This window comes from Manacus candei, unplaced genomic scaffold (assembly GCF_025592945.1).
Source record: "Manacus candei isolate 608988 ecotype Guabito, Panama unplaced genomic scaffold, ASM2559294v1 h1tg000018l, whole genome shotgun sequence".
NCBI classification, from domain to species: domain Eukaryota; kingdom Metazoa; phylum Chordata; class Aves; order Passeriformes; family Pipridae; genus Manacus; species Manacus candei.
This window is the reverse complement of record NW_026138066.1, coordinates 4,175,271-4,231,816: the sequence shown is the minus strand read 5'-3', so window position 1 is coordinate 4,231,816 and position 56,546 is coordinate 4,175,271. Positions and strand designations below refer to the sequence as shown.

General features: G+C 45.6%; 8 protein-coding genes across 9 annotated transcripts; 3 read left to right on the top strand and 5 right to left on the bottom strand.

The window, feature by feature from the left end:
* Positions 1 to 18,564: 18,564 nt before the first annotated feature.
* On the bottom strand, positions 18,565 to 26,875 carry DDX47 (DEAD-box helicase 47). The gene is made up of 12 exons (XM_051784294.1): positions 26,741 to 26,875; positions 26,014 to 26,107; positions 24,368 to 24,556; positions 23,571 to 23,642; positions 22,936 to 23,054; positions 22,335 to 22,406; positions 22,108 to 22,224; positions 21,797 to 21,943; positions 21,358 to 21,495; positions 19,885 to 19,955; positions 19,228 to 19,357; positions 18,565 to 19,134 (listed from the first exon to the last, which is right to left on the bottom strand). The coding sequence occupies exons 1-12, from the start codon at positions 26,834 to 26,836 to the stop codon at positions 19,012 to 19,014; spliced, it is 1,368 nt and encodes a 455-aa protein (XP_051640254.1). The 5' UTR covers positions 26,837 to 26,875; the 3' UTR covers positions 18,565 to 19,011.
* A 2,981-nt stretch (positions 26,876 to 29,856) lies between these two features.
* Positions 29,857 to 34,649, bottom strand: APOLD1 (apolipoprotein L domain containing 1). 2 transcript variants are annotated; one of them, XM_051784297.1, is made up of 3 exons: positions 34,549 to 34,571; positions 32,698 to 32,827; positions 29,857 to 32,388 (listed from the first exon to the last, which is right to left on the bottom strand). In XM_051784297.1, the coding sequence occupies exon 3, from the start codon at positions 32,381 to 32,383 to the stop codon at positions 31,643 to 31,645; it is 741 nt and encodes a 246-aa protein (XP_051640257.1). In that variant the 5' UTR covers positions 32,384 to 32,388; positions 32,698 to 32,827; positions 34,549 to 34,571; the 3' UTR covers positions 29,857 to 31,642. The 2 variants fall into 2 exon arrangements, with proteins under 2 accessions (XP_051640257.1, XP_051640256.1); XM_051784296.1 differs by lacking the exon at positions 32,698 to 32,827 and having other exon boundaries at positions 34,549 to 34,649.
* Positions 34,650 to 46,623: 11,974 nt separating this feature from the next.
* On the top strand, positions 46,624 to 47,876 carry LOC127469665 (histone H1.11L-like). Its single transcript, XM_051784310.1, has 2 exons — positions 46,624 to 47,307; positions 47,771 to 47,876. The coding sequence occupies exons 1-2, from the start codon at positions 46,670 to 46,672 to the stop codon at positions 47,778 to 47,780; spliced, it is 648 nt and encodes a 215-aa protein (XP_051640270.1). The 5' UTR covers positions 46,624 to 46,669; the 3' UTR covers positions 47,781 to 47,876.
* Positions 47,799 to 48,286, bottom strand: LOC127469682 (histone H2A-IV). Its single transcript, XM_051784330.1, has one exon. The coding sequence runs from the start codon at positions 48,223 to 48,225 to the stop codon at positions 47,836 to 47,838; it is 390 nt and encodes a 129-aa protein (XP_051640290.1). The 5' UTR covers positions 48,226 to 48,286; the 3' UTR covers positions 47,799 to 47,835.
* Positions 48,287 to 48,439: 153 nt separating this feature from the next.
* LOC127469691 (histone H2B 1/2/3/4/6) lies at positions 48,440 to 49,055 on the top strand. Its single transcript, XM_051784340.1, has one exon. It carries the CDS (start codon positions 48,549 to 48,551, stop codon positions 48,927 to 48,929), a length of 381 nt encoding a protein of 126 aa, XP_051640300.1. The 5' UTR covers positions 48,440 to 48,548; the 3' UTR covers positions 48,930 to 49,055.
* A 3,482-nt stretch (positions 49,056 to 52,537) lies between these two features.
* On the bottom strand, positions 52,538 to 52,997 carry LOC127469692 (histone H2B 1/2/3/4/6). Its single transcript, XM_051784341.1, has one exon. The coding sequence runs from the start codon at positions 52,916 to 52,918 to the stop codon at positions 52,538 to 52,540; it is 381 nt and encodes a 126-aa protein (XP_051640301.1). The 5' UTR covers positions 52,919 to 52,997.
* Positions 52,998 to 53,177: 180 nt separating this feature from the next.
* On the top strand, positions 53,178 to 53,675 carry LOC127469681 (histone H2A-IV). The gene has a single exon (XM_051784329.1). It carries the CDS (start codon positions 53,242 to 53,244, stop codon positions 53,629 to 53,631), a length of 390 nt encoding a protein of 129 aa, XP_051640289.1. The 5' UTR covers positions 53,178 to 53,241; the 3' UTR covers positions 53,632 to 53,675.
* Positions 53,676 to 53,719: 44 nt separating this feature from the next.
* On the bottom strand, positions 53,720 to 54,883 carry LOC127469660 (histone H1.10-like). Its single transcript, XM_051784303.1, has one exon. It carries the CDS (start codon positions 54,867 to 54,869, stop codon positions 54,198 to 54,200), a length of 672 nt encoding a protein of 223 aa, XP_051640263.1. The 5' UTR covers positions 54,870 to 54,883; the 3' UTR covers positions 53,720 to 54,197.
* Between the last annotated feature and the right edge of the window lie 1,663 nt (positions 54,884 to 56,546).

The window sequence follows — 56,546 nt, the reverse complement described above, 5'->3', positions numbered from 1 at the left end:
CCCAGCCTTGCTCTCTGGAGGCTCAGTTCTGTCTGCTCACAAGCGCTGAGTCACTTTGTCAAAATTCTGACCCAAAGTGTTAATCAACAAAGGCAATGATATATTCCCCCTTACTCTACATATTATGCACACACCTGTCGGCACAATCCCATCCAAATCCTCGTGTATCTCCAACGTGTTCATGACTTCATTTGTTATTTAAATATTACTCACTGGGAGTATTTTATTATCCTGATAAGAAATTGAGATCAGGGCCTATCCACACTGAGCACTGTCCCTACACAGAGCCCCTCAAACTTGGAAATCCCTCCCACTTCATGAAGTTTGTGCTCCTTCTCAAAAAGGGAGGAGCAGGTGTATATGCCTATGCCGAAGTCTGACTGCCCACAGGTGCCTCATCTGCATGTTAATTTTGTTTGTTTGTTTGTTTTAGGGCTTACTTCTGAGTGCTGATTCTTTTTGAATATCACATGTGGAGATTGCCACAAGACACCTACAGAAGAGTCCTTCTTCCACACCTCACAGAAGTACCTAAGGGCCTGCAGGGATGAGTGGCTCACCCAGTGAAAGGCAACATAGTGCAGTCACTCTGGGGTGGGCCATGATGAGCCCTGAGACAGTTCCTCATGTCCTTCCTACTTTTGTTTCAGTGTAAAATCCTGAGGCTTCTTAGGAAAGGACATACCATGTTTCTTTACATAAAATTAATCTAAACTTTAAGGTAGGTCCTAGGCTTAGTGAGCCAGCCAAGAAGGAGGCAGTTATGAAAAATGAGAGGAGGAAAGAAGGAGTGATGGAGAGTTTAGCACCATCTCAGTGGGACACAACCTGTCTAGGAAGACATCCCAAGAAGATTTCAAAGGTCACTGGTCACTGCCAGCCTATTTGCATCTTGTCATAGCACATTATGGATTGCCAGCTACTTCTCTACATTTACACAGACACACAAACCTCCATGGAATAGACCCTGTCAAATTATAAAGGGGAAAAAAAGAAGAAAAGATAAAAGCAACACTGACATTTTACAAAATGCCAGAGAAATCCTTGAGTGTCAGCCATCAAACACATCCTGTACTTTCAAAAGGCTAATAAATGGGGCTACATTTAAAAAAAAAATCCCAAGTGACTTAGGAGCCTGAGGGCTGCTGACTCATGGTAGGTTAGCTTGAGACATGGTGGCCATGGCTCTCATGCGGTGCCAGGAAAGGTGGAGAAGCATCGCAGGTCCACACGGGCAAGTACAAATGGCACAGTGATCACACCAAAAAGGTGAGATAACTGTCACCTCACTTTAGTGACAGGATGTAACTTGCAGAGGGAGGCATCTAAATTTAGATATCTGATGGTTATTACTTAAATGTGAGCTGAGTGTCTCAGCACCCAAACAGCCAAAAGGTCGGAAGGACTGCCCCAGCAGATTGGATGCAGGTGCCTATTTCTGTGTGCACTGAAATGCTCCCAGGTGTGGTCACCTGGATTGCCTGGGGCCTCACATTAGTTGCTTGCACATTGCATAGTGTCATTTGAGATGCTGCAGTGTCTCCTGTTCAGCTTCCAGTGACCACTCCAGGAGCACATGAATCTCCCTTACCTCTGTATCAGATCTGGCAGTCCTATGCAGATGTTTTGGATACCCTTAGGCATCTCAAATCACCTTTGTAAGAGCAAATGGATTGAGTGCTCAATCTCCACTTGCTGTTTCAGAGTTGAGTTGCCCAGCTTATTTAGAGGTACCTAGATGTAGATATCCTCAATATGGACTTAATTCTGCTACATCAGCATAGATAAACAGTTCATTGAAGGTACTGTAGCTCTGTTAACTGTTATTCAGTCAACAGCAGAGGGATAGCATATAATTTATAAGAGCTGTGGGAAATGACCCTTCTGGAGAATCAGGTCACACTGAATAACCCAGGGGACCTCAAATGACCTTAGGCACCAGTGTATTAACTGACTCCTAGGTGTCTACGGAGCAGACTTCTTCATCAGAGAGAATGCAGATTCCCACTATAGTTAGTGGAGAGAAAGAGGCACTTCCAGGGGAGTTGCAGTTGAACTGCTTCAGGACAAACCAAGTCACCCCTGAGGAGTACCTGTTTCTTTCCAACAGAGATGGAGATAATGAATTTAGATACAGATCTTTACACTTGACAGCTGAATTGCACAGCAAGTCCCCAAAATAATTTAAAGACAATCCAGTAGCAAAATGCTGGTAATATTGGAAGCCTCCTTTGCGTGGGAGGCTGTTGGCAGCAAAACAGCTTGCTTTGGCCATATTGCAGCCCTGGACAAACAAGCTGGCTGCTGGTGAGTGGAAGGGAGCAGTGACTATGGTTGACAAGGAGAGTCAGGGACAGCAGTGGGGTCTGACCCCTTTGGGCAGCACACACCCACAACTCCCCTTTCAGTTCTCGAGCAGCAGGACGAGGGCTGGGCTCTCGCTCTGTGTTGGCTCTGCTCCTTCCCCCTTCTTGCTGCTGGCATTGCCTGGCTCTGCTCCCTCTCATGGGGTGCCAGTGCTCAGTGCTGCCCTTTGCCAACCCGTCTCCACTGGCTTCAGTGTCACAGGGCTGAGCTCACAAAAGAAAAAAAGTGCTGCAGCCCCCTCAGCTCAGCCAGCTGAGCAGAAGAAAGCATCTCTGGGAGATTTAGGGACTGAGATATTATCTTTTATTAAGAGAAGTAATAAAACAAGCAGATGCCTGGGGAGAGATGGTGCATGGCGCTCTGGAATGTGTCTGAATAACATGTTTATTTTTGATCAGTGATACTGCTTGTGAATATGCTTGTGTCATTCCTTCTGCTTAGCTACCTGTGCACAACAGATAGCTTGACAACATAAGAACAGCCTTGCTCCCTGAAAAAGTTCCCCCTGCCAGTATGTATCACAGTCATACTGAGCTAACATTACCGCAACCTCTACCCTGTCCTGCTACATCCATTTCCTTCGTCTTTAAATCACTTCAGGTACAAACATTATGACACCCTTGGAAACAGCCTGGCACAGAGATGACGGGTCTTCATCCAGCCATTTTGAAGCACCTCTGCCTTAGATAGGAGAGAAGACAAGGGAGGGAATGTAATTTCTGAAAAGGGACACGTGGAATCTTTGGATAACAGTGGGCTTTCTCCTGGGGGTCCTGTCCCTCAGTCCCTCATGCTCTGGCTCTGAAAGCATGCGTCCAAGAACTACCAGTAACTTATATAAGAGTCTTTGAGTTAAATAATTTTCCTTTGAAATGAAAAGTGTTCCAGTAAATATTATCGAAAATAATTGCAAAAGAAACTCATTCTGATGTCTTTCAGAGCCATTACTTGTCTCTGCAGCCATCAGTTCTTCCAAACTGCATGCTATGCCCCCCGCCATTTTCAGTTTCAGGAACAAAATAAACATTTCTGGTATGACAGTGATGTTCTTTGCTTTGTGTGTTGATTACTGCCTCCTCTCAAAGAAGTTCCCTTCTTTAAATGAGCCAACCCCTTCCCCTTCCTGGCTCCTAATTGCCCAGATTACTGGTACAGGACTTTCATTTCCTGGGAAAGGGAGAGATTTGGTCAAGAAAAGGGCAAAGAGACTTTCTAAAATATTGAATTCAGTGTTACTGAGTGTGTCCTATAAACAGAAACTTTCAAATCTGTGAATTATCTGGTAGAGCATCCCTAATTAGTGAGAAGACCTTGCTTCTGGAAATGTAATGGAAATAGACTGCCTGGTCCTTCAGTGGGAACATAATGCTCTGCAATGTTGCAAACAGAATCACTTCTGTATGCAATCCCAGGTGTGAACAGCCTAGTCCCTGGAAACCCAGGGGTAGGAGGTAGTACCCACTGAAACTGTGCTGAGTTCATGCCTTGGACTTGCTCCTTTCCCACCGAGGCAAGTATCAAACTGTCTTTCATACTCCACAAGTGTAGAAGCTGGAGCAAGAATGGGCAGCAATAAGTGGAGAAGAGCTGAGACTCTGACTGTGATCACTTTGGCCAGAAAGAACCTTTTTGTGCTTTTGAAGTCTGTGAGCAAGTTAAAAAATTTAATTAATCACCTCCTTTAGGATTTTCAACAGTATGTTGATAAAGGTTTCACTCATGACAACTGAGCCATTCTTCTAGATGTAGTTTCCTGGAGGTATCCTATGCCCGTCCACTTTACCAGATCAGCAAAGAATGCTCCAGTCCTTCTTTATGACATTAGCCCTACCTGCTTTCATGCTGATTTGTTCCCAAAGCAGCAAGTTGTCCTGATTTGGATTACTGGGGTTTGTATATAGAGAGACATTTTGGGAAAAATACATAACTCTCAGTAAACAAGGGGTTTGAAAACTTAACCATGCCAAGGGAGATCCAGGAGGACCTGCATTTTCTCTCTTCCAGAAAGGCTGACACCAAGGCTGGGGTAATGATTTAGGAGAGGGGATGTCTGGCTGCATCTTTAGCTAATGAAGCATGACAGAGAGACTTTCAGCAAAGTACTTCAGGAGGAGACAACCTTTGCTTTCCTTGTGTGCCAGTCTGGTTTTGGTACCCTTGTCTGGCCACTGATGGTGTTCCTTTCAGCATTCCTTGCCCACTGTGCCTGGAGTAGTTTCCCCTTTTCCCTCCTTTCCCATTCCACTTTGTGGGGTTAAGAAGACTGGTTGAGATTTGTGCTGAGAGAGCATCAGTCTCTCTCTTTCATGGCTGGCTGTTGGCAACAGAGGTCCTGAGATAGACATCCTGCTGTGGAATTTGATTTCTCCTGCCAGCAGTGTCTTGGGTAAGAGGTTCTGCAGAACACTGCAAGAAGCATTCCTGGGAATCAGGTTGCGCACAAAAACTCCATGCGCAATGATACAGAAAATTCTTCTTTGCTGCTTCTGGATCAAACACCACTAGAATAACACAAAGCAAAGCTGAGATCCAGCATAAACTACTCCTCCCTTTTAGACTTCATCGGAAAAAACAATGTTGATAGATTTTAGATTATTTTTTATCAACAGGCTTCATGCTAGTACAGATCTTTGTCCCCACACAGCTAGCATCAAAGCTGGCATAAACCCAATATTGTCTGTCCTGGATAAATTATCAAAAATACAATTGTATTTACATGTTTAATCTTAATCAAATACACCTGGTTGGACTTGATGATCTTAAAGGTTTTTTCCAACCTTATCGATTCTGTGTTTCTGTGAAATGGCTCTACACAAATCTGCTATTGACTGCAGAACCATGGCCTGGGAAGAAGCCAGCAGTTCGGGTCAGTGTGTGTAGACTAATCATTAATCAATACTGTGATTTTTCTTGAAGGAAATGAGCATTGGGGAAGAAAAATATGGGGAACAATTGTAAGGTAAGGTCAAGTAATTGAATTCACAGCCTACTGCTCCCTAATATTTTCTTGCAATTTAGAGCAGGTTCCCAGGGCAGGCAATTCTTGTTTTTCTCTGGGTGCCACAAATCCCAGTGTCACCTCCTGGAGCTGGAGAGTTGCTGAGGAGCCACGTCTGGGAATCACAGGCTTCAGGGAGATGTAACCAAAGAACATGATAACACACAAGGCTTTGGTGCTAGCCTTGATGAAGAACATGTTACTGAAACCCTGGGAGAAGGAGCTTCTCTTCTGTGTAGTTTCATCTTCTGGGGTGCTAGGTGTTGGCAGCAAAGCTCAGGCAGATGGAGTTGGGACTTCTAGCTCCTCTCTGCTCCACAAACACAGCCATTTCCCAGCAGCCCTGGGCATTACAGTCTATGGGTCCCCATGATTTGAGGGGAGATAGTCTGTGTTCCTCTGGGGTAGAGATGGAGACTGTTAGAAGCGCCAGGTCGGTGCTTACCTGGCATAAATGCCAGTGAGTAATAGTTACCAGATTATACATACAAACAATTTATAAAGCCAACGCCTCAGCTCTGATTGATAGTTCACTCTAGATAAAGTTTGTTGCTTAACCATGATTATAGATGACCATAAAACTCCTCAGATGCCTTTCAGGACAGCTCAAGCACTCGTATGTCAGCATCCATCAGAGGAATACTAGCTCAGTTCATGTTGAAGTCCTTCCCAAGTTGTTGTTCATGTGCCAAAAAGACCAATACAGCCTTGCAAACACTCAGAGAGACGAGAAAGGAGAAAAATAGGGTGAGTGTTTCATCAAGTTAGGGCTAGGGCCATGCTTTCAGCATGCACAAAATGCCTTTTCACTCAAATCTTGATGACTCTCCTCCCTGTGGCAACTCAGGAGCCAGGAGAAATACTTGGTTTCTGGCACAGGTTGATGGCGTGCTCTCAGAGCCTGGAGTTCTGGCACCATTCGGGCATGCACAGATGGCAGCAGGTCCCACCGCTGCAGGGGGAGTGCAGGTGACAGCCTAGGACTCTCATGCTGGCTGGGCAATGGAGATCAGCATCCTCCACTTAAGAGCCATCACATTGCTGGGCACCTTCTTTTCACTTAGCACAAGACGACGCATGAAAGTCTCCTTCCGCTGCTTCCTGTTGTACATTAAGGTGAGTGGGTTGGTCTTCTGACTTTGAAGACAATGCAGGCACATAAGCATCCCTGGATACTGCTCACTAGAGACCCAGAACCGCAGCTCAGTTCTTCACTCCTCCCACCAGAACCCTTTCTTGAATGATTCTCGTGGTGCAATATTTGCCAGAAATGACCAGTTGTTGCATCAATATTAAGGTCTTTCAAGTTTTCTCCTCTCCTACTGATTAATCACAACTGATACTTAATGAGATCTCCAACTTCCTAATATCACCAGAGACGTTAAGCTCCCTAAGGGACATACCAACTAAATGGGTGTGTTTCAGAGGCCCGATAGCATTCCTGATCCAGCTGCCTGCTTCTGTAAAATGATGCCTCCCTTTGCAGTTTGTACCTAATCTCGTTGGGCAGATAACCACACAAACACATACACGCTTGCACACCTCGTTGTCAGCCGCACCCAGCCTTGCACTGCCTGCTGGGCTTTTGCCTCTGTGGTTGTAGTGTCCCTTGTTACTAGATAAAAATGAAGGACTTGCAAAGTGTGAAGGTGCTGTTGGTGGAAGTGGTATCCAGATGGGGGAAGAGCGAGAGAGGGCAATGGCAAGCCAGGAGCAGTTGGGAAAGAGAGAGGGCAATAGCAATCCAGGAGCATCACTGAGAATGGTTTTCCATAGAAAATTCACTGCAGGATATTTGGCATGTGCTGCTCTGTCATAGGTTACCTCTGTTTGCTTTGTGAAGCAAGATTTGAAAGACCTACACCCTTTAAATGCTGTCTAGTTCAGTGGCTCCACTTCTTAAAGGTGGAGCACTTGAGGCATTAGATTTGAATCCTAGTTAGAGAGATTAAGTACTTGAGAAGTGAAGCTGAGGCCCTAATGTAATCCATTTAATTATCCTCCCTTTAATTCTATCACTATAAAGAATAGAAATCTCAAAGGGAGAGCTAACTGAAAAATGCAGTCTGTGCATAAAATTCCTACTCTTACTGTTTTAAGTCTTCTGATACACACAAAGAAAAAAATAATTCCTCAAATATGTAGTCTTAAACAGTCACACATACAGATGAACACACACAGATACTCTTCCTCACTCATTTAACCAAAATTCCATTATTCCATCGAAAGATCCGATGGACATTTCCACTGACAATTCAGACTACCTGTCAGGACTCAAAAGTGTCTCTTGATCTACTGCTGGGATAGTTTCAGTCTTACTTCATGCCTTCATTTAACTCCTCTCCTGAAACGATAAGCCTGTGAGAACATTTTCTATCTCACTTGTTGGTCACTAAAGATATGGTTAACTTGCCACGTTTGCATAGATCTAAACGAGCAGCAATGCTGGATTAGAAAAAAGCATTAAACTGTTAAATGTGAAGTAGAAACTTCTGTACTCTAGGAATTTCCAAGCTGGATGCTGTGCCCAGGGCTGGGAGGAGGTGGGGTCTGAACTAGACAGAAAATATAGCCAATTGCCATGTCCCTGGCCTTGATTATTTTTCTTCCAACCTTCTTGACAACCCAGGAGCTCCCCTAAGCTAGGGGGAAGAACATCAGTGTGCAGTCAATAGCCAAATGGAGAGGACTTGGCTTGAAGGGAGAAGGTTTACAAAGCTTCTGCCTTGCAGTATGGAGAGAAAGGGAGCATGCACACCCATTTGGACCAATAACTTCAACCTAAGGAGCCCTTTTCTGGCCTTGCTGTGCTTCTTTCCTGGCCACTTAGTTGGTTGCTGGGTGTGATGGACAAGCCTCCCATGGGAGCCCCTGGGCTCTCTGTTGCTCTCCACACCTGGAGCAGCCCTGGCTGTTTTGCTTGGTAAATAAAAGTGACACTCTGTGACAGCTATACCCCAGGGAAGGATTTAGTGGAGGTTTAATTGCCAATTAATCTCTTCAGAAATTCAAACAGAGCTTCAGTTAATGGTATGAGCAATCCAGGAAAGCATCATAGAGAGGGATGCCTCTTGGTGTGTGGCAAAGAGAAGCTTCAGCCTCTCTGCAGTTCTTTTCCAAGGTTGTTCCATTGCTCAATAATCCCTTCCTTGTTTATTACGAGCAAACTGCTATAACAGACATTTGTTTGCAGTAATGAAATATCAACTGGCATATGAGTAGCTCTCTTTGAAAGGCTATATAGTGCTTTTTCCAGGAATCCCTGGCTGCAGATGGGACCTCACCCAGGGTAACACCTAGCAGGTTTTGGGCACCAGATAGTACTGCTACATTTCAGGAAGCACACAGTACTCCATCTCTGGGACCTGTGGGGACATTCATTTAATCACACAGAGAATTCATTGCCTCTGTGCTTACATTTTAAAAGGCAAAAAGAATCACTACAAATTTTAGCACTGACCTGCTTGGCACACAACACATCCCATTATGTGGGATGAACTAAGGTATATCCTTGAAAAAAAAAACCCAAACCTATGCTGTATATGAATGAAGGGATCTCATATATGCTGTGGATTTGAGCATTATTGCTGACTTCAAGGGCTTTATCAGGTTACAGGGCTGTGATATTCATAGGAGTAAAGTTACCATGAGATCTTATAGCACGTGGGGTTAGCTTTTCCTCAGCCAGAACTGAACACATACAGTAGAATTGAAGCTGTGTTGAACCAGAACTGAACCAAACTAACTTCAGTTCTTACCTGACAACCCAAATAAGAACTAAATCCAACATCTAATGATTCACCTGTGCGACCAGCAGTGTCACTAGAGGTAAGGGCAAAAAGAAGTGGCAATCCACATGCATGATTCTGCCAAACAAAGCATACATTCTGGATGTATGACATGACAGTTTGGTTTCTTTAGCAAACACGGCATCTGTTAACAGTCCTGTTCAAATTAAAAAAAATGTCTGCTATTATGTAACAGTTGATAATCCCCAATCTCCGGAGTGGTTAATCTAGATGTATGCATGGTTAAAACCTCTGCTGGCCAATTGAAATCTGACTTTCCTTACTACTTATTTGTAATCTTCAAGCAGAGCAATGACACTGTTGAATCGGTTATTGGTTAGGGTGTATTACAATCTTCAAGGACAGCACAAAATTTTGATTGGTTTGCCCTAAATCTAACCATTCTTCTCTTTACTTATCAAAAAGATTTGACTACTACAATTAATGAGTTGAAAGAAGTTGTTGAATATAAAAGAACCATCTTTTCCTAACAAGCAGTGCTACATTAATTAACAAGAGACTTGCCCAGAAAGCCCAGCACGGTCTCTATGGCCTTCTATCATGCACCTAATTGCTTTGTATCTTCTAGAGCACCTGGAAACACAGATTCCAGCCAGTCCCTTAATGGCTGAGGAGGGATGTGCCTGCAGGGGTGCAATGAAAGAACCTCCACCTGCGCCAGGGTTGTAGTGACTTCATGAAGCAAGATTTGAAAGACCTACACCCTTTAAATGCTGTCTAGTTCATTGGCAAGAGGCTTCAAAGCACAGAGATGTTTCCTATAATGCCATTAAGATGGGGAGAGCCACGTGGGAACAGCTGAGGCAGCTCACATCTCCCCTGCACCCTGGAAAACACAAGCAAAACAGAGCTGGAAGCAAACAGCTTGGGCAGGCACCTGTTAAACAGACGAGAGAAGAGCCTGCAGATCCATATTGCAGTGCAGTATGAACAGCAAAGCAAAGCACCCCCCTGTTGGGGAACCTGGTTGCAGACTGCTTGGTGGCACAAGGCTGGGGAGAAGGAAGCAGGGCAGAGTGCAGAAGGTGCTTGGAAAAGGGGATTGATACATGAGACTTTTGTGGTGAAGGAAGGGATTCAGATATGAGGAGAGACTAAAGGTGGGGGGAGAAGATGGGAGGTGTTCCCTCCCCCAAAAATAATGGAAGCTTAATAATACAACACATGGTGGGGCATACTGGGCAAGAGGAGATCTCTTTTCAGGAGGATCTCGGCAGAACTTATCAGGTCTGTGCCAGCTGCAGGAACGAAGCACAACATTGCCAGTTAATTATGTGAGGGGAGCCCTTGGCCAATGCCTCCAAAGGAACAAGTCGGTCTATGTGGAAAGGCCCGAGGGCAGGGAGGGAGGCTGCACCCAGGCACTTGTGGGCGGAGGGGCTTCCCTACTCCAGCCTATGCAGGGAGATTCCCTTTCCCTCAGTCACAGGAGAGGTGGTTCCCCAGCTTCATGCACCTGTGGGCACCACTGCCCCAAGATCTCAGTCACTGAATGCTTCCAAAGGTTAGTGGAATCCCTTGGTCAGCCTTATCTGATCAAATGATGGGAGTGGACTGGGTAATAATGCAATCCTGCAAGACAATTCAGGAGAGCAGAAAGATGCAAACTCTGCCTGTCTGAGATTCTGCTGACATGCTGAGCAGGCAGGCTCACCTGCTCTAGTGTACCAGAGCAGTCCTGGTTTCTGCCATAGGGCTCAGCCCGTTGCCCACTTCAGTCATAGAGACAAGCCTTCCAGCTGAAGCAGAACACAGGGCAGTGTCCTGCCAGTATGAAGGCAAAGGAAATGAGGGTCATCACAGAAGACACTTCAAGGCAAGGTCACCTAACCACTGTTGGCTTCAGATCTCTACTTGTCAAAGGTCTTCTCCCACCAAGGGAGATAACAGCTCCGTACAACTACTATCCTGCTAAAAAAGAAAGGCTTTCCCCCCATCAGTCATCCTCTTTATCCCTGTATTTTCACATGACAATAACTACTGCACTGTCTTTTCCATAGACTTCAGCATATTTTTGAATGTTAATCCACAAGCACTTTGAGGCATAAAAACATCTCCACCTTTGCATTTTCTGTGTTGCCTATATAAATTGGTAATACACAGTACTGCAGATCTCAGGTGATAGAAAGGGCTGATATGGCTAACAAAGCTGAACAGTTCCTCCAGGAGGCTGCCCAGGCCCAAGTAGGAGAGGTTAAAGAACATAGTGAAGGAGGAGAGCTCTCAAAGTTTTTAATCTATTATTGGCACAGGACACCCTGGTTCAGGGGCTCTGCCTTCCTTTCCAAGAAAGAACAGGTCAATCAGCTTTCCAAAGGGCTTCTTGTGTTAAAAAAGCACCTTATTTACTGCATAAGATACAGAGATAAAGACACTCACTAGATTTAACTGATACTATGCCTTCCAGCAAGTTACCTTCCCATTGCACAACGGGTTTATCAACAACAGAAGGCTAACAGAGCCCTGCACTAGCCAAGTCTTCCTCTGCATCTGATACTTCTAATTTAAGAGAGCCACAACTTTCTGCTATAGGATTTTCAAAGGACCATAGCAGTCACATGCAAACAGTCTATGCAAATACAAGACCAAGACTAGTGAAGGTGATTCCCCATCCATCAGCTTAATTCAACCTTGATGGAGAGGGAGTTTCTACACTAATGACAAAGCTGTTTGTCAGACAGACCAGGTGACAGTATCTGAAAGAGGAGGGAATAGCCTGGCATTCAGAGAGTGGATCTTCAAAAAGTCATTCTCTGAACTAGATAGGGGCAATATAGTTGGAGTAAAGAAGTCCCATCCCAGTGGCAGTTTTGGAAGAATGAGAGGGTCACAAAACACTAGCATGTGTTTCACAAGGAAGGGCTCTCTAACAAACTCATCCAAGATGTGTGCAAACACAGGCAGAAACGAGGCTCTCTCTAAATTTGATCTTAGAGAGAACAGACTAGCAAATCTGCTTCTGATATTTCTTCCACAGATCTTTTATAACCATTCCTCACTACATTATCCATTTTGGAGAGCACTGCCTTTTTCCATTTTTAAAAGTTTGCATTTTTATCTTTCTTTTTGAAAATTGGAAAGGCAACTCCAAGATTCCTAGTTTATACTGAAGAAATTCTCACCAATAGGTGGAGAAAGACTAAACTAATACACATACATGCCTTGAGTGTATCCAAAGGAAAATAGTTCATAGCTCTGCAGGAACTCCAAGAGGCATCTTGAGACCTGCAACTACAGGCATGGAAAGCTGATTCTGCCTAAGCTCTGTCAGAGGAGTCTATTTGGTTGCCTGCTTCATTTGTTGATTGCATTTGGAAACTAATCCTTAATGACCAAAGACAGCCTCTGGCATGCACCAGGATAAAAGTTTAGCAAACCTGTAAGCATGCACATGAGCAGCAGTAATAGGAAATCACTCACTAGTGGCAAATTTATGATTTTGAATACGTATTGAAGGATAAGAAGTATTACCTCTCTGCTGATGATACACCAAGCACAGAAGCTGGCAAGGACAGCTAGGTTTTTCCCATTATAAATTCCCTTCAAATGAGCTACAATAAAGACAGTAGAAGACCAAGTATATCCAATTACATGCATGACTGGGGTACCTTAATTTCTGTTGCTTGTAATAGAATTGAATGAGCCTCCACACATTCTCTCCCAGGCTTGCTCCATGGATCCTGTGCCCCCTTACATTGCTACTGCAGGAAAGAAGGTTCTTTTGTGACTCCAGCTCTTATTGTGCAAAAGACTTCTTACTACATCAAAGCCAAGCAATTTCATGTTTTAGTTTTGTTCATGGGATGAAGCAAATGTACAACAAAAAACACACAAAGGAATAATTTTTTAATGGAAAGCTAGCATAACCAAATCAATTCAACCTTATCATGCAATCCTCCCTCTACATCACATAGATAACTTGCAGAGCAAGTTTTGCCATTTGCTTTCCTTTACACAGAGGCATGTTTGTGAGTGAAAAACTTGAGGAGGATTAAAGGGTATTTCAATCAGTTCAGATGGGAAATACGTGCCAAAAACCCACCTTCCTTGACAATATCAAAACAGGAGGAGGAAGTGATAGACAGAAGCAGTAGTCTCTGTGACATGGAAGACAAAACATTTTTGCACAGAAAGCCCACATTGCATTTCCCTTTCCTCAGGAACCTTTAGAAATCACCAAGCCCAATGGAAGGCAGAGGCGTTTTACATAAGTCCTACTCCTAACTTTATTCCTGAGATAGGCAAAAGAGCTGCATGTACATCTCAGCAATGATGAGGATCTTTCAGCAGAGAAGGCAAAGATAAAGAGTCCTCTTCCCTTTGGGTACACAAAATGACCATGTCAGCCTCTAGTAAAAACAGCTTCAGGCTTCTGGGTGCTTCCCAGAAAAAGTGTTGAACAAGCTCCAAAGGCAAACACCCCTCCCTGAGGACCTATAATATCAATATCTGAAAACTGCACAGTACCACTGTCTCCTGTTGCACAAGTAGGCATGACCTTGGCACAGTCCAACACACATCCTACCATGAGACATGGCATATACTCAACTACTATGTTCAGGAAGGCATATACACCCAGGGGGGCTTTGGAAGCAGAAAGAGTTATGTCATCATCCTAAGTTTCCATATCTGAAGGGTCCTCAGGAAGAAATACAGCACTAGAGGCATGGCTGTATTCATCCTTGGGCCAGAGATCAAGCAACCACTTCCATTTCTTAGGTGCCAGAGGAACAAAACATCCTTAGTTCTTCCTCTTAAATATTGTTATTCAGAAAGAGCTTTCCTAGTCAGACCGGAGAAAAAGCCAACTGAAAAATAAGAAAGTGTCTTTTAACCTGGTTTTCTTAAAGTTCAAGAGTTAACCCAGAGCTTGGGATTCTGTCAGAAACTCATATTCTGATTCTCCATATTTACAGGAATTGGTTTTGTTTTTTTTCCCCCAAAAATCTACTGGTAAGTACAAAAGCTAGAGGAGTAAGAATTCAGAATGACTATATGGACTATGTCTGGCACCAAAGCTGGATTTTTACAGCATTTCCTCTGCAACATTTACAATAACTAATTGCTCACTTGAATGTTTACAGAAGCTCCTCACATGTCATTGCAGGCAAACCACAACTTCACATTTAAACAGCATCAAAATGCTTGGTACATGCCTGTGTCTTTCATAGGTCATGCAATCAATTCCATTCCTTCTTAAGTATGTCCAAGGGCTTTTAAGTGTGTTGGATATTTTCCTTCTTCTGTGCTTGTCTAAACTGGAAATGTTTACTAACTTCAGTCCTGATTGGTAAACTAAGGCCCTCCAGATTCCCAATTATTTCTGAGAGTTCCCTCCTAAACTGAGACTCTTCTCAGCACAAGTTAATGATGTTGTGAGAGTGTCATGGTATTTAGCTCTCCCTCTCTAGTTATCTTTACCTTTTTAGGGGGAGGGGAAGCAGGCAGGTTGCCAGGCCCTTGAACAAGCTCTGTGCCTCATGGTTACTTTAAGCAGACTTAGGCTCAGGCTGCCATCACAGAAAAAAGCCCTGGATTCCCCACTGTGGTTCCCAGTTGTGCTTTCCGGCCCGTGTCTTCCCTTGCAGCCCCTGGGCAGCAGGTGCATGGCACTGAGGAACTGACACGGCCAGATTCTCTTCAGACAGGTCAGTTCAGTGCAGCTTCTGCGCTGGACCACTGTGTGGTTGTAGGGATTGCTTGCTACTTTTTTGCAGCTATCGTCAACTTATCTTGGAGTTAGTTATCCACACTGACATCAATGTTTAATTTTACTTCTCCCCTCAAAAGGATTGTCCCACTTCCGTCAGGTCTAGAACACTTAAATGAAAGCCACTATATCCCTATTTGTTAGTACCTGAAGTAGTCACCTATGCAGTACGAAAAATCAAAACTATAAAACGTAATTTAAAATATGTGTTACAAATGCATAAACAATCACCTTCTTATCACAAACGTAGAAAGTGTAGAATGGTTTCAAACTGCCAACATCCCCACAGAACGTTTTTCAAGAACACAGCTTTTATTGAAACTTCACTTGAGTTTCAACTACAAAATCATGACAGGTTATGTTAGCCCAATCCTACCTTACATCACACTAAGGTTAATCCTCCACTCAGCTCCCTGCTGCGCAAAACTCAAGAGGTGTGCAGGGGTGTGCTTCAGACCTGCTTGTCAGAAGTCCTCCTGACTGAACAAATACACTGAAAGCAGTTGTTGTACAAAAGTATGCAGTCATGCACATACCAGTGCTGGTATTTTCTGAACTTTTATCCAGAGACAGGTCTCACTTCATTCTTTTCCCCTCGTGTTTCATTGGATCAGCTACAGATTCTGCTTAGGCTGGCTGCAGATTCTATTTTGACCCAATACATCTTTGGACACTCCCTATTCCACTTCAGTTATACAAACACCCTCTGACCCAGCCCTCCTGAAGTAGTCACAATAAAATACCCATTTCCTGCCCCTCCAACCTGTTGAGGTATTTTTAGTTGAAATTGAATGCACATACCTGTGGCAGGTGAGGCACCAGTGAGAATGTGGGTGTGGTGAGACCTTTGCTTTCCTAGCGACAAATGCTTCTGTGGTTTGTCATTCCAAATCAAGGGAGGTGGCCAGCTGTCTAGGAGTCACTCCTCTCAAGGAGGCTCTGTAACCTTTCACAATGAGCAGCTCTGCTTCTCCAATATTCTTGCAACTGCAGAGGAGGGATAGAGAATCTTTGACCCCATCAAGGGGCAAGACTGCTGCTGTTGCAGCCTGCCATATAGGATAGAACACAGAGAGATGCTACAGACTCCAAGAAGCTATTAAAGCAAGCATCATGCTACTTCTGAAGGGAAATTACTGTGCCCTACCTCCTCCAGCAGTCATGTGCCCTTCACATCACCTTACAAGATTGGTTCAGGGCTGACTATGCATCCCATCCCTTACATAGCTGGGAATAACACTCAAGAGCTTTTCCAGGGTCCCAGGACCCTCAGAAGGATTTAAGTTTCCTTTGCTGATACTGGAACCAACCCTGTCCTGCTTGTGAAGAATAAGAAATTTTGTTCAAGCACCCAGCAGGACAGAAGACCAGTTGGGAATGTTCCCTTGCTCTGTGGGGAACAAGCATTTGCATCCCCACCCACAAAGCTCATTCATTTTATTCCTCTCTCTTGGGTACATTCTAGGGCTGTATCCTCTTACCTGTGGGGTTTCCTACCAAATGGCCCCACAGAATTACCATGTGGTCTATCTGGACTTCAGCAAAACCTTTGCCACTGTCTCCCATCGCATACTCCTGGAAAAGCTGGCAGCCCACGGCTTGGACAGGGGCACTCTGTGCTGGGTTAGGAACTGCCTGAAGGGCCAGGCCCAGAGAGTGGTGGTGAACGGGGCTGCATCCAGTTGGTGGCTGGTCACTAGTGGTGTCCCCCAGGGATCAGTGTTGTACGCAGTTCTATTTAATGTCTTTATTGATGATCCAGATGAGGAGATAGAGCATACCATTAGGAAATTTGCAGATGACATCAAGCTGAGGGGAAAGTGTTGATCTGCTGGAAGGCAGGAGGGCTCTTTGGAGGGACCTGCACAAGCCAGAGAGATGGTCTGATTCCAGCGGGATGAGGTTCAACAAGGCCAAGTGCTGGGTCCTGCACTTTGGCCACAACAACCCCCTGCAGCACTACAGGCTGGGGGCAGAGTGGCTGGAGAGCAGCCAGGCAGAAAGGGACCTGGGAGTTTGGATTGATAGGAAGCTGAACATGAGCCATCAGTGTGCCCAGGTGGCCAAGAAGGCCAATGGCATCCTGGCCTGGATCAGGAACAGTGTGGCCAACAGGATCAGGGCAGTGATTCTTCCCCTGTACTCAGCACTGGTGAGTTCAGGAAGGACACTGAGGTGCTGGAGCAGGTCCAGAGAAGAGCAATGAGGCTGGTGAAGGGACTTGAGCACAAGTCCTATGAGGAGAGGCTGAGGGAGGTGAGGTTGTTTAGCCTGGAAGAGCTTCCGGGGAGACCTCCTCACTCTCTACAACTCCCTGAAAGGAGGTTGTAGCCAGGTGGGTGTTGGTCTCTTCTCCCAGGCAACCAGCAGTAGGACAAGAAGGCACGGTCTTAAGTTCTGCCAGGGGAAGTTTAAGTTGGATATTAGGAAGAAATTCTTTACAGAGAGGGTAATCAGACATTGGAATGGGCTGCCCAGGGAGGTGGTGGATTCATGGTCCCTGGAGGTTTTTAAGATGAAACTGGATGTGGCACTTAGTGCCATGGTCTAGTAACCACGGCAGTGTTGGATCAAGGGTTGGACTTCATGATCTCAGTGGTCTTTCCCAACCCGGCTGATTCTATGATTCTATGTTCAAATTTCTGGGCTTCCACTCCTGCCTCTCTGTGCTAGGACCCACGGAAAATAACATTTCCTGCTCTACAAGAATGCTCTTAGCAGTCAACATATCCAAGATTTGTTAATTTACTATCTGCCACTGATCTTGGACAACTTTAGAGCTATCAAACGTGGGAGAGTTGAATAAACTGCTACAAAATAAAAAGGACTAAGTGAGAACAACTGGCACTCTTCTTGCACCAGAGAGTATGTCTGTTCCTCATGAAGAAACAGACCCATGGTTTTTGGATTTTTTTGCAAAATGTGCTGCCTCTAACAAAAGCATAAAAGCATTCTGACTAGCATACAAGTGTATACTAGATTTATCCTGACAATGTGAAATAACCACTGTGCTCATCAACTACTGCAATAGTTTCTACTTTCAATCTAGATCTAAAAAAGACTATTGTGAATATTGTTTTTCATGTAGAGAAAATCCAGTTTATGAGTGGTTCTAATGGACATTAAATTCTCATGTTGAGTGATATAGAGTTTTTCATTCTTCTCTGCCCACCAGCAAAAACATCCAGCTTGAAATTTTTTATTGCCAATGAGAACTAGCACTAACCTGGTTAGATATGAAGGTAAGTACACTTATCCCATTCTTGCAAGAGTCTACTTATATGGCATGGAACTCTGCCTAACACAGAGAAATAACTAGGGAAACAGAACTTCTATGATCCCCGTTTTTCTTTACCACCCTGCTCGTGAGCAGCTTTCCTATGTTAATACCCCCATCTTGTGTTCGTTTATAAGTACTACAAGAATCAGCAGCAAAAACCCCACCCAAAACCCAGACCTTTCCTTGTATCATGTCAATCATTACAGACTCTGGATGGAATTCCAAGCAGTGAATAGCCTCCTGCCAAAACTGATGCTCCCGTGCTGGGCCACTCTTCAGCTGACATACTAAGGTATTGATGTCACATGTGAATTGCTAAGATTGACCTAAGAAGAAAACCTGGCAGAGCAAATATACAAACTGAACAAAACAGGTCAATGACAAGACAAGGAGAACCAGGTAGCTTTAAAATTAACCAAAATATATTTGGAGTTCTCCACATAACACATCCCTGTGAAAACTCAGTCACTTCTTTTAACTTTTTCTGACAGATCTATCTGACCCCAGATGCACTCAGTGAGATTGGGTAGTGAGACAGGCTGCAGCAATGCAAAAGCTGCAGTCACACTGCACTTCTTTGTGAATGAGCAGGGCCAGACCACAGCTGCTTCCAGGTCCAGACAGTCTCTAATGATGTCTCTGAACAGAAGACTGGTACTATGGTACCACAATGGTCCAAGCTCAATCTGTAGCTGGTAAAGCAGAAGAGAAGTTGTTTTCCTCATGGACCACCCAAGTTCACATGTAGTTTTGAAAAAAAATCCACTGGAGATAGCCTGGTAGACTGTTTTTGCCAGCTCATATAGCCATGAAGAGAAAAATAAAAAAAGTCTGTTTGAATATTGAACTAGAAGGCTTTCCTTTTCTTCTTTTTCCCACCTGCCACCTTATTCCTGACACCAATAGCTTCTTCTGTGTCATCATCATTATCATTCCGAGATCGCTTCTTCTCTCCTTGCTCCCGCAGCTCCTGCAATGCAATCAATAGATTGACCAAGAGTTCTGGCACCTGAGGAAATTCAGATTACAACAGTGAGCAGAGGGACAAAAAGTCAGCACCCACCATTCGAGCAATTCTCTGGGCCTCAGCCACACGCTCTGTCAGCATCATAACTTCTTCCTCTTGCATGGGGAACGCTGGCAGCTTTTTGCCAATCAGGTGTTCGATGCGCTGGAATAGCTCCACATCATACCTGCGAGAAGACAAGACACCAGATTGAATCAGCCCTCCTGAGAGTGCTTCAGCTGTCACCACTCACAGAATTCATCCTTTCTCTCCAGCCCACAGATAGATTGTGCTGATGGTCTCACAAGCAACTCAACTGCATCTGAATGATGCCATTGTTTGGGATGGCTTCTCTGACTTATTCAGCTCGTCTCTGTTCAGAAGGATTTGGAAAAGACTTCTTCAGACAAACAGTTCAGTAATTATAAACACCCCCTGCAGTTACTTAAGCTGTATTATATAATATAAAAATGTATGTATGTATAACAATTCAGTTATAAACAGTTCTGCTCATTACATGACTGCTTCTAGAATTTCTCTAGACCTTTCTCCCTCCCCAAACTGGGCTTGGAATTCTCTCCCCTTTAAGTAAATAAAACCAACTGGCACCTCAAAATGAAAAGTAGTATTTTCTTCTCACCCAGGATGAGGTCAGATATTTTCTGCTCTGAAATAGAGCTGGAAAGAATAAGCCTGCCAAATTTTAACACTTACTGTGTGACAAAGGTGATAGATTTGCCAGATCTTCCAGCTCGAGCTGTTCTCCCAACACGATGAATGTAATCCTGAAAACGATTTTCTTGGTAAGCAATAAGATATGTTCACCAAACACAGAACAGATGTCATGGCAAATCAGCCTACACAATTATTCTTTAGGAAAGAACAAGAAAATGGGGAGAAAATACTCCAGGATTAAACACTCAGGACCATGTGCAGCATCAGAATTAGAGAAGATGCTGGCTTGTTGCGGTGTATCTTTGGTTTTAACATTTGAATTCTTCTCTTTCTAAAGGTGAAGACCAACTCCATTTATACCAGACTGCAGGACAAAAGTTGCAATACATGACTTTGCTGAGACTTCACTATCACTTCCTTGGAGAGGTAATATTCACAGTGAGCCCATGCCTGCATTTTCAGTCTTAAAATCTAGTGCTCGACATAGTCTATCTTCCAGAGACACTCTCAGACAAGTAGATTTAAATTTGGCAAGCACAGTGAAAGGGGGGGGTGATTGAGAATAATTTGGATGAGATTGAGCATCTTTTGTTAATACGGTTCTAGGCTGTTTTCCAGGTTTTATACTGCATTACAGAAATTAAAATACTCCCTTCTCCATACAGGATCTGTGGAGAAAGAATCATGAGAAAGGACATGTTCTGTGACAGGGCTAGATGAGAAAGAAGAGCACAGAAACTGTAATAACATCACTTAAGCTGCTGCCACCTCCATTTTTTTTCTTTATGTTTGTCCTTTTACAACACCAAAAGTAGTTCTTTGAAAGATCATGCTTTCTTCTGTTTGCAAGGTATAGTATCTTCAATCATTGTAAGCAACAATAGCAATTCCTGAAATGCATGTTAATGGTACGCTTTCTGGAACTAGGCTGGGAAACAATCCTGATATAATCCTATACTTTTTATAAGACAGTTAGTAACTCACTTTCTTTTCAGTTTGCTGTACTTCTGTGATATGAAGGTGAAACATAATGTAAGTCACCTTTCTTGATCAAATGCTCATTGAACATAACGGGAGAATTTTTTTTTCTTTTTTTTTAAAACACAGTTTAAAATATGAAGGCAGACCTGGATCACAGGAACACATGAGACTAATAATATGTCTAATAATAATAAAACTGTTTTCAAAGCTCTAATAATAATAAAACAACTGTTTTCAAAGCTCTTTAATGCAATATGGCAAAACGCATACCCCGAACAGAAATGCAAAGACACAGAATGTTCGTCACTTCCCCTTTTCACGTATGGGATCGGTTCTACAATCCAGATGAGGCCATCCAACCAAACTGAGATACCAACTCAACTGCAGAGGCTGAACTACACCTTCTAATCTACAGAAGTGTGAACTAGGCTTCCAATCAGAAGAGCAGAAAAAAGACGTCTTTGTTCCTTTGTCTACCTTCACTATGTCGTGGTGACCAGAAGCTCTCAGCAGACACACAGACAAGCTTACCTTAGAATGCGTAGGGATATCAAAGTTTATCACCACATCTACATGGGGTATGTCCAGACCTCTGCTTGCAACATCAGTAGCCAGCAGAATAGAACGTGCCTTTGCCTTGAACTTGTTTAGAGAGCCCAAACGTTTGTTCTGGAAGAGGACAAAAAGGGAATGAGAGAGTAACACTCATTCTAGTTAATATGCTCTTGTTGAAATACCGGCACAAAAGAACCAGGGGAGAAGCTACTCAAAAATCTCACTTCTCTAACTTCTTTTTGAAATATTACAGAATCAGTGGCAGCATTCACATTAGTTAAATCTTTAGGGATCAGTCTAGTCCACTAGCTGTGAAGTACTCCTTCTGAAAGGTAGCTGTGACTCGGTATGGTGCTGCCCATTTCCCAAGCCACAAGTCTCCTGTCTGCTCCATTCTGTGGGGTAATGCCCATACCTGACTCATCTGCCCATGGAGAGGAATGGCAGTGAAACCCAGGTTGCGGAGCAGTAGAGCAGTCCTTTGAGTATTGTTACAGGTACTACAGAATATCATGAAAGAGTTACCAGCTAGTTCATTCAAGATATAAACCAGGTAGCTGTCCTGTAACGAAATAGAGAGAGAATTTACCAAAAAAAAAAAAAATAATCACATGTACAACATTAAAGACTAAGTCTAAGCCACAGAAGATTACAAGATACTGGGCAGATGTGGGAAGAAGAAGACAAGATATAATGAGAAAAGGGAAGAAACAGAAGTGGCATTACCTTAAATTTTGAGGGGATGAAAATGTAGTACTGCTGTAGTTTTTCAACTGTCTGATACTTGGAAGAAACAGCACATTTAACAGGATTCTTCAGAGCAGCACGCTGGAGTTTTTGAACCTGGTAAGATCAATGTAAGTTAGCACTGGATGGACAAAGATCTTGTCAGAAACCTGTATTAATACAGTTTAGCCTGATGGAAGAACTAAAGCAGAGTACTCTGCTCTCACCTTCTTGGTCATGGTGGCAGAAAACAGAAATGTCTTCCTGTCTCGAGGAATCACTTTTAGTATCTTATCCACCTGCAAAAAAGAGATAAGGAAATGGGAATACTGAATATTATGAGTATTATGAATATATGAATATTAAGACACAAGCATCCCCCAAATATAATGATCATCCACATGAAGAGTAATGCATGTGCAGACATACAGTAGGAACAAATTTTTCCTCTTCTAAAGGGAAGGTGTAGGCTGATAGCTTGTTGACAATTAGGCAGTGTGAATCCCAGAAGTCCAATAACAGTGCAAATATCAGGCAAAGTTTCTGCAGGAATGTGTGTGTGATTGTGTTCTACATTAACTGCATCCACATCAGGCACTCCAGAGAAATCAGTAGATTTCAGAGACAAAACGCCTCCTACTGTCTTGGCAATGCTCTGCAGAACTCCCCTATGTTCCACTCCCACCACAGAATTTCGTGCAGCTATCAGATCTTAGTTACAATTTGCTCATAATTTCTAGAGAACAGCTCAGTGTTTGCTATGTGACTGTATGAAGAGATTTTAAAGGGACTCATCTGGTGTTCCGAACTCTTTCAGCAGATTCCTACCTCTGTCTCGAAATCCATGTTAAGGATCCGGTCAGCCTCATCCATCACTAGGAATTTCAGAGCACGTAAGTTAAAGCCCTTTGTGTTCTCCAGATGATCAACCAGACGGCCAGGGGTTGCTACCAACAACATCACGAGAGCAAATTGAATTAAAGCAAAGGAAAAGAAAGATCCAAACAGGCAAGATAGTCATTCATTACAGAAATGGGATTCTTTGCTCAAGAAAAGTAAAGGCAGATTGCTTTGTGGGAATAACTCTTTCATAGGACATCTTCAGAGAGTGTTTTGAAATAAGACTAATGGAGTCAGACCCTCAGAAGAATGTCCTCCCCTTAAAAAAACACAACACACAACAGACCGTAAATGAGCTACACTGCGAAGGATGAGACCAGGATTTGAAATACTTGAGGAGAATGAAAAAACAAGCCAAAGGAGGTCTTGCAAGAATGCTTTGGAATGAGCTTGTAGCAACAAAGTTATTGGTGTATACTTTAGAAACATTAGCAAACCAACACTGAGATTTCAGGACAAAAGCAAATGAAAGATGTACTCTAACAAAACCTTCTGGCTGGCTGTCTTTGGGTAACTGCAGTTTGATAATATTAACACTCCACATCCCCCCCACATTAACTTACCAATTATAACATGTGGTTTCTTGGCTAAGGCCAGAGATTGAGACATTGTGTCAATTCCACCCACAATAACAGCTGCAGGACAAACAGAATATAGTGAATCCCTCAGTGTAGCACCAGTCAGCCACAGGCACTATAGTGTTTGCTCCTACTCCTCACCATCCACAACTCTGTACAAATGAAAGACTACTTATTTTTATGAGAATTTATAAGAATTCACTTTATTTTAGCATACCTGACCTTCCCAGGCCTCTTATGCCATACAATTAAGTCCTTACTTGCCCCAGGTATTTTATTTTCACAGGCAGAATCTATTCCTTGCACCTTAACTCAGCTAGAAAAATCTAGAAATTCTAAAAATACCCGTAAAGCTATTATTATTAGTAGTAATATAATAATAATAATAATAATAATAATAATAACAATAATAATAATAATAATGAGAGTATCTGAAGAATCCATACAGGCAGTCTGAAAGAAATATTAAACTAATCACACTACAGCAGGGAGCTCTATGCAATTTCACTTGACACAAACCTAATATTGAGAACATTCTCTTCTACTTCCATCTTTAACTGTTTAGACATAAAATGCAGAAGAGCTGCAGATTTCTCCTTGAGGAAAGACCACAGAGTCTTTCTTTTGCAAACCTGATACCAGATCTCTGTCTTCCAGCATCACAAGCTTTTCTCACTTTTTGTTCAACCCTCCATACAAATCCTCTATTTTTAACTTTGCAATCCTGACCTGACTAACTTTAGTCTTCAGGAAAACTGGTCCAATACTAGTAAGTTACTTACTAGTTTGGACACCGATAGAGGATCCGAGAGCTTCAAACTGCTCTGAGATCTGAAAGGCCAGCTCCCTTGTTGGTGTGAGGACAAGAGCAAACAGTCGCTGAGGTGTTTCCAGCAGTGCTTGAAGAATTGGCAAAGCAAAAGCTCCTGTTTTTCCAGAGCCAGTTTCTGCCAGTCCAATGACGTCTCTGCCTACAAGAAGCAGCAAGGAAGGCAAAAAACTGTTACACATCTAGAGCAGAGAAAGAAGTCTTTAAAGTACTATGCAATAAAGCACAAGAATTCCCTAAGGACAGAGAAAAAAAGGAAGACACACAACGTAAAAAAGAACAAGTGGTCAAACCAAAGAATTTCAGAGCAATTCTGAAGCTTTTTTAGACTGTGATTTCATTTGTACAATAATTACAGTCTCAATACTCAATTCTCTAGTTAAACTTCTGCTAATATACAGGGTTTCATACAAATTTTAAAATAAGTTTTATTTTATGATGTCTCAAATCTGCCTGTCAATTTACAGCTTAATGGCTCTGTCTTGATATTCTAGTCCAAACACTGTCTGTTTACTGGCTTACAAGGAAACAGACTCCAGTATCTGATATTTTGGCACAGGAACTACAAGACAACAGCACTACCAAACTCACATTTCACAAACCACAACTGTGCCATTGATTAATGAATCTAAATCAGTTTTCAGCAGGAAGGGTTAGAACAGCAAGTCCTTTGCCCAAAAACTGTGCAGGCAACAGGGTGGAATTCATCAGTAGAATCCATTATGACCTCCTGAGCTTGTACAGCTCACAAGAACATGCTACCAACAGGCCTTACACTGGAGACAACTTCTCAGGAATGCAGTCTTACTTTTGTTTGGTTTTACGGTTTCCCCCCCCCCCCCCCCGGAGAACCTTATATGTGGAATAAAAGTCTGACAACAGTTAAGTACTAGGACAGAGTAGATACTGAAAGTTTGTTCCCATTCTGTCACTACATTGTTCAGTTCCTGCTTCACAGTATTTTAGGGGCTTTTGTTTTAAAATAAAACACTTCTAGAGGCAGAAATGTTTGCTGAATTCAGTAATTTATTTTCTTTTAATTCCAGGATGCTTAGAGAAAGTCACTGTAGTTTGGTTATGACTCATTACAGAAATCTAATTTCAAAGAATTGCCTGCTCACAGCAAAGCAGATCATACACGCTACGGAATCAGCCAAAGCATCTCCAGTTTCAGATGCACACACACACTGTAGGTCTCTATCAGAAGAGGCACAGTCCAAAACCTATTGGAAGCTTCCTGCATATCCTTGGGTATTTCAGAAAGAAAACGATCAATTCAGACTAAGAGTTCAAATGATTCATAATAATCCTATTTAACACAGAGTCTCAGAACTACACAACAAGAGTGAACACTCAAGAAATCATGTTTGTACCCACTTGAAAGTTTGGATTGCAGGGAGTTTTATAGGATAAACTAGTATTCCAAGCTCCACCTGAGTAGAGGACAGAACGAACACAAAGACTACTTCTAAACAGAGATCCTCAGTGATGAAGAAGCTGGGACACTCTCATCTCTGACCCTTCTCACTCAGCAAAATTCATTCACATAGAGCTCCTGGGACATTCCCTGATTCAGGATCAAAGAAGCACACTGCTCACCTTGGAGAGCCACTGGAATAGCCTCAACTTGGATCTTTGTTGGCACCTTCCATCCTAACTGGTCACAAGCTTCACACAGCACATCTGTCACTCCCTGCACATTAGTGAAAAGAGAAAAGGGAAACAGACATCCCCAAGAAGACATAAATTAAATCACAGACTAAAGTTAAATACATGCTGCAACAGAGCCAAGCTTGTCTCTAGCACAAACCAACCCCATCAGGCCGCCAGTTCAACCATCTGAAAGGTCAGGCTGCCCACAGTGATCCCCACCTCCATCGGTAGCTTCATAGGATTTGTTCAAAACAGTTAGAGAGGACTGTCATCGGGAAGAAAACAGTCCGTTTACCCTAGTTAACACAGGGAACTTTACACAAACATACACACACAGAACTGCCTCTCTTCATCTCAGGGGGTGTCCCATGGGCACGGGAAACGAAAAACGCCAGGGCAAGTTAACAGAACTGAAAATACAGGCAGCTGCCTGAGGAGCGCTGATCGGAGCAGCACCGCCAGGCTGTCCCGGTCGGCGGCGCGACTCCCCCCCCTCCTGCCCGGGCACAGCACCGCTGTGCCCGGATCCACTGCCCGCACGTGTCCGCCCGCCGCGCACACGGCGCTGCCTGGGAAGCTCCCCAGGGCCTGAGCTGCGCGCCGGGGGCGGGACGCTGCTCCTCGGGACGGGAGAAGAGCACCGGGCGCAGAAGCGGCTCTGTCCCAGCCTCACCAGGTCCTTGAAGCTCCGCAGCTCTTCCACCGCCGCCTCCGACTCCGGCTCCGTCTCCGTCCCCGCCGCCGCCCCCTCCTCCTCTCCCGCGGCCATCTTGGACAGTCCCCGCCGTGGCGGCGCAGAGCACGCTGGGAGCTGTAGTCCTCTCGGGGTGTGATGGGATTTGTAGTTCCGGAGAAAGAGCCTGCCGGAGCGGGCGGATTTACCCTAAACTCCGAGAGGTCTCCAGAGAAGGGGGAGTTACGGATCTACACCTGTCCTGGGATAAGGGCACGCTGAATTGGCTGTATGGAAACGTTCCTGCTCGGCATTGACCGCAAGCTCAGCGCTGCACTGCTCAGGCAGTGGGTGATGGTGCTCTGTGCTCACACATTCTGCAGCTGGGAAAGAACAACGCAAAAGGAGCTGCTAAATATACAAAAATACAAGAATATATATAAACTTACATATGTAAGACATATAAAGAGCAAATTAACTTCTTCAGAAGCGCTGGTATGAAACATTTTGAAGCACTAGAGAAGGGAAAAAAGAAAAGAACTGTCATTATACCACCTTGTTTTCCTGTTTATGGTAATTGGCAGTGTGAATTTTCGAAGTGCCAGAAATACAAAATAAAGTGAACTATGGCAACTCACAGCATCAAATGAGAGAATAGGGGATGGGAGTAGATGTAAACACTCTCCCAGCTCTCTTGACCACTGCTGTTGTGACTCAGGCCTGCGAGCGCACAGTGAGAGGTGAAAAAGGTGATGCATTTATTGACCTTCCAGGGAGCGCAGCATCAAAATATCATTTCTTGATGGAAGTTTCTGGGCTCATTGGTTTCCATGTGCTCTGGGTGTAGCCTCTGATCTGTGTCCCAGTGCTGATTGCAGCAGGGCAACCTTGCAGCTAGGTGAGTTTCCTTTGTTTTAGGGAAAAGAAAGATAACCTATGCAAGAGCTCAGGCTTCAAAAGGACAGCAGAGCTGGCTGCAAAATGAAACTCATGACTGAATGTCTGAGCAGGCCTCCCTCTCTCTGGGAAGGCTATCTGGGTGTGCTCTCAGTGGAAATGCTGATGTACTTGGGCATGTGTCACTGGATTCCAAGCGTGGCATTTCCTCTGCTCCCAGAACAATGCGGAAAGTGAGAGAAGATATGAACAAACTCTCTGCATGACAGGGAAAGGAGAGGAAACCTGAAACAATTCATGGGCAGGAGCGGAATGAAACTTCTGCATCCCACTGTGCTCAGGAGCAATGATTTTAAAATAATAAATTAAAACAAACAGCAATAAGCACCCCGTGCAGATGCTAGTTGTGACCACGTTTCACAAATTACAGCAGTCTGAGCTATGAACTTGCTGTATATCATTAGTGCTAAAGGCTGAGCCTGGCCAGTACTCTGACATGAACCCTTGTAAAGGTCACTGAGATGCCTCAGGAAATGGAGTCAGGGATGTGACAGGAAGTCACTGCTTGTTGAACTCATTGCCCATATAATATTATGCTGTTGTGGTAGGGAGCAGGGTGGAGCAATTTTATTCTGGTGAAATTCCAGTTTATGTAATTCCCTTTTGTAAATAGATATGTTTGAATGAGAGTTTTCTCCTGTCCTAAACTGCTGTTGGGAGCATTCATGTGTGATAAAATATATATGCAACTTATGAATAGTAATTACCTTTTTGTGCTTTTCAGCACAGGACACTGTAGATTATACAGGATTTAGAAATTTTCACTCCAGGGCTTTTAAGCTTGGCTTTTGACCAAATATGCTCCTAGCTCTATTGCATGTTACAGCTCAATCTTCCTTGGGGGGGACAGGGTGAGAGCATCTGCAGCAGACGAATTTTAGTGCGGATACAATGTCAGCTATTTCATGAGGGGTGCATAATAAGACAAGATGGACAGTGTGTACAGTAGGTCACAGTTAATGGTAATTGGTCCTATCTACCCACTGAAATGCCCAGAGAGATGCTATTAGGATATTCTGGTGAGGAGGATCTGACCACCTCCTGCCCTATCTGCTGACAGATCAAGTGTAGCTCAAGTGTGAGAGTGCAGCCTTAGATTCACAGCAACACCTGGCTTAGAAGGTGTCCAAGAGCACTGGACAGGTTTTGGAACAAATTAAGTCTCGCAGCTCCTCTGTTTTGTGTAGGATTACAGATTGTCAAGCCCATGGGCCCCACTTTCTGCCTGAGCCTCCCTTTGGATTTTCGTAGCAAACAAACCTGGAGAGGGGAGTGGCTGAGACCCGGCCGAGGAGAATGTGGTACCTTGAACTCAATTACACTCTCACAGCAGCACTGTGCAACAACCCAAATCCTGACTTGGAGTGAACAATTAGCCTTGGGAAAAACTGAACAGAAGCATGATTGTTTGCCTTTGTGGCTGAGAATGGAAGCAAAAGTATCTGATTTGTTCTCAGCTGCAGAAACAGTGGCTGTGATTGCAGTGCGGGACTGTGCTGAGCAGAGCAAACCAGCCCTGGTGAAGCTCTAAGCTATCAAATGCAAATCCCTCTGCCTATCAGATTGGTTCATTCAGAGCTGTTCTTGTGTTGTTTCCTGTGTGGACAAAACTGCATTGCCAGAAAACTAGGGAGCGGGTAGGATAAGTATGTGTTACATAATTTTCTCTGTGATGATAAAACCAGCCATCTCAGAAGCACATTAAGGTTGTAACTGATCTGATGGAGTTAGTTGGTGATAAGCTGAAGCATTAGGAAAAATTTTGCGTTGTGTCTGCCTTGCATAGTGTGCAGTTCACACTCCAAAAACACACTTATGGGCTGACATGGAAGTACCTCAGTGTTTGCATGTCAGAGACCAACATCCACGGTGTACATGGGCAATGTGTATACCAGCACATGCATTCACACAGACATAAAAGCATACACTCATACACAAATGCCAGCTGTGTGTGGCATGGAGCTGATGACCCCACTCTTCATCCTTGCCTTCTGAACTGCTCATATTGGTCCCTGGCTTCAATGCCTGGAGCATGAATGTCAGTGCAGAGAGACAAGATACTGACACAAAGTGCTTCATATTCATTTAATCGAATCAGCAGTATATGTGTTCATTTCTGGTAAACAGGCACAGGTATTACAAGCATCTGAGTCACACTCTTAGAGACCAAAGCTTTTATTCTTCTGATGTATGAAAACAAATGTTGATACGATGAGAATAAGAGACAAAAAGGGCAAGGATTCAAGCTTTGTGAGATGGAGTCTTGCTCTTCCTAAGAATTTGTGTAGGGTTACAGAATTACGTAGTGGGTTCTTCTGGTCATTTTGATTCATGCCTGTGCAGGGAAGTTTCCCTTATCCACTGGGGCATGCTTTTGGAGGTGGAGTTATCTCTGCATTAACTCTTTTAGTTGCCTCAAGCTAATTTCAGGGTCTCTTCCTTGTACCTCTTCCAGATACTGACATGATCCCCATCATAACAGTACTTGAGCACTTTTCAATATTTGTCCCAGAAACATTTTTGTGAGGTAGGGAAGTGCTACTATCCCCATTTTTAGACAGGGAACTGAGATACTGAGGGGTCAAAAATCACAAAGGGCATATTTAGCGGACCAGTCACTTAAAACAGGGTCCCACTCCTTGCTCCTGCTCCTGCTCTGCCACTGAATCATCCTACTCCTCTGTACCCCTCTTGAGTATTAGTACCAGTATATATTTCTCTAACATGAAGCCTTCCCTGGGAAGCATTGCTAGGAGTATGTGTAGTTCTCCATGAGTGCTGCCTCATTCCTCACAGATAATCCACTGTGGGTCTCACAGGCTGCTTGACTGCATGGAGAATGGCACCTCCACCTCTCTGCTGTGCTCTTGTCACAGCTGGGCTCCAGCTCAGACCAGTAACAGCAACCCACGCTTCCCTTCCTGCTGCAAGACTTGTAACTGCTTTCTTCTACCAATGTCCTGAGGCAGACTGATCCCAGGGCCACTGACCTGTTTTTCTCTCTGCTTTGGTTCCTAAGATCTGTTGCCATTGGTTGACGATGTTTCACCTATTTTATAACTACCAGCATTGAGGTCATGCTTTCCTTTTCTTACAGGGACTTGCCCTCCCTCACAGCCAAGTAGCAGATAACTTGCTCTCACATGCCACAGACTTGCTTTCACTATAAGAACATCTACCTTCCTTTGGAGCAGAGACATCCTTTTTAAAGAAAGAACTATATACACCCTTAAATACAATATCAAAACCTTAAAATAATCTCATGTAAATAAATAGAACACAAACATCACAATTTGCAGTCTGGAGAGGTTTCTTCAAAAGAGAAAACAAATTCTGGCCCTGCTATTTCACCTTAGGATGATGAACCATCCATACATTCTGTCATATCTGAAGCTGCTTCTTCCTACAGCCTTTCCAGATGTACCTTGGTAATAGGACTGTACTCTATTGGAAATTGGCAGCTGCTGGACTTTTTAGGGTACCCCAGTCCTTGTACCACTCATGGATTCGTAACTTGTTTACAGACCAGGTTCAGTCAGCACCAGGTATTTCATCAGCCTTCCGACCCACTTCTTTTTGCTGCTTTGGGGAAGCAGAGTTGGGCAGATGGCTGGGGAAACATGGGTCTGAGGAACATCCACCTACCCCAACCTTCAGGTTCTGAGATCTGCTGCTGTGCCCATCATAGTCCATGTGTCCATCATAACTTCCAACTTGATTGAGGTGTCTACTGTCAGTTGGTGGGGTGTGTGTGTGTGTGTGTGTAATCCTTAGCTTCCTATCAGGAAGGAGTTTGTGTTCAGATATAGATAAAGCACACGAGATGTGTGCACCTGAGTGCACCAGCACCACAAATTTTACCATAGCAACAGGTAGCAGTGCTAATGGTCACAATTAATAATGTAATGTCTCCAAACCCATTTTTAGTATGAGCCAGACACTGTTTCAGCTGGATGGTCTCTGGATCTCAGCAGTGGATTTAGCACCCAAGTTGAGTCCCCTTGTGCATGGGGAAAGCTCTGTTCTGGACTCAAGAAGGTCACAGACTTCATCCATTGCCCTGGTGCAGGTCTCGAGGTTGGCAGCCAGCTTCTGGATTTTGGCCTTCAGCACAGCCTGGCTTACTTTTGTGACCTCCTTTGTGTATTCTGGCACGAGGAAGCTGTGGGAGCCGCAGAAGACCATGAAGCAGACGGAGTTGTACAGCGAGATGGAGGCCCTCTTCTCTGACTGGCACAGTGTAGGGTCTCCTGGGCCCTGCCCCCGGCGAAGGAACTCCAGACAGCCAAGGATTTCCCTCATCTGTTTCCGACAAGTCATTGCAATTTCCTGCACCTTCCTCACCTCCCGGGAGTTGCAGAGCACTAAGGAGAGGTCGGACGTGATGCTGATGGCCCCCCCAGCAGTGGCCAGGCCCAGACCCACAGCTGATGCCAGGAGAGAGGCTCCCAGTGTCACTGGGCTCAGGGACAGCCCCAGGATGGCTGTGACAGCTCCTGCGGCGGTCAGGGTGCTCCCGCTGACATTGGCAATCAGGGACCTCTTGCGGAGCTTGTTGAGTTTACGAGCTGCCTTGTGAAGGTGAGCGATTTGGCCACGTAGCCTCCGCCTCTGATCCAGCAGTGCTATGTGGAAGTGATGTGTGGGGTCTAGCACTTGCGGAAAGGCAGCACTGTTTCTCTCCATGGCTTCTGTCCAGAAAAAGAGAAGTCTGGGTTGTGATTTTTGTCAAAAAACCCCCATGAGACATGCTCAGTCTGGACTATCATTTCAGGGATGGCATCCAGCCAAATTTTTGTTGCTTCACCCAGCTACAAGAAAGGTTTTCCATATGCACACACATGCACACTCACGTACACACACGTGGTCATATGCACATGCACATTTAATTACACATTCCATTGTAACTTTCAGACAGAGAAACTTCTATATGTTTTTCTTGTTCCCTGCGAAGACTAAGATATCTTAAGGGCTGGGGTCAGAGGTGCTATTGCCATTACCTGTGTGAAGACACAAAACATCTTTTCCAACCCTGGGGACTGAAATTCCCTTGAGATTAAGTGACTCAGTGCCCAGAGTAGTGATGCTGCCAGAACTAATGTGTTGCCCCTGTGATGGGATTCAGAGGATCTGCAATATACAAAGGCATCTTTTAAAAGAGAGGTCAGGCTCTAAGGAGGTAAAAGCCACCATCCCAGGTTTTTATGTAGGGGTGACTTTCCAATAAAGGAGGACAGAGGGAAGTTGCTGAGTGGAGTCAAGGTCTGGCTTTTCCATATCGGAGGTAAGCAGCTCACTGATGCCTTGGATGGGTATTGTGAACATCCTTCCTTTCTTTAAGTCTAAATAACTCAAGGTCCTGCAGCATTTTTTTTCTATTGTAACCTGGCGTCAGGGTCTGGACAAATATGGGAATCATTGTTCTTTGGTGCTTAGTCCAACCTGTGATCATGGATCTCCAGTGGCAGCGGCAGAGAGGCCTATGAACCTTGTTTAAAAGGTTCATGAAGAGCACATCAGAAAAGCAGGCCTAATTTTAGTGTATACTCCCTTGAGGATGGGGGAATGGGAAATGCAGGGGCCTGTGAATAGAAAAGGCTTGAAAACTGCTGGCAAACCTCCACTGGCAAGATAGCAGGAGATTATCATGCCTTCTAGAAGGTGAATTTTCAGAGTTTCTGTAGTAGGTGGTGTCTGTTTGCTGTCTTTGTTCTTTGTCACAAAGGCAGAAAGAAATGTTCCAATAAGCATTTTCAGGTTACTTTAGGACTGCAAAATGCTTTACAAAGGAAGCTAGCATCCTTAACCCTGCTTAGAGGGAAACTGAGACAAGGGAGTCAACAGGAGTGATGTAGCACCACCAGTTGTCTGGTGGGAGCAGCGCTTCTGTGCTTCACAACACTGCATTGTGCACAGAGCTATGCTGCCTCTGCACCTTGCAAGGTCTAGCCATAGGGCTAAAAAGCTCTTTGCAGTCCGTAATGCCCTTATAACCAAAAGAAGTTTCTGTAGCAGAAAGACCCTGACCTAGAGCCAACTGAGCAAAACTGTTCATTGCTGCAGTCACTTTTTCACTTCTAAGTCTTCTGTACTGTGTGAATTGGAGGTATCTGGTCCCTCACAAAGTTTTACTCTATAGTTTGGATCCTTGGGGCTTCATTCTGCAGAATCCCAGTGTTTCAGAAGGAGAAAACTTTGTGCCATAAACACTTTCCATCCTGAAGTGTATGAGTATATAATTCTCACTGCAATTTTTCACCCTTCTACTTGCTTGTCCTAATCCATCTTACACAGAATCCTTTAAGGTTTTCCCCCATGCCCTTCGGAAAATGACCCCAGTCTCTCTTGATATCACTGGGCCATTTGAATCACTTGGTACATTGTGCTTTTCTTAGCTGGGAGCAGTATCCTATTATTTTTACACATGGTAAGAGATAAAGCTGAACGCACAATGACTAACACTAATTTAAATGGATACCAGCAATAAAATGAACAATGAGCGTATCACCAATAACATAACAGATCAATATGATGGTCATTAAATATATGAATTCCTGTAGCCTCTTAACAATTTGTTCTGAAAATTTAATTGCTAAGAACTCTCTCAGGTAACAGCAGCGACCATCTCACTGCATTAGTAGAACAGTCATTCAATATATAGCATAAACCATGTAGTGATGCATATCTTTTGAATACACTAATTTATGCCAGCACAAAGGAAAATAAAAGCAACTCCAGATCTTAGAGAAAAATCTCCCCAATAATAAAGGTATATATTAGTCCAAAACCTGCAAACGCTTTCCTAATACAGTACTCGGAAGAGACTCCAAAAATTACTAGTTCAAACTTACCTTCAGTTTCCAGCTGACCTCCCAAAAGACAAATTTTGATCTGTTTCTGGAGGAGACCAATTTATAGCTCCCACGGACCAATTGCTGCAACAGGAATGCTTTGCCTCATACTGGGAGTTTGCCATTTCCTGTTCTCCCTTGTGCAGAAGGATGTGACACACTGGAAAGTGACCTGCAGGACAGCGAGCACACATCATGTTCAGGAAACGATCCCTGCGAATGAACATTGTGTGTTCGCTTTTCCTGAAGTGTAAGGGAAAAAAAAATAATAAAATCTCAGCCTATTCCTGGCACTGAGCTAGTGCAGTCATTCCCTGCAGAGAACTGTTGCCTTTCCTCTCCCTGAAATAGCAACTGACTTTACTCTGTGCTGGAGCCGCCAATTGCTTGATGACTGAAGTTTCCCCCCACCACACATCTAGAGCCAGTGGGGCTATCAGCCAGCCAGCTACTCCATTCAAGGCCAGTGTACTTTTAAAATCCAAGCTCTTTGAGACAACTGTGTGTGTGACTGGCTGGAGCACAGCAGTCACTCCATAAAAGGGAAGCAGTTCCACAGCAAGACTGTTGCTCTAAATTCCCATCCCTTCTTCTTCTCAGAAGACAAAAACATGCAGCATCCTGCAAAAGGAGTGACCTCCCTGTGGTTTTGCTCTGTTTCTTAACCATAGGGCCGGTTTTAATCAAAGAAAGATTTTTGGATGGAGTCAGGAAGAAAAGCTTTTTGGATGGCACTAAGTGGTGCAGCCCTCCTTAGACCAAAGTGGCATGTGTCTATTGACACAGGGCCTGTGGTGCTGGGGGACTGTGGTACTGGCGACATCTCATTTGTGCTTGAAGGTGGGTCATCTACTTTGATCCTTGGCAGATTCTTACTTTTCAGGACTGCTGTTAACAGGGAACCTTTGGCTGTGCCCTAGGGTTCCCCTAACCTGTCTAATCTGAAAACTATGTAGCTGTCACTGAGTGGTGAGGATTTACTGTTGAATTTGTGAGATGCATAGCTGGAGCTGACCTTAAAAAGGGACAAGAACTGAGAGGCTACAGGCAGGGAGAGGAGAAGGCTGGGATTATTAATTTCAATGGCATCTTGGTTTTTGGTTATCTTAAAATAACTGTGAAACAGTATGTCAAGTATTTTGTCAGGAAGGACCTACAGGAGATGAGATACGAATGAAAAAATAAATAGCATTGGAGAGTGACTTCAACCTGTCACAGACATGAAAAAAGAAAGCATCATTTTGAAGGTGCTTAAATATGCAATATTGGTCTGTTACAATTTGTACCTACTGCAGGTTAACAGGAAGGTGAGTTTGACACTTTGAAGGAAGCTGTACTTTAGCCCTGCCCTTTGTTTTAGCAAGCGTATGCTTGAATTGGAGCCCATCTGCCTTGGCAAGGGTTTGCAGTTGATAGACATGAGTGTTCCTTCACACATTCCCAAATAGAATATGGCTTTTTTTTTTTTTTCCATGTAACTACCTCTGTATTATAATCTGTGCCTTCAGATATGTCCTTGTTAGGACAGTGAGTTTTGGTAAAAATGAAATAATGAAAAAAAGGAAAAAATGAGCCTAAGATGATGACAGTTTTGGATCCTCTCATTCCTTTCCCAGTGCTCCTTTTTCAATATACTCAGCTGCAAAATTTTGCCAGAAACTGCTATGATGCTCAGTGTGTGGGCAAGGACCTGATTAGAGTGCAGAAGAGACAATTCATTTTTTGAGAGTATTCCCTCACAGAGTTTTCTGCCCACTGAAAGATCTGCACCTCACTCAAGACAAGATGTTGGTCTCAGCCTAGTATGGTTTATCACAGGAATCATCCTGGGCTTCTTCACCATCTAAAGAGAATGTTTACCCATAATCCACCCCTACAATGAGGTGCATACCCAGAAAGAAAGGATTTCACATGAGGAGCTACGCATATCAACTTCATTTTAAAAAAGAAACATGCATTATAATAAGAAACTTTATTTCCTAGGGAGTTGCCCTACTACAATGTTTTGTGATCTGTTCTCGTGCCTGCTGACACTCATAAACAATCCTTTGGTGACAGTGCTGGTCTTCTCTCCCACTGATAATTAAAGAGACCTGCTCCAGCAAAGGTGAGCAGATGGGAATGGGAGCAGGACGGGAAAGAAGCATCTTCTGTGAGCACCTCCCAAGGACTGAAAGGCTTTTAGTGCCATTTGTGCACTTGCCTAGGTGTGAGCACATGTGCTGGGTCACCGGTAGGTCCCAGGGGCCTGCTTGGAGTGAATCTTAGCTTATCAGGGATCTCAAGACTAGTGGTCTTGAGAAGGTAGGTCTGACCTTCACTGCACGGTCCTGCAAGCTGGTAGAAGCCTCACCATCCTGCCTGCTGTACACTGTCACCCAGACCCTCTGCTGATGCTTTGTTCTTGACCTGTGAAGCACTTGGACTTGATGGTGGAAGGGGCACAGCAGGTGGTTCACAACTCTGGCCAAAATTTGTACCTCTGCTCCACCCTTTCCCATCTAGCCACATCCTCTTGAAATGCACGAGGATATTTTGTGGGAGCAGGTGACCAGAAAAGGGAAGGAAGGATGTTTTATTGCCTCAGCTCTTTTCCTTTCAGTGGATTTTGGCAGAAAGGACTGGTCTTTATGCTCTTTTTCTCTCCAGCAGAAGGGATATATTGCAGAAGTGTTTGATCTGAAGCTGTTTGGAGCAACTGCAATGTAACATTTGAATGCAAATGTGAAACGTTTGAAGCTGGAGTTTCAAATATACACTTCTTTTATTAACATTGTTTTGATCAAATAATTGAGAAAATTTGAGTCAATTTACATTTAAATACCATCTTTTTAACAGGGGATTTTTGTAATTTTTGATGCTTTCAACCTTAACTGCTGCATCCTGGAGCTAAAAGCTGTCTTTTTATTTTATTTTATTTTATTTTTCAAATGAAACAAAGACAAATTTTAACTCTTCATAGCAATATATTAATTCAGATTCAGTGGAAATTTGAATAGGCCTGAACTTAAACAAAGCAAGCAAACTGGAACTAAAAGGGCTGCCTCAGCTTTTAGTAACCTTACCAATTGATCCAAATTAATTTTTTGAAAGCATTCCAGAATGAGACAGGCTGCTCTGGGGTCTGGTCATTGGTGTGTGTGGGACTTGTTTGAAGAAAGCTGCAAAGAGCAGAGCACGGTGAGGGGAACAAAAAAACCTGTGGGATGGGAACACCTCTTGTTAGTTCCATTAAAGTAGAAAATTAGTCAAGTGCATTGACTGTGCCTGCTTTGTGAGCAAGCATTCATGTAACAAAAATACCATCCTAAATTGCCTTGTCAAAACACTGCCAGCAGTGTTTGCAGAGATCGAGTATTTATTTGGACACGGAGACTGAACTTCTGCAATGGACTTAAACAGACCAGCTTATGCTGCCATTTGTCACTTTTAATTATATGTTTCAGTGCAGGCTATATGGCATAAGACTTACTTTCTCTGATGCAAAACTTCCCACTTAGCCCATATGCCTCCAGCCTTGCCTGTGGCACAGCTGACCAATAAGTCAGAGCAGCCATACGCAGGTTCTGCTGAGACCAGTGCTGCTAGAGGACTTTTCTCTGTTCAGTGTCTTAGCAGTGGCAGCAACAGCATAACAATAAGCAAGTCTGACTACCCATTCCCTCAAGGACTACAGAAAATAGAGAATCATTACCATATTTTCAGAATTGCAAAGAAACTTAGTAGGCTGGTGAAAAGTAGAAATTAGGTAACCTGGTTTCTTGTGAATTCTTTCCTGTGGACTTCTTGATGCCTGGAGTTCACATTGCAACATTTCTCTTGAAAGAAAAAACCTGGATTTTTCTCACCTACTAAACTATTTATAGTCACAAAACTCATAAGAAGTAAGTGCCTTTAAAACTTTGGCTGCTTTGTTAAATTCTGGCTGAGATTGCCTAGGAAGCTCAAAAGATACTGCTTGACAAAGCTACCAACAGCCCTGCTCTGTAACCCTCATTTCTGTAGGGAGCCAGGCTAGAATGATCCCTGTGTCCTGCAAATGAACACGAACCACCCGTGTCTATGGTTTCTTATTCCCCTTTGCCAAGTTTGAATCTTGCAGTGTTTAGCCAAACTGGTTTCATATACAGGTCTGCAGTCTTCCTCCTGCCAGGGAGTGTTGATGTCCTCTGGCGCAGGAGGATGAGCTGCTGGTGAGGGAGCCTTTGGTGGCACTTCTGTGTCTTGTACTGGTGGATCTGGGCAGTGCCCACAGGACCCTGGTTTGAACGGGAAAGAAAAGCAGCTCAGCTGGGAAGCATGCCACCAAAAACATGTCTTCACCGAGAAAACAAATGGGCTGGAAACACTCAGGTGTAAATCCCCAAAACTGGTCTTGGAAGCCATGGGATAAGAGGTTACTGGATAGATACAGTATTTATTAGCTAGGAAACGAGAGTGTCTGTGTTTCCATCAGGCAGCACAGGACCAAGTTTTTACCTGGCTCTTCTATTTGCCTATTACAAGTGGCAGGTTGCTGTTCAGGTTACTGATCTCTAACAGAGACATTCTTGCTATCTCTTTCTTCTGAGTTCTTGTTCTCAGTTGCTTTGATATGGCTCTTGGTGAGGTAACAAGTGTCAGCTTTGGGGTCACCTAGAAAAACTCTAAACTTGAAGGTACCAATCAACAATTCACTAATCAGCTGTGGTGGAGGGAAGGGCTAGAAAAATGTACCTTTTCCAAGAAAATTGGATTTGGCATCATCTGATATTTGCACAGTGGAAAATTCCTGATCCTATCTCTACACCTGTCACTGGCCAAGGCTAGAAAGCTGCAGTGACTGGCTTCACCCCACATTCCCATGTGTTTCCCTGCCAGCTACCTGGGCAGTGGCTGGGTGATGCTATTTCAAATCTGCTAAAAAAGCATCTGCTCTGATAGTGAACCAAAAATGTAAAAAAAAAAAATAATGAGATGATATGGGATCTCAGTGCACTGACATTGTCTGAGATAAATTTTGTAAAGAAAACTTAACTTCTTTTACTATTTTAATGAGCTGTAGTAGTTATTTTTAAATATATGAAAGAAAAATCAGAATTAGAATTTGAATTAGAGTTTGAATTAGAATTTGAGCTTTTACTTTTAATTCTTCTCTTGCTTCTTTGAATTAATGAACTGTTCTACTGTACATCATTTGCAGCTTTTGACCAAAGGGATACCTAACATCCATAACAATAGATAGGCCTTTGTAAATGCAAAAATAACTTAGATAAGAGAACTTGTAATCAAGTTTAGGTGTTGGAGATGGAGTGATTTGGATAGATGATGGCTGCATTGCAGGTCTGCATGTTCATTCCATACCAGTTTTACCATGATGCTGACTTTGTGTTGGGAATATTCAACTCAAATCCCACAGATTTCATGAATGGGGTTTGACTTATCCTGGAATAGTCACAGTCACTTGTCATCATTCCATTCCTTCCCCATAAGACAGTTTAGCCACAGTATGTACAGAAACTGGTACTACATTTGAGGGAAGGTCAACAAAAGGTTGAAAGGTTTGGGCTGTGATGAAAGATCAAATCCTGGAGTCCTTTAAATATTTCAGGTCTCCTCTGAGTTTTTTAACACACTTGCAAGACCTGGTTTTGTGTGTGTGTGGTTTGCTGTTCTGTTGTTGTTGTTTGTTTACTTTTTAATTATTCTTACTTTCATATTGTTAATCTTTCAGGATTAATGTTGGCAGGAAATATTCCAAATAAAAAATGCATTGTGATGGAAATAAAATTACAAAATTCATTACATTGATTAACCCTCCCATCTGGCACTGTAGAATCATGGTAGACACACAAGGGCTTAAAGAAGCCCAGGAAAAGTTAAAAACTGTTGCCTTGAACTTCAGATGAGGATGCATCTCACTTAATTTCAGCCCTCTTTAGAGGTTCACACACAGTTTATTAACATTCTGAAGTGCCCTCTAGAGCCAGGAGAAGAAACAGCCATCCTAAAAGGCTAGTTCAGTCCATCTCTTCCATGCACCTGCTCTATAACACATGACTTGTTAGAGACAGCAGTTCTTTTTCCTCTCCTGCCTTGTTCAATGTCCCACAGGTTTGTTAGGTTTATGTTCCAGTTTCAAGTATCCTGTCCCACTGAAACTTGGGCTGCTCTGGGCCAGAGATGGTCCCTTAAACAAGCCCTTGCTGTCCAGCAATGCTAGCAGGAGATGCTGTTATGGAAGACTGTGGGTGGCAGTGGTACATCCCTGCCTGTCCCCTTCGATAATGGGCCCTTCTTGCCCATGGATTTTTCTGGTCCCTTTTGACCCTGCTGACATCAGCTTCCTCCACTGTCTCCTGGGACAGAAAGACCAGAAGTTCACAGTTACTCATGGTATAAAGAAGTATCTTCTCTTGCCTGTTTTCAGCTAAAGTACTCCTTTCACAGAGTTACCTTTATGACAGCTGTTTGGCGTCAGGGAAAGGAAAGTCCTTGGGTTTGGCAGTGCTGCACTGAGAGTTGTGCAGAAGGTGATCCCCCCTCATTCTTGTGAGTGACAAGTTGTCAGTCACATTCTCAGTATTAGCAGAGCACATGTACAAGCCAGACATATAGGGGCTTACAAAGCTGCACTTGGGAATGCAAAGAAAGAATGTTATGGATAACATCACTGCATCACAGTTCTAATGGTTTCTTCTAAGCCTAGGGAGACTAAGATTCAGTTTTAAATGGCTGAATCTGAACTGAAAAAAAACCAAAAACCAAATCAAATCAAATTCAAATTGTTACTATTTTTGTCAAGGCAGGACTTTTATTTTCAGGTCAGGTCTTCCATTCTTAAAATATGATGGCTGCAAAGTGATTCCTCTTGGTAACCACCAGGGCTGGGAAGTATAATCAGAAACATTTTGACTTATTGCTAGTGTGCTTAGACAGAGGGAGAAAGGGAAATGCTTCCTTACTGAAGGCAGATAGATATTTTTGTACCTTTTTTAGCATTAACATTAAGGCCCAGCCTGGTGTGAGGGCTCCAGGACTTATTTTTTACACATTGTCCGGATCTGTTCAGAAAGAAGAGCTGTCAGTAATATAAAATTCTTTGAAAGGAAATTTGTAAAGAAGGAGTGATAGTTTCATCAGGGAGTTAAGGTCATCTTCACAGTACTAAATCTGTTAATGGGAGATCTGGCAAGAGCAAGTCCCCACTCCCAGGGGTCTGGAAACCTGTGCTTCCAGAAGAGGGGAAGCTGGCCAGCTGCAGAGCGAGGACATGATGAGGACAGGAGCTCAGTGTTTCTCCCATGCTCCATGTTTGGATGTGAGCTGTGCCTGAGTGCTTGGCTGCCCGGTGTCCCTGAAGGGATGTCAGCAGATGCTCTTGGCCTGGGTGGATTCAGCCTACTTCCTACACCCTCATGAACAAATGATCAGGACATGGAAGGGAGGAAGGGAAACTTGTGAGAGAATGTGCTTCCCTGCACCTGCAGATACTCCCTGCATGACTGGCAGAAGCCATAAGGGCAGGGCATGGCTATGTGACCTGTGGTTTGCAAACACATGCAGTTTTAAAAAAGTACTTTCTAAAAATTGCATGATATTTGGAGGTACAAAGGCTTGGGAGTGTAGTAAACTCTTCTGGTAGCATTGATCAAATGCAGCCCTTAAAAAGAGCAGGTAATGCCTCTTTTTACCAGTCCAGTAATAAAAAAAACCCAAAAACCAGCCCACTCCAAAACGAAAGAAGAAAAAAAAAAAAAAAGGGAAAAAAAAAAGTATTTCCTTATAAGTTTGTTTTTGTTTTCGTTTTTCTCTAACCTATCCCAGATATAAGCAGTAAAGAGAGTCCTGGCTATTGGGTCTAGCTGACCTGGGCCTAGGACTAATTTTATAGAAAACATTAAAGCTGTTTGTATCTCCCCAGGTTAAATGGAGTCAAAATAAACCCTGTTGTCACTGAGGGCAACACAGAAGAAATTGTACCTTCTACTTTGTTTCTCACTCTGAGAAGATGCTTTGCAGACAGATGGAAATTGCTTAAGATGAAACAAAAAAAGAAGTATTTTCAAGGAAGACAGTAAAATAACATCTTAACTACAGCATTTCCTTTGATCTTCATGACATTTGGAGCTCTGAGGAAAGGGAAATCCTAAATTGCACCAGGGAAGAATTAGATTACCAATGACCACTCTTCTGACTCATGCACACAGAGGGATCACAGTCTATGCAGAAGAGGTACTTGTATGGAAGGCAATCTCCTCTTTACCTCCTTACAAGCTACACAGGACTACATGTTTAATATAGCTATTAGGATAGCTTTTTTCAGGTTGTTTTGTAGCTCTGCTGCCTCTCATGTTAACTTACTGCAATGCTTCTCAGCTTCAATGAGGCCTAGGACCACAAATAGTAACTAAAAGGCTCCAATTGGAGTGATGTGATTTATAGATCAAGATTGCAAATTATCTATTTTAATTATTCACCCCACCCCAAGCTGTAAGAGAAAGCATGGATTAAGATGATACGTAGTGGACATCACCCTCACATTGCATTTGTGTTGATATTCACTGAGACAAAAGCTTCTCTAAACAAACAACTGCACCAGTGCTTTGGCCAGTCATATTCTCAGTGATTTCCGTCATCTCACTCATAAAGCAAAACCGTGCCTCTTTAGAGTGATGTCTGGAGATCAGCATCCTTCTTCTTTTAGCCACAGTACAGGCCAAACATTGCACCTGAAACACTTCCTTCTTCAGCCATTCTGTAGATGGGTCTTCTCACAGTGAGTAATGAAGGAGGCTAGAAAATAGTAGTCTCTTTCCCTAAAATCTCTTCCTCAGTAGGAGTCTTTTCCTCTTTAGCAGAGTAGATTGCAAGTGGGCATTGGTAATCAGGCTGCCTACTTCTCTCCACTTTTTATATTTCAGGAAGCATATGGAGGCTGACACATTTCCTGATGTATACTCAAAAATTACATCAGTTTGGATCCAGGGCCTCTGATTATCAACATGAAACTACAGACAACTCACAATCTCTTGCTGTTCTGCAGCAATTTCAATGAGCTTTGGAGGTAGCTGTTGTCACCTGATATGCACGGAAACAGAGGTAGGGAGGAATCTGGTGGTCTGCTCATTGCCTCATGGGCAGAAACAAATGGTGCATAGAGGTGGACTTAGTTTCAGATGAATGCTTGCTCCTTGAGGCTACCTGTGAGCTAGCACAGCTTGTGTACTACTGACCAGGCTATAGTTTTAAATTCCCTTGTTCTGGATCTTTTCAGGACTGGTGGGTTAAACTTTCCATTTTTAATGGTATATCATACTTCTGACTCTAAAAAACTTGATGTGATGAATACTAAATCAGCCTTCAATGCCATAGCATTCTTTTCTTTATGTTTCTTGGAAAAGGTTTCAGTAGGCCAACAGGAATCCTTCTCTTGTAAGGCCTCTGGGACAAATTTTTTTTTTTTTTTATAAATATGGAAGTGATGGGACAGCTGTCATAGGAATTCTTATTTGAATAGATGCAAACAATAAGGAAAGAATATTGCTTCATGCAGGTAATTTTTAAAAACCTCTTAGAATCTGTTAATCAGTTGAAAACTAGCAGAGGAGTCTAGTGGAAAAGGAACAGGAGACATGGATGTATTCAGGGTTCCCCAAACTAAGCACTTTACATAACACACCTTATATATGCTGAAAAATAAGATGACAAAACAACGCACTAGCTCTTCTCTGAACATGCCTGCTTGCCCAGCTTCATGCATTTCCCCTGTTTTCATGGGTGCAGTGATACCAGCAGCTATTTTTGCTCTTAGCTCAGGGCTGTATCAGCTGCTGGACATCTCTGCCAAATTCCTCCTTTCCTTTGCAGACTCTGCATCCCAGCGTGCTCTAGGAAAAGTGCAGGGAACATCATGTTCAATCCCTGCCCTCCAGAAACACAGAGAGAGGAGAAGGACCAATCTCTTCTCCCTCAAGGATGTTTGTCCACCTGTGCTGAGGCACTGTGAGCTCCTGTTTTTATGAGGTGGTAGCTCATTTTCCTGGCTTCTCTGCAAAAGTGGAGGGTTGCAGATTGTATTTGGGCATTGTGGGTCACTGATGATGGAAGAAGAGAAGTGAGAAGAGTCAAGCTCTTGGTTAGTAAAGGAGGAACAAAAATAGTGATGCAGGATCTTTCCATGAGGGCTGCAGAGGTGCTTAAATGCAGTGAGTGCTCTTCTGCAAGCCTTTCCCCCAGATCCTGTGTCAGAGAATGCAAGAGGTAAAACAGGTCTGAAAGGCAGCTCTTAAGTGTCTAGATTAATCATAGAAAGCTAGCATGTAAAGGCAGTTATTCTCTGCTTGACCAAGGTGGGCACCAATGGGGAGCAGGTGAACACCAAGGGCTGCATGCCAGCCAGAAGTTTAAGACCAGCTGCCTTGGAGGAAATAAAATTGCCTAAGGCATCCTGGTGATGTGAGTGTCATGGTTCAGAGTGGGATGGGAAAAGATGGGAGTTCCCACCAGGTAGACTTGAACATTGTCACCCAGACCAAAACTAGGGGTAAAGATTTTCTCCAGAGAGGAGATGAAAGATGAAACAAACAGCTCTTTCTGCTTTCCCTTTTTGGATCTTGTGACTGTGTTGGAGGGGTTGGAAACGCTGGTATCTAGAAGGACATTTTGGCAACTGAAGCTGGCTGCTGCTAGTCCAAAATCTCTTGAGATGTTTCCCTGTGAGGGTCAATGAAATGAAGGTGAAAGGGTGTTCCAGATCCAGCCAGCCACTGTGGGCCCCATAAAAGGGCAGCCAAGCCATTCCCACATTTTTATGTGTTTGATGACAAAAGAGTTGGGAGTCACTAAACTGAGGGGCAGGAGATGTTGTTTCCAGCTATACTGAACCTAAACCTGGTGACTACATCCAATGTCAATGACAAGTGCAAGTGGCAATAGAGTTTTGTTACAACTGAAATCTATGTCTCTGTCTACTAGGACTGTAATCAAACATTTGCATGCACCTTGGACAGAATTACTCTGTATTATCTGGATCTAGAGAGATGCCAAAGCAGAACCTTGAGAGCCTTTTATAGTCCCTGCTACACCAAAGAGGGGCAGGCACCAGCCTGTCAGGGCACCACCAGCCCTATCTGTCCCTGCCCAGCACCTCTTGGGCTCCCCCAACCCTGTCCAGGTTCCAGGACCCCATTCTAGCTCCCCTGGGTCCATCAGCCCCTGCCTCTGCAATACAGAAATAGGGCCAATCTCAAGCTCCCTATAGCCCTGCCCAGCCATGGTATCACTGCACCAGGGATTGTGTGATTAGCAGCATGAAAACCTGTTAGTGAATCATACAAACAGATTTTACGGATTTAGAATTGTGTGCTTTATTTAGAGTGGTTTTGCTTCTATATGCCAAAGACTTACATGAAGCTCTGTGGTCCAACAGAAACCTTTTAATCTTTGGTCTTCATGTGCCAAATTATTCCACTAATATTAGAGAGCCTTTTGCTATGTTAACAATAGCCAAGACTTTCAGAGAAGGTAGCCCATTCTGAGGTGGATAAAGTATCTGCTGTGCAATACTTCATGCATAGAAGTGTGGAAAGTCTGGAAACTTTAGGTTTGGAAGTATGGGAAAGAAATATCCCTAACTGAGTGCTTCACAGTCGTCAGAGGTACCAACTTCCGTAGGAGAAGCAGCAGCAGAGCTTGTGAGTGTTTGTGCTACCTCACTTTCTTAGAAATCATTCTGTTTTAAAGAATGAGATTCTAACTGTTTGCTTTCTTATCTAATGTAAAAAGGACCCTCTAAAGATTAAGAAAGAGTCTCCTGACTCACAAAGAAAAACAAAACTTTCGCTCTCTCGAGGTCCGTTTAGTGGCAGGACTGGGGATTTCTTGTCCCCTCGCCACGCAGATGCCTCTTTTTTCTCGAGAAGACACCAACAGGCGAAAATAGCCGCTTCCACGGCCTCACAGATGTAGAAAAGATGTGACAGATGAAGGAATAAAGAGCCGTTCCCTTTCACCCCGAGAAACACAGCCGTGATCGGAGCGCGGGGCGGGGCGGGGCGGCAGGAGCCAATCAGCGCCCGCCGCGCTCTATAAAAGGGGCGCGGCCGCCGCCGCCACCGCCGCCGCTCGGTCTGTCGGTGACATGTCCGAGACCGCCCCCGCCTCCGCCGCCCCGGGCCCCGCCGCCAAGAAGCCGAAAAAAGCAGCGGCCAGCTCCAAAGCCCGCAAGCCCGCGGGGCCCAGCGTCACCGAGCTCATCATCAAGGCCGTGTCCGCCTCCAAGGAGCGCAAGGGGCTCTCCCTCGCCGCACTCAAGAAGGCGCTGGCTGCCGGCGGCTACGATGTGGAGAAGAACAACAGCCGCATCAAGCTGGGGCTCAAGAGCCTCGTCAGCAAAGGCACCCTGGTGCAGACCAGAGGTATAGGTGCGTCTGGCTCTTTCCGCCTCAGCGAAAAGCCTGGAGAAGTGAAGGAAAAAGCTCCCAAGAAGAAAACAACCGCAGCCAAGCCCAAGAAGCCGGCGGCTAAGAAGCCTGTCGGCGCCACCAAGAAGCCCAAGAAGGTGATGACAGTGAAAAAGAGCCCCAAGAAAGCCAAGAAGCCGGCGGCCAGCGCGGCCAAGAAAGCAGCCAAGAGCCCCAAAAAGGCGACGAAGGCTGCCAAGCCCAAAAACGTGGGGGCAGCAGTGAAGAGCCCTGCCGAGGCAAAGGCAGTGAAGCCAAAGGCAGCAAAGCCGAAGGTGGCGAAGCCAAAAGCAGCGAAGAAGGCAGCCCCCAAGAAGTAAGTCCCCTGTGGAAGAAAAGGTCTTTCTCCACACTTTAACCCAACGGCTCTTTTCAGAGCCACCCACGCTTTCTTAGAAGGGCTGAAATGCTCTTTTGTGCAAGAGGCAGCAGGGAGATGTTTTGGGGAATGGTGGTGTGCTGGTGCAAATGCCATTTCATTTCGGTAACGGCCAGACGGAGCAGCAAGATTCAGAGTCGCTCAAATTTCCCCTGCATAGAAGGGGGAGGGAAGCACTGCGTTGGTGGCTTTATGCCGATACGGCATACGGATTGGGTACGGCCTCGGGAAGGCTGATCTGCTTCCTAAGAGCGCTGACAGCCCCGCCCCGGAGCCGGAGTGGTTTGAGCACGGGGCCGCGGCTCGTACTAACTGGAGGTGTGTGATTATATCAGTTTTAAAATACACCGCGGGTTTTTGAGACTTCAGTGAAATTCAGGCTCTTTTTCTGACTTTGTAGGTGGCTCTGAAAAGAGCCTTTGGGTTTCTGTTGCTCAGATTTTCCTGGGCGTTGCTCTTCTGCGCTTACTTGGCTTTGGCCTTGTGGCTGTCGGTCTTCTTGGGCAGCAGCACGGCCTGGATGTTGGGCAGCACGCCGCCCTGCGCGATCGTCACCTTGCCCAGCAGCTTGTTGAGCTCCTCGTCGTTGCGGATGGCGAGCTGCAGGTGGCGGGGGATGATGCGCGTCTTCTTGTTGTCGCGGGCCGCGTTGCCCGCCAGCTCCAGGATCTCGGCCGTCAGGTACTCGAGCACGGCCGCCAGGTAGACGGGCGCGCCGGCGCCCACCCGCTCGGCGTAGTTGCCCTTGCGCAGCAGGCGGTGCACGCGGCCCACGGGGAACTGCAGCCCGGCCCGCGACGAGCGCGACTTGGCCTTGGCCCGCGCCTTCCCGCCCTGCTTCCCGCGCCCGGACATGGCAGCCACTCAGCAAATCGCCGCTCGCTCCGCAGCCCCAAAAGCCTCCGTAAGTCCCAGACCGGCCCGCCCGGCGCTTTATATACAACCCGGGCGGAGCGGCAGCGCCTGCTCCGATTGGCTGCAAGAAAGGAATCCTTCGGCAGCCAATGGCAAGGCGAATTCACAGGGGGCCAATGGCAAAGCCGGCCACGGGGCGAACCAATAGCGACGCGACGCTGGCAACAGCACCGCTATAAAAGCAGCTCCCGCCGCCTCTGCGCTGTCGTCGGTTCCTTGTTTGCGGTTTTCGTGTGTTGCGAGTCGGTCGCGTGTCCGCAGCCATGCCCGAGCCGGCCAAGTCCGCGCCCGCGCCCAAGAAGGGCTCCAAGAAGGCCGTCACCAAGACGCAGAAGAAGGGCGACAAGAAGCGCAAGAAGAGCCGCAAGGAGAGCTACTCCATCTACGTGTACAAGGTGCTCAAGCAGGTGCACCCCGACACGGGCATCTCCTCCAAGGCCATGGGCATCATGAACTCCTTTGTCAACGACATCTTCGAGCGCATCGCCGGCGAGGCCTCGCGCCTGGCGCACTACAACAAGCGCTCCACCATCACCTCGCGGGAGATCCAGACGGCCGTGCGGCTGCTGCTGCCTGGCGAACTGGCCAAGCACGCCGTCTCCGAGGGCACCAAGGCTGTCACCAAGTACACCAGCTCCAAGTAAGCTGCCTCTGCAGCCTCCCTGTGCCAGATTTCCTTGACCCAAAGGCTCTTTTAAGAGCCACCCACCTTTTCATTAAAAGAGCTGATACTGTGCTCATTTGTTCTATGCTAGCCCAAGTTTTTTTCTAGGAAAAAAGTAGTGCCAGTGGAAGCAATGTAAAGTGTAAGGAAAGTGGCATCTCGCTTGCAATAAACAATGTGTTGTGTAGCATCTGCCTCAGCGGAGCAGAGAACCTCCACAACTCGCTAAAAAAATCCGAGGGAGCCCCCTTTCCTTTGGTGTAGTTTGGGGGGCGATGGGTCAAATAATAAACAAACGCTGTTTCGGTCTCTTAAACCCCAAACAAACAAATGTATCCTGGAAAGCCGGTGCGTGTTGCTTCCTCGTGAGGTGTGCCACCGAAATACCGTGTGAACCGGGGACAGCAAAAGCTCAGGGGGTTATAGCAGACCCTGTCAGCTTGTTTTTAGGTTCTTTATTTTTTGAGCAAAAAGCTCGGGATTGAGGCGCTCGCTTCCCCTTCTGAGACCAATATACGGGCGGGAGGGCGACCAGGGGAAGCAAAGCGCAACGCTTCTCGGCGCTGTCGTCCCCGACCTGCGCAGCCCCGGCCGTGGCGGCGAGCACAGGCTACCCCGCCTGGCTCTTCTCTGGCTGTCGCCCGCTTCTCCCTCCATCGCCCCGTCGCCCCGCGACCCGTCGATCCCGCCGCCGCAGGGGCTGGAGCCGGTCGGGCAGAGCCGGAGCCGCGCGACCGCCGGGCTCGGTCGGACCTGGGTGAGGACTGCGCGGCGCTTCCCCGCCGCCGGCCCGGGGGCGGCTCCCGAGGGGGCGGCGATTGGTGGCGCTCGCGGCCCTTCCCCGCTTGCCCAGGGCGCGCTCGCCGCAAGCGAACCGCGGCTTAAAGCCTGGCGGGGGAGCAGCCAGGAAAGGTTCGTCTGGCGCGAACAGTCGGCTGCCCCCCGCGCCTTCTGTCCTTCTGTCCTTCTGTCCTTCTGCCGCGGCCCCGAACCCAGCGCGGCTACTGAGCGGGAAGAAACAGCGAGCCCTCGGGGGAGAAGGCGGTTGCCGACGGCAGCTTGACCAGCGGTCCCCACGCCGGGGGCGGGCGAGAGGGGGAGCGGGTTTGCAAGAGGCCGGGCGCGAGGCGTGCGTGGGCGGCGAGGCCTTGTTCCGGTCCTGGCCTACGGTGGTTGCCGCCACCCGCCTGCCTTCCGAGCGACCGTTCGTGGCGGCGGGAGCCGGCGCTAAAGCGTTGCAGAGAGCCGGCAAAGAGCGAGCGGCGGCGCCGGGGCGGGCGCGGGGAGGTCGGGCCGGGCCGGCGGCCGCGGGCAAGGGGCGGGCAAGGGGCGGGCAAGGGGCGGGCTCCCCGCGCGGGAGGCGCGAGCTTTTCCCGGGCTCGCGCGAACGGTCCAATGGCAGCCGGGCGGTCTCGCGCGGCGGCCAATGGGCATGGCGCTGCGGCTATAAAGGGCGCGGCAGCGCCGCGGTCGCTGCAGTGGCTTGTGTGTCGGGCGAGAGCGCGGCGGCTTTTGCGGAGCGATGGCGCGCACGAAGCAGACGGCGCGGAAGTCGACGGGCGGCAAGGCGCCCCGCAAGCAGCTGGCCACCAAGGCGGCCCGCAAGAGCGCGCCGGCCACGGGCGGCGTCAAGAAGCCGCACCGCTACCGGCCCGGCACGGTGGCGCTGCGCGAGATCCGCCGCTACCAGAAGTCCACCGAGCTGCTCATCCGCAAGCTGCCCTTCCAGCGCCTCGTGCGCGAGATCGCGCAGGACTTCAAGACCGACCTGCGCTTCCAGAGCTCGGCCGTCATGGCGCTGCAGGAGGCCAGCGAGGCTTACCTGGTGGGGCTCTTCGAGGACACCAACCTCTGCGCCATCCACGCCAAGCGCGTCACCATCATGCCCAAGGACATTCAGCTCGCCCGACGCATCCGCGGAGAGCGTGCCTGAGTCTCCTGCCGCAGCCTTTCCCCGGCAAGGCACAGAGGCAGCTCACACAGACCCAAAGGCTCTTTTAAGAGCCCCTACGTGCACAACGAAAAGAGCTGATTCGCTCATTAAAATTGCTGCACAATTATTGGGTATGGAAGGAGAAACAAGTCAAAAGTGGACAAATGTCAGTATAATAGTTAAAGAAGGACAGTCTTTTCTAAGAGCTACTGCTCGATCTGTAGAAAGAGCTTTTTATAAACTCCTTCTAAGTAATTGTCCTGGGTGCTACAGTAACAGTTTTAGGACGCTGCAGCTTTTACTTGACAGACAAAGGGTTAAAAGTGCCGAGTTCTTTGGCTTTCTTCTCTAACCACCCCCATCTCCTTCCTTGAAGGTGTATCGAGACAGTCACAGTCACAGGGGTGTAAATTCCTCTACTCTGTCTGAGGCTCTCTGCTTATCTCTTTTAAACTAATATATTATCCTCACATTTCCTCGTTTCAGTTTTGTCTCCCTTCCCCATCCGGTGCTCATAAAACACCTTTTACACCCTCCAGTATTTGCAAAGGACTGCAGATGAATTACAAAGAAGAAAATTTAGAGCCTTACGTGGTTTATAAAAGAGAATTGTTTATATGCAGGATGCTCAGTAAAATGAGACACTAAAAAAAAATAAAGGTCTGGGACCATTGAAAAGTCAAACATTACAGTCTACAAAATATTACAAAACCCTGGTTGTTTCAAAGCAGCGCTACAGGTCTTTTCATTGTGCACTTAGTGGCTCTTGAAAGAGCCTTTGGGTCTGCGTGGCTGCCAGGCTGTGGTTCTTGTGAGAGCCACCAACTTTTTCATTTGCAGATTACTCGCTTGTGTTTTCTGTCAGTTTACTTTTCAGTCCTCTATGTCTTTCTAGGTCTTTTAAGTTCCACTTGTATAGTATCCTTTGGAAACAATTTTTCCATCGGTAATTGTAGTTTTTCGTATATTTCTGAGGGCCCGACGCTGCAAAACGTAAAGTGACCGAAATTTCAAATAACCCTGTAAGGGGGCAGCAGGGCCTAAGAAATCGCTTTATATGAATGCAATTTTGTTCTGAAGACATTAAACAAACTATTATTAGGATCCTTAGAATAATAAAACTAAATACTAGCAAACAGCTTTGTTAATCATTTAAGGCATATATTTAATAGTTTTTTTTTTCCCCAGATTGGAAAGACCAACGAAATATAGAACAACAAAAAAAGCTATATTGGCATACATATGTCTTTGAAAACATGTCCATGGTATGAGACAGGGAGAAGGGGCTGACCGGGGCTGAAAACAGCCTGAGCTGGGGAGAGAACGTACTTCAACAGTAAGCAGGATGTGGATGGCACAGCCAGGGTGCCTTACCAAGAGCTGGTAATTTAAGCAGCCTACACACAATAGGTAGGGTAAACCTTGCCAGAAAAAGCAGTCAAGATACAAGTGTAAAAAGCACTAATAGGATATAGATGCAGTTTCTGTTAATACTGAACTGTTTTAATCGTTGGGATTGAACACTGATCAGTAAGCAAATCAGACAACACTACAAGTAAAATTACAACAGAAACATAGAAATTAAAGCCCTTTTCTTGAAAAAGTGGGTGGCTCTTAAAAGAGCCTTTGGGTTTTACAGTATTTCTAGCAGCTCTTTACTTGGAGCTGGTGTACTTGGTGACAGCCTTAGTGCCCTCGGAGACGGCGTGCTTGGCCAGTTCGCCAGGCAGCAGCAGCCGCACGGCCGTCTGGATCTCCCGCGAGGTGATGGTGGAGCGCTTGTTGTAGTGCGCCAGGCGCGAGGCCTCGCCGGCGATGCGCTCGAAGATGTCGTTGACAAAGGAGTTCATGATGCCCATGGCCTTGGAGGAGATGCCCGTGTCGGGGTGCACCTGCTTGAGCACCTTGTACACGTAGATGGAGTAGCTCTCCTTGCGGCTCTTCTTGCGCTTCTTGTCGCCCTTCTTCTGCGTCTTGGTGACGGCCTTCTTGGAGCCCTTCTTGGGCGCGGGCGCGGACTTGGCCGGCTCGGGCATGGCTGCGGACACGCGACCGACTCGCAACACACGAAAACCGCAAACAAGGAACCGACGACAGCGCAGAGGCGGCGGGAGCTGCTTTTATAGCGGTGCTGTTGCCAGCGTCGCGTCGCTATTGGTTCGCCCCGCGGCCGGCTTTGCCATTGGCCCCCTGTGAATTCGCCTTGCCATTGGCTGCCGAAGGATTCCTTTCTTGCAGCCAATCGGAGCAGGCGCTGCCGCTCCGCCCGGGTTGTATATAAAGCGCCGGGCGGGCCGGTCTGGGACTTACGGAGGCTTTTGGGGCTGCGGAGCGAGCGGCGATTTGCTGAGTGGCTGCCATGTCCGGGCGCGGGAAGCAGGGCGGGAAGGCGCGGGCCAAGGCCAAGTCGCGCTCGTCGCGGGCCGGGCTGCAGTTCCCCGTGGGCCGCGTGCACCGCCTGCTGCGCAAGGGCAACTACGCCGAGCGGGTGGGCGCCGGCGCGCCCGTCTACCTGGCGGCCGTGCTCGAGTACCTGACGGCCGAGATCCTGGAGCTGGCGGGCAACGCGGCCCGCGACAACAAGAAGACGCGCATCATCCCCCGCCACCTGCAGCTCGCCATCCGCAACGACGAGGAGCTCAACAAGCTGCTGGGCAAGGTGACGATCGCGCAGGGCGGCGTGCTGCCCAACATCCAGGCCGTGCTGCTGCCCAAGAAGACCGACAGCCACAAGGCCAAAGCCAAGTAAGCGCAGAAGAGCAACGCCCAGGAAAATCTGAGCAACAGAAACCCAAAGGCTCTTTTCAGAGCCATCTACAGCATCACTAAAGAGCTAAATTGCTTTTAAGCGATTTTGAAAAATATTTAGAGAATGTCAGTAGTGCTTTTTAAATAATTTTATATCGATGACTGAATTTACAAACTGTTTTGTTAGTGATGTTGTGAATTTAATAAATCCATCTGTTCCACTTAGGGAAAACCCTCTATCCCCTTTACAGTAGCCTAGCACATTGCGGAAAAGAAAGGGTTAAGCACCGGTCATACGGCCAAGGTAGAGCCTTAAGTAGCTGAGTACTTAAGCTGCCCTGAAGCTATCCACAATCCACAGGATTGAACGTTTTGTCGGAAGGTAACGATTAACGCATCTCGGGGTGCAATCACGGCACGCGCTTCGTGGGGTTTCATGTGCAACACACTATACCAAAACTATTTGGAAACAAATCTTATTTCAGCGCTTTTCGAGAAAATTTGGGTGGCTCTTAAAAGAGCCGTTGGGTTTTAAGTGCGGTAGACGACTTTTCTTCCCCGGGAACCTTATTTCTTTTTAGGGGCTGCCTTCTTCGCCTTGGCTGTTTTCGGCTTGGCTGCCTTCGGCTTTGCTGTTTTCGGCTTTACCGCCTTCACCTTCGCTGGGCTCTTCGCTGCTGCCGCTACTTTTTTGGGCTTGGCAGCCTTTGTTGCCTTTTTGGGGCTCTTGGCTGCTTTCTTGGCTGCCGGCTTCTTGGCTTTCTTGGGGCTCTTCTTCGCTGTCACTGCCTTCTTGGGCTTCTTGGCGGTGCCGACGGGCTTCTTAGCCACCGGCTTCTTGGGCTTGGTTGCGGCTGTTTTCTTCTTGGGAGCTTTTTCCTTCACTTCTCCAGGTTTCTTACTGAGGCGAAAGGAACCGGAGGCACCGGTGCCCTTGGTCTGCACCAGGGTGCCTTTGCTGACGAGGCTCTTGAGCCCCAGCTTGATGCGGCTGTTGTTCTTCTCCACATCGTAGCCGCCGGCAGCCAGCGCCTTCTTGAGCGCGGCGAGGGAGAGCCCCTTGCGCTCCTTGGAGGCGGACACGGCCTTGGTGATGAGCTCGGTGACGCTGGGCCCCGCGGGCTTGCGGGCTTTAGAGCCGGCTGCCGCCTTCTTCGGCTTCTTGGCGGCAGCCTTCGCTGCAGGGACCGGGACGGCGGGCGCTGCCTCGGCAGCCGGAGCGGGAGCGCTCTCGGACATGACGACGCTGCGCGGCGCGGCTGCCGCTACCCCGGCGGTGCCCCTTTTATAGCAGCGCGGCGGGCGCTGATTGGTGCGCTCACGAGCCCGCCCCGCCCCCCGCCCGCTCCTGCCGCTCGGCTTGTGTTTCTTCCTTCCAAAAAAAATGTATTTTTCGTTAAAAAACTCTGACTGCGGCGCCCCGTTTCTTATCATTCTTGCTGCGGAGGCAAAATAGTTTTGTCTTGCGGAGTTTCTTTTAGCTGAGAGTTGAAATGAGTTTCAGGCAAGGCAATAATCCCTGAGTTTGGGGATTGCACGCAGAGCTGGACGGCGAGATTTTTATTTCTCCTTTTGAATTAAAACTTTGCTTCTGACAGCACTGTCACAGTGACAGCGGATACATGTTTCTGAGACGGTTTTTCATCAAGGTGGCTCAAAATGGGGGTAATCTGGAGACTCTGTCTTAGCATAAATGAGCTTTAAAAAGAAGCAAGTAACACAAGATAGTCACCCGGCTCTGTATCTGGGTTATGAGTTGTTTTCCGTAACACAGCTTCATCTCTTAAAAATAATGAAACCTTTGGTCCTAATTCCCTACTTAGCTCTAGTAGAAGCTGGTCAAAACTAAAGGAAAGATGTTTTTCACTAGAAACATTAATGTGAAAAGCAGCTCTCTTAAATCATCAGGAACATTCAAAATCCCATAATAACATATAGAAGTTCTTTTTCTGTTTCCCTCGGTTTTTGGAGTCCTTGTACTAATATTTTAATTAACTATACCCCTCATTTTTTTTTTCTCCAGAATACTTCTTTTGGTGAAGCACTGTAGATAAACATACTCATTTCTATGTTCTTATTTTAAGATAGTTTACTTGTGTGCTTACTTGTACACTATACTTCAGGAATTTTGTCATCCAGAAAAAGCAATTTCACAAAAAGAAAAACAAAATAAAATCAAAATATGGTGTACATGTTTTCATTATGAAAAATAGAAGTAAAACTGCAGGATTTTCTTTAATAAAATAATATAAATCAAGTGGCTTAATCAAACAATTTTGTCCTCAAAACTGCTGAGAGAAGCAAGGGCATGGCTTTTTGCAGTGCATGAGCTTTATGATGTGGGATAAATTGAATACACATAAAAATGATTTTTTTCTTAGGATGACTTGGATAGAGAAGTGTCATGTTTGAGCATTCGTAGTATACTGTGGGAAAGAATAGGAGACCCTTTGTCTTGTCTCATGATTATAAATGCAGTAATTTGGCTTCTTTCACTTTATCTTTTGATAATGTAATATCACACGCTGTCTTGTGAAGTTTTGGTGATTTGGGATTCAGCTTTCAGAACTTGTCAGTGGTACTGGATTATCATGAGTGGGGTGCACCTAAAGTGTGAGAGACTTCCAAGAGATGTGGTGGCATTTCAGAGGTCTTTTTTCTAGAGAAGGTAAACAGCAGAATACCATCATATGAGAGAGTATAAAAGCAGAAGATCATGTGGATTTTGATTTTTTCCGATGCTGTATTTCACAGTAGTTTCACCTGCTGAACCCACTGTGAATTTTTGGCTGTGAAGTACCTTGTCACAGAAGTGAATCTGTTGGGAAGAACACACACCATCGGGGAGAAATTTCTGGGTGATAGTTCTGTAGCATATGTATTTCCTTCAAATTCTGTATCTTACTCAATTCTATT

What these genes read in the sequence shown, in the direction of transcription:
- DDX47 (XM_051784294.1), bottom strand. Translation starts at nt 26,836, where the DNA reads ATGGCCGCGGGAGAGGAGGAGGGGGCGGCGGCGGGGACGGAGACGGAG. An exon ending in CTCTATCGGTGTCCAAACTA is followed by an intron (nt 23,643 to 24,367) that starts GTAAGTAACTTA and finishes TTTGTCCTGCAG; the next exon opens with CTGTTATTGTGGGTGGAATT. An exon ending in ATATCCCTACGCATTCTAAG is followed by an intron (nt 19,956 to 21,357) that starts GTAAGCTTGTCT and finishes AATCGTTTTCAG; the next exon opens with GATTACATTCATCGTGTTGG.
- APOLD1 (XM_051784296.1), bottom strand. Translation starts at nt 32,383, where the DNA reads ATGGAGAGAAACAGTGCTGCCTTTCCGCAAGTGCTAGACCCCACACAT.
- LOC127469665 (XM_051784310.1), top strand. Translation starts at nt 46,670, where the DNA reads ATGTCCGAGACCGCCCCCGCCTCCGCCGCCCCGGGCCCCGCCGCCAAG.
- LOC127469682 (XM_051784330.1), bottom strand. Translation starts at nt 48,225, where the DNA reads ATGTCCGGGCGCGGGAAGCAGGGCGGGAAGGCGCGGGCCAAGGCCAAG.
- LOC127469691 (XM_051784340.1), top strand. Translation starts at nt 48,549, where the DNA reads ATGCCCGAGCCGGCCAAGTCCGCGCCCGCGCCCAAGAAGGGCTCCAAG.
- LOC127469692 (XM_051784341.1), bottom strand. Translation starts at nt 52,918, where the DNA reads ATGCCCGAGCCGGCCAAGTCCGCGCCCGCGCCCAAGAAGGGCTCCAAG.
- LOC127469681 (XM_051784329.1), top strand. Translation starts at nt 53,242, where the DNA reads ATGTCCGGGCGCGGGAAGCAGGGCGGGAAGGCGCGGGCCAAGGCCAAG.
- LOC127469660 (XM_051784303.1), bottom strand. Translation starts at nt 54,869, where the DNA reads ATGTCCGAGAGCGCTCCCGCTCCGGCTGCCGAGGCAGCGCCCGCCGTC.